The sequence below is a fragment of the Phaethon aethereus genome (genome assembly GCF_964289735.1).
Source record: "Phaethon aethereus genome assembly, chromosome: 4".
NCBI lineage: Eukaryota > Metazoa > Chordata > Aves > Phaethontiformes > Phaethontidae > Phaethon > Phaethon aethereus.
In genome coordinates, this window is record NC_138578.1 from 27,745,093 (window position 1) to 27,817,181 (window position 72,089).

General features: G+C 41.4%; 1 protein-coding gene across 1 annotated transcript; it reads left to right on the top strand.

The window, feature by feature from the left end:
* The first annotated feature begins 5,804 nt into the window (after nucleotides 1-5,804).
* Nucleotides 5,805-47,438, top strand: DKK2 (dickkopf WNT signaling pathway inhibitor 2). Its single transcript, XM_081998834.1, has 4 exons — nucleotides 5,805-6,916; nucleotides 45,379-45,529; nucleotides 46,221-46,370; nucleotides 46,903-47,438. Exons 1-4 carry the CDS (start codon nucleotides 6,659-6,661, stop codon nucleotides 47,151-47,153), a joined length of 810 nt encoding a protein of 269 aa, XP_081854960.1. The 5' UTR covers nucleotides 5,805-6,658; the 3' UTR covers nucleotides 47,154-47,438.
* Nucleotides 47,439-72,089: the final 24,651 nt, after the last annotated feature.

The window sequence follows — 72,089 nt, forward strand, 5'->3', positions numbered from 1 at the left end:
ACCAAAACTAGGTATCGCTTGATGGTCTTGACTGAATTTTTTAGGCAGAAATTAAATAAAAGACAGAGTAGGCCCCAGGGGCAGTGCTAAGGGAGATTTGGCCATATCCAAATTGTGAGAGTTGCTGTAAGGGGCAATGGAAATTCAGTGCAGCTGGGCAACTTAAAAAATAATAACAAAAAACAATACACCTCTGTGTTATAGAATGTCTTTTATACAACAAGTATCCCAAAATGCTTTATATAGAATTAAAAACAGATTTAATGTGAAGAACAGGTAATTTTGTTTATTTAAGGGAAAGAAAAACATAGGACATTAGACTGGACTAAAGCTGGTATAAATCAAAAATGATTCAACTGAACTCAGGTGGCTTAAAATATAGATGTGGTAAAATACACAGGATTATAACCTGGCCCGTAAGAGTTTGCATTTACAGTATGTAATTTTGGCCCTTTGGAGGAGGTCAGGTAAAGGATCTCCCCATTTTCATTGTACTTCCTTTTTATCCTTAAATTGAACATATTAATTTCTTGTGTTCCTTTATTTCTTACTTTTGTCTTGATTTCTGCTAGACTCTGTTTTTTCCAAATGTTTGCTCTTTAAAAAAGTTTGAGAGACAAAAAGGGGGGGAGGGGAAAGCAAGAGAAAAAAAGGAAAAAAGGTTACTCTTCCACGCCTTTCCTGCTCCTATAAAGTCCTCTCTCCTTTAAGAAAAAAGAAGAGAGAGCTACCATGAATCTACTGGAACTCCCTGGCAAAGCATATAAGGGGGAGTTCACAGAGAAAAATAGAGGTAGTAGAAAAGCAATTAAAATGTTGACATTTTTCAATGAAAATGCTAACAAATTTAATTTTTTTTCCCTTTTTTTTTTTTGGCAAGGAAAAGTAGTGACACTGGAAAAATTCTACAAAAACCTTTGTTTATGGCCTCTCTTCCCCCCCGCCCCGCCCTTAAATTTATAAACAAGTGTAACTAAAAGAAACACCAAAGCATTTGTAAAACAGAAATATGTGTCTGGAACATTTAAATCTCCAACATTTATTCAGGGTATGAATACCTGATATAAAATAAATACAAGCTTTACTCTGTTGTGTGTCTCCTCTTTATGGGCGCAAACAAGACAAAAGAAAAACTTACTTTTCTTATGCAATGCACGCTAATTTAGACCCAAAGAGATATAAATGCATATTTCTATATTGAAATATATGTATTTTAAACATTAACTGAGCACTGAGTACTTGTGGCTCACTGATGTAGTTCTTGGTGTTTGCAGCTGGAGGTCTCACCAGTATTTAATGAACATTTGCCCTCTTGACTGTTGAGCTTTGTGTTGCGTGGGTTGTAACCAGCACAGCCTCTCCTTCCACCTACTGGAAATCTGCAGAAGGGATTTGCGGTTAAAGCTGACCATGGGGGTCTTCCAACAATCTGCCTCCCGAGATAGGGCGTAAGTGCCACCTCTGGAGGATCTCAGGAAAATCTGTGGTTCTGTACGCAACGGTCAGGAGCAGGTTCGGTCTCTGCAGTATGGTACTTGAGAGATTTCTGGTGACCATCCCATGTGTTACGTAGCGTTTGCCACTGGCTGTGGTTTTTGGGGTAATGCTTCTTCTGTTATTGTCTATGGTTAGCTGCAAAAAGTCGTTTTGGGCAAAAGACTGTATTGCTCTTGACTAACCACACACACACGCGAAGTATGTGGGCCTTAGCTTCTCCAAGCTGGGCACCCAAACTTAGCGGTGAACTTTCGTGGTAAACTCTCTTCCTGCCTCATCTTCAGGAGTGCATCCTGCAGTCATCTTCAGCCTCTGCTGAGAGCACTTCATGCACTTTACAACCACTGGTTTTTGTAGCTGGTTCCTCTGTTAGATCCCCGATGGCACTTAAGTGTTCTAGAAGTTCTTGGTGTCTCTCAAAAGAGCCATAAATCTGAAAAACAAAGATGCTTCTTGGTATCTTTGCCTACATATCATCTTATTTGAGTAGATGTTGTGAGTAAATCTGTGTCTTTAAAGGACATAAGAGTTGCTGCAATGAGGAGCTTCAGAAATCTGCACCTAGGCTTGGAAATCTGTATTTGAGAAATTTGAAGTATACAACACATGGGCTGAATGCTAGTTAAAAGTGAAAAAAACCCCCACAAAATACCAAATAGCTTGTTTCTCTACAAGTATATCTATATATCATGCTTTTGTTAAGGGGGGAGACAAAAAGCTCCTCTGCAACACAGGTTTAGTGTTCTGTCCGCCTACTTCTGATTTCTTTGGTCTTGAGCAGCACGTTAATCTGGCAGCAGTTGCCCTGCAGTGAAGTGGGTTGTTGCTTCCTCTGGACGGAACTGTCTGTCAGGGTAGCGAAGCAAAACCTGTTCCCATTTCCTCAGAGGTGCTGCAAACTCTCTTCCCTTCGGAGCAGTGAGTTACAAGATAGGTCTTACCCCGTTGGAAAGATACTTGCTTCCATTCCCACTAAATTTAAATTAAATGTCTGGAAACTTAGTTGAATCCAGCTGATTGATGAACGTCATACTTAGCTGAATCCAGACTGGTTTGAAAAAATGAGTTTGGGCACCTGTTCTTAAATAACTGAAAAGCTTTGAGTGTTCCTCCGTAGTTTTCTTTGAATTTCTAGAGGTTATGAATATGCAGCGACTTTGTTATTTGCATCAAAGGACTTGGAATGTGGCTTGCTTTTTACATTTATTATTTTAAGTAGTAATTTTAATAATATATTCATAGATATAAATTTAAGTAATTTAGACAGAGTCTACTTACAGTCTGGTCCTTTAGGTGCTGTGTGCCTCTCCTTAATACCATACATGTCCATTTATTTCAAGAAGAGCTGAATGATACTCACATGAGGTCATCATATTGTGTTTTTTATTGTCATGGATTCTCTTTGCGTGTCTCATCAGTGTATTTGGTTCCTTTTGTAGTCTTCCCTTATTCAAAGCAACTCTGGTAGAGAATACTCCACCAACAACTTATAAATTTCTATTTCTTCCTGTGTAAGAGAAACATGGGTGGATATTTTTCATGGGTTTGGTGTTGTTTTTTTTAAGAGAGTATCTGTCACAGACGAATACTAACACAATATGCCATCCTATAGCCCTCAGTGAAGCAAAAGACAACTGGGTGGAGGTATTTCTTGAGTGCACACAAGATATAACATCCAAGAAAGTTATAATTTGAAGAGGGTTGCTATTGCTGTCACCAAAATTAACAAATAAGTCAGCTAATGAGTTCAGAACCCAGTTATATACAGCATAATTTTTGAGTTGTATTCTCCATTTTGGAGAAGGGGACTGTTTGTAGTGTGAATTAGCACAGCCTCCCATATATTTTAATCAATAGTCCGGACCCACCTGTAATTTTATCAAATGTCTTAGTGGTGAGAAAATTATATTTTGCTTGCCCAATTTTTGTGGTAATCTTATGCAAAACCTGCTGACTTTACATTTTTACAAATTTGGTGCCATCTGTGAAGCAGGACAGATCAGGGCTAAGACTCCATGGTGGCATCTATGAAGAATACTGGGAAGAGAGGTGTGAGTTGTAACTCAAGCGTTCTCTGCAGTGTATTTATCCCCAGCAAGAAAACAAAATGTGACTAGGGCAGTCCATGGTAATAGGAAGAGGAAACACCGGATTGACTTGTTATTAGAAATCAGGCAGCTGTTACCCGTTTGTGTTTCTCCATCTCAGCTCGATCCTACGTGAATGGGTGGGTGGACGCCAGCCCTCCTGTGTTTGCGCGTGAGGCTGCCTGTGCACGTGTGTAAACACGCTGCGTACGCATGCCTTAAACGGAGCGCGTGCTTCTCGGTGGCTGTGATTTTACCCATTTTTGTGTGTGTGTGTGGTGTTTATACGGCTCACTGCCAACTTTCTAGGAAATTATCTGTTAGAGCTTTTCCTGTGGCGCTGATAGCTGTTTGCTTTTGGGTTTGGGAGGGGTGAAACACCAGAAGGGCTGGGTGTCCAAAACAATCAAAAAAGGGCTGGCTTTTATCAGTTTCTTGTGAAATGGCAGATTGCTTTCTGATCTTTTAGAAGCATTTCCTTACAAATGTCTTCAGGAATTATCAAGGATGAAGACAGAAACGTAATTTTAATCTATTTAAGGCTGCATAAAGGTAGAAAAAGGAAATGCTGTGAAGAAGGCAAACATTGTTTTCTTGGTTTTCGGTTTGGGTTTTTTTTCTGAACCTAATTTTCTGTAATCAAGTGCTAATAAAAATGCTTCCAACTTCAAAACCAGTAAACGTGAGCTCATCTGAAGCTTGAGTCAGAGCAAATGCCATGCTCTGTAGAACAGTTTAAAATCCAGTTTTGGGGGTTGATATGTCATTTCAGTTGTAACTTAAAAAAAAACCAAACACACAAATCTCATGCCTGTGAGATGGGATTAAATCCTCCCAAACAATTCTAAGGTTTGAACTTTGGAAAAAGGTTTAAGTCAATCTACTGTTTACAAGATGCTCAATACAATAAAAGCCCTAACATTAGGACACATTGCTAGCAGTCACGTGTTGATAAATAGACAATATTTAAAAAAACTTACCCAAGGTATTGCGGTTCACGGAGTATTCCCTCCAGAGAGCTCCTGCACCCCAGGAGGGCTTCTGCTCACTGGGGCAGGAGCACTGGGGGCCAAAAGAGCACTCCACTTCTGCCTGCTATTTCTTGCCTTAGCAACTTCCTTTTGCACAGCTGTTAATTTAAAAAAAAGAAATTTCAGGTACGCATTTCTTCTCCACCCCTTCTGCCGTGTAAAGAGGTAGAGTAACTGGAAAGGATTGATAGCTTAGAGGAGGGAGCCCTCAGGAGAAGGGGCAAACTTGAACATTCTCTGTGCTGTTCCCAGAGAAGGCAGTGTTTGTAGGTGAGCGTGTGGGACAGCAAGAAGGCTGCTCTTTTCAACCTCTTTTGTTCCCTCCACCCCACTTTCACATGTCCAGGGGAAAGACACGGGCTTGTAGCTGCTCTGCTGCAGTGCCCCGTGGTGATGTTCTCTGTGCTAAATCTTTTGCAGGTAACAGGGAAAAGAGAAGAGCTGGGTGTACCCCAGTTCTGCTAATTTTGCACTCTCTGTCCCTGTTTACCTTCCTTTTTCTGAAACAGAGCGTTTTGGTGCTGCGGCAGGGAGATGCGAGCGCCTTGGAGTGCGGCTGTAGTTAGTAGCACCTGGGTGTTTCACAGAAATCGGGTGTGTGCTCACGCCAAGGAGGCTGCGAAGATGAATACAAAAATAGGTATTTTTTTTATAACCAGTCCCTCGGGTTGCTAGTGGCACTGTGGCACTGGGAAGTGTCACGTTCAGGAGCAGCGAAGCGTTAGCGGCTGGACACGCTCTTTACCCTGGGCAGTGGGCTTTGGAGGCTCAGGCATAAGGCTTGGCAGGATTTGCGAGCCAGCCCTGTACTTCCACAGTGCCGCAGGACTAACCTGCTTTGCGCCCCCGAGCATTTCGGGCGGCTGGAGCACCTCGACCCACCCTTCTGTTCGGCAGCGCAATGCGGGGAGCCCGTGCAGAAAGCCTGCCGGCGCCCATGCCCTTCGGCGAGACCGAACTCCCCCCTCGGGGCTGGACACCGGAGCGGCAGCGAGGTGCAGCCGAGCGCGTGTCACGCGTGTCCGCGGCAGTGCGTGGCCGTGCGCCCCGGGCAGACCCTGGCCGTGGGGAGAGGGGTGTCCCCGCCAGGTTGGGGAGAGAACGGCCCCCGGCGAGGCGGGAGCCGGGTGGGGGCACGAGGGGGCGAGAGTCGCTGCGCGGCGGGTCGCTCCGCTGGGCAACCCCGGGAGGAGTGGGGGGGACAGGGACGGACACCCGCTGCTGGCGGCTGTAACAGCAAGGGGGGCAGCGAGAGGCTGCCGGAGACCCCCGAGTGCCGGAGGGAGCAGCGCGGGAAGCCCCTCTGCCCGTGTCCCGGCGGTCCCGCCGCGGGTGGGGACCAGCCGCGGGGCTCCCCCCGTCCTGCCCGCCCCGCTGCCGGGTGCCCCTCGCCCCGCACCGGCCGGGCCGGGGGGGAGGAGGAGGAGGAGGAGACCGGGCGCTTTCGCTCCTGCTGGCTGCAGAGGCCGAGGCAAAAGACAGAAAAAGGAGGAGGGGAATAAGAAGTAAAGAGAGGGGGAGAGAGAGTGAAAGAAAACTAAGCCCAGCTTTTGCCGGTGCTGCTTGGATTGGATCTGGTTTGAGTTTCCTCTCTGCTGGCTTGTGCAGCGAGAGGAGGAGTGGGGGAAGTAACTCGCTCACTCTTCCTCTGAGGCTTAAGCAAACGTGCTGGTGCTTGCGCTGGTGGGGAGCTGCCCGGGGCGCAGTTGCCTCGTTGCTCGTTGCTCTCAGTTACTAAAGAATTGCCTGGACTTCGCGAAGACCTGGAGGAAAAAGCCATCACTTCACAGACCCGATAGTTGCTCAGTGCCTATAGACTTGACACGGTTTTTTTTCCTAGGGGATTCTTTTTTTATTATTATTTTTTTTTCTCCTGTCTCTTTCAGAACAGCAGTTCCTTGAGTGTGTGGCATTGAAATCCATTGCTTTGTTAACAACTTTGGGAGATATTTTTAAAAACTTTTTTTTTCTCTCTTTTGCTTTCTTTGCCTTAAAAAGAAAAAAAAGGAAAAAAAAAAGATAGTCCTTTTGGGGGGAGGGGAGATGATCGTGCTGATGTGGAATAAGTGCTCCTGCTGTCTCCTCTTACTAGCCGCGGTCCTGATCGTGGAGAGCTCCCAGCTAGACAGCTCCAGCTCCAAGGTGAACTCCATCAAGTCCACCCTGATGGGGGAGGCTCCAACTCAGGCAACCAACAGATCTGCAGGCATCCACCAGGGACTGACGCTTGCTAGCAGTAAGAAGGGCAAAATGCTAGAGCAGATGGGAAAACCTCCCAAGCACTATCACCGGCAAGGAGAGGTAGGACATGGCTTCGTTGCTCGACTGTCTGTCCGTCCGTCTGCGTGCGATATGCAAATGATTGCTAGTCCTCCCCTCATATTGTTTTCAAAGCTTTATTGTGTTAAATTAATTCATTTACTTCATTGAGGTTGTCTGGGGTGATAGAGTCTCATAATTGGTGTTAAGAACTGTGCAAGTGAGAGTTGGAAAGTTTCAAACCTTTCATTTTTCTCTGTAGGATTAATTACTGATGGATGAAAGAGTAATCTAAAAACATATCGTCTTCAGCATTTCTTTCTTTGACTCCTTCAAAAGGCTGCTAGAAGTAAAGGAAGAAATTCCTTGTTAACTCTCAGACACCAAATGAATTTGAATAGGTGAGGAAAATTTGAGCATGAAGTGAAAACCATGTTCACAGCAGTGAAACAAACTTGCTTTTAAAAATCGCACCTAGCAAGTTGATCTCTGATGTCTTTCTCCATGGTGACAATAAAAAAAAAGCATGCTGTCCCAATGGTGTAGTTGAAGGCACATTCATTTGTTTAATATAACAGAAAATAAATTCTAGGTTTCTGATCCAGAATATGCTCCGGTGGTTGTGGAAGTTTTGTTTGGTTATGTCCAGTTGAGACAAGCAGGGAGTAACAGCCCTGAATATGAAGTTTGAGCATAAGAACTTTCTGACTTCTTCAGAAAATATAGTTTTTATACTATTGGGTATTATTAATACCTCCAAATACAGCTGCTTTTCATAAGCAACAAACAGCATAGCAGCAAGGGAGCTGCCAACATTCAGCACTAAAAGGCAAAATACTCAGTGCCTGAAGGGTCTGTATCTTGCCTACATTTTCCAGAGGAGCTGCAAATTCAAGCCATCCACTGAATTTGCTAGTGTTTCACATCAACTTCCTAATAATTGAACATTAGCATTTGGTTTTGTGTGCAGGCGTAATAAGAGTGGTGGTAGTTTTGGTTTTTGCGTGTGATAAATTTGTTTTTAAACTCCTCCAAGCTTTCTTTCCCTAGCCACTCAATTGTTTTATAATTTACCCAGAATTTGGTCGCCTCTCCTTACCTCTGAGCAAAGTTTAGTAACAGATGCTGTGCTGAAGTTTCATATTACTGAAGTACTGTGCTCTTTCCTAGTGCACATTGTAATAATTACTACGTTAAATCACCTTGAGGAAATACAGGAGCATGGTACGCTCTCTTATGCGTTCACCTTGGGTTTTCTTTTGTTTTCTGTATATTTACAAAAAGTCAGTATATAGCACCTATTTTCCCACTGAGCGTTATCTCAGTCTCACAAGTTTCGGTGCAGGTACCTGTGGGCTGCTTCTTTTGCCTTTTGGGAAGTCTTGCCACCTTTCTCCATGTACAACATCTTTAGCATAACAGAATCCTGTGTATTCAGCGCAGTGTTGAGAATGATTGCTTATAATTAACCCAGATCCTGGAAAACAAGTTGCTCTGCCCACCGGTTGCATTTGCAAGATTTGCCCCTTACTTGCCAACCTGGATTGTTTGTTGGGAAAGTCTAGTTACCGGCACGAATTCACAAGGTATACTTCAAGCCAGAGACAGCAATGTAAGTGTCGGTAATGTTAGAAGAGGTGGCACGCACGTTAAGATGTCCTGTTTGTAGCACAAGCAAAGAGCCCTGGAGAATCAGTGACTTTGGCTCCCAGGGAGCAAAGCCTGACCTCCCATCAAGGGCTGTCGGTGCTGAGTTCGCCCTCTCTCCCTGGGACTCCGTCCCTGGCTCCTCCGCCATCTCACGCCAATATAGTCCATGAAAATGACTCAGATTTGCTACCAATAATTGTAGATGTTACTTTTGGCCATCTGCCTGAAGCAACACGATTAAACGCAGAACCGCAGTAAAAGGAAGAAAATAAAAAGAAGTTACTTTTGTGATAATGCTTTATCTTTGGTGATACTTCCAGCTGCAGTGTTGGTAAGCCGCTGCGTTTTTTAACAGTGGTGTCACACATCTCAACCAATTAAGACATGACATTTTCTTTTTTTTTTTTTTTTTTAAGTACTCTCTTGTTAGGTTAGTACTTGATTTGTTTAGATTATGGGACTTCGTGCTGAAGTTTTGCATGCCATTTCCTAAAAGAACAGGCCCTGCTTTTCTTTCTAAAACAATCTGTTGTATTAGTGGAATTTGTAATATGTCAAAAGTAGCAGTACCTTTTATATCTTGGTAACATTAAATGGTGAGTTGAGTGTCTCGTTTACAACTAGGAAATAATTTTAGTACAGACGAACAATATGCAACTTAAAGGAAAACTAACAGAGTTTTGCCGTTGCAGTTGTGACAGCTCTGAGCTGTGCATTCAACTCTCTGCAGATACCCGTAGTGGAAATCAGGAGCTCCCACCAAAACCGATGAAAGGACTATCAGCCAGCAACCTATTTATTTGTTCCATTTGATAGACTAATGCACTTTCAGAACGCTTCTTTAATATGTTAATGTAATATTTTCAGTTATGTTAATTCTCAGGACTAGTAGCAACTTGGGAGCCTTTAATCAGCAGTAAATCAACAGATACAAAGGTTCATGCCTTATCTGGAGTGTTGATGTATTTCAGCTGGTAGTTACAGTGCTTCTGCCCAGAAAGGGAAGATCCAGAGCTCCGTTGTCAGGCAAAGTTCCAGTTCGAATTAAGGAAAATACTCACATGAGCAGAGCAAGCTGATCTGCCTTGCTGCAGGGACTGGCGGGGAAAATGTGGATTTTAGTAAGACTTACATTTTTATGTCTTTCTGAGGAATATTATTTATTTTCTGTTCTTATTCCCTTTACTGCCTTGGATCAGCAGAGAATGAGCAGCACTGACGTGCTAAATCAGCGAGATTTCACTGTCTTCACTGTCACTCCTGTTTTCCCCTTTCTGCAAACTGTTCACGTTTTCCCAATTTCACAGAGCATCGGAAAGTATCTACAGCATTTGCACAAGGGAAAAACGTGCTCAGAAACAGGACCGTTCCGTGCCTGTTACACTACGTTCCTTTTTGGGGGGTCAGTACGGCATACTGTCTGCCGTCGGTTTGCTTTCAGAACTCAATTTAGAGAAATGGCTTCTAGGAACAGCGAACACCTCAGTACTGTAGCCTCTCTAGGAAGTTCTTCTGGACACATCATCTCTCTAAGTAAATACATCACAGTGAATTAATTTTTCTGCATGTGAGATACAGCTTCCATCCATGGTGTTAGGGCAAGCTCTCCCGTGTGAGCGCTCTCGCTCAACTACAGGGATGCAACTTGAAAGGGGAAATCCCGCGTATTGTAGCTGTGATGGAAAGGCATAGCCGTTCCATAGATTCCTGGATGATGGCAGTGTAGCCTCTTTAATTCACTTCACCATCTTTTTGACTTCTTGCCTCTGGCTTGTAGTCCCCTCTCTCCTCTGAGCCTTGGACCCTCCATCAGTGCTTGCACTCCTTCGCACTCAACTGCCTTTAATGATCTGGTAGGCTGAGACCTACTAAACTTTATTTCCAGCCGTTTTCCTTCTTTATAGGGCACTATTATCTTCTGCCCTTTCCAAGTCCTGGACAAAAGCCATTCTTTCAGCTCTTTTCCCCAGCAAGTCGTGTCTCTCATTCCCTTTGCTGCTGTGTAGCTGGTTGGGCTTGTGCTTCCTGCTGGGACTATCCCTCCCACTTCCCCCACATGCACAACGGGAGCAGCAGCAATGAAGGGAAGAACTCGGACGGCCAAGAGAAGGGGACTGGCACAACTGTGGGACTGAATAAGAGATAATGAAGTCTAGAAAAAGGGAGAGAGGAGTGAGTGAAAAGCTGGGACAAGTTTTAACACTTCAGAGGCAGGATAGACCGATATCAGCTAAGCCTTTGTATTCCAAATACATTCAGTTTAATTTAAAAATTTTTTTTTATTTTTAAATTCTATCACAGCTTGAGCTGAGAGGCTTGAGACCACAGAAGCCAAAACAAAAAGGCATTAATCCAAATGGCTAAGTTGACACTGATCTCATACCTATCAGCACATGGACATACATGTGTTTCTTGAACAGGACAGAGTTACCCACGAGGACGACTTGCTAGAAAATGCTTGGATGATGCTTTGTAGCAAGTAAAACAGCATGAAATGTAGTAATTGACTGCAGTGCCCTGAGAATGTTACAATAAAATGTACCAAAGACACCAAAAATGTAACCACAATATCTTGAATAGCTAGCAACCAAAACAGTATAAATTATTTCTCCATGGGATTAAAAATAAATTAATTACAATACCTAGAAATTACATCCAGCAACAGCTGCTTTTTTTTTTTTTTTAGTAGAAAAAAGAAATACAGAATTCTAAATCTGCAGAGGTCACCAGAGAATGTATTCTTTTCTCTTGTTGTTTGCTGTTGGGAATCTGGGAGACATAGTGGTTTACTGGCAGCAGTCTTGCTAAATAGCCGAGTGGCTTGTCTCTTGATTGCAAAAATGGTATGCAGAGTATTATCTCTTTCCTGGGTCATGCTTGGTGTCCCCTTCAATTTGTTATTATTATTTGACTTCTTAATATAGAGCAAAAGCTCCTATAAAGTGGCTTTACTGCAACTATTTCCTATTCATGTTGCAACAATGCCTAGAAAACTTCAAGGACTGTGATGTGCTATCGAGTGTGCAAATATTTAGGAAGAGTTAGTTTCTGTCTGGAAAGTCTGTCAGACTCTAAGGACAACACAAAAGATGATGAAGCATGATTGCATTTTGCGCTCAGAAAAATGAGTCTGATTAACTCATTATGTTTGACTAACTGATGCTTTGCAGATGCAATTATAGCACAAGTTTAATTTTGATTTTAATTATCTCAACACCGGATGTACCTTGCAAGCACTTCATATCTCATGGTTTGTCAGTTGAGCCTTTGGTCTTTTTACAGTTGTACTTACAAATGCCTCACGCTGAAAATGTCATTTAGGAGGAATTTAACTCTGCAGAAGAGGAGCCCCATGAAGCTCCTGCTTCTGTTTGGTTTTTTGAGCATTGTTTTCTTCTTCAGGTTTTGTGTATCTGAGGATTTTTTTTAAGTATATCCACACAATTTTTATATATATGTAAAAATGTTAATTTGAAGAACACCTTCAAAGGGGAGACGTCCCCTTCCTGCTTGGGCTTGGAGAAGACCATGATAAAGCTTATGCTACCCCCACATGCGCACACTGGCCATGGCTGTCAAGAGTCAGGGTGCAACGGGCCAGACTTGGAGCCACCAGCCCCTACTTGGCCCATCGTTGGCACGCAACTTGTCACCATGTCCCGCCACAGTGCTGGGGAGCTCCATGGCTGTGTCGGTCCTGCAGTTTTTAGATATTTATGATAGATTTGAGGAGTTGAAGTTTGTATGACACTAGAGAAATGGGGAAAAAAAACAGAAGCCACCTCTCTGCTTTAGATTTTTTTTTTTTTTTTTTAAGAGAACAGAGGATAATTCTTTGGAAATCCTTATCTTTCAGTGCTATGTTCTAGGCTGTGTTTCTGGTCCTTTTAGGTTGAAACCAGCTTCTATGAGCTTCATATACCTGTATGTCAAAGGCCCGTACAAAAGCCAAGAAGATCGGAAGGTTTGGTGTGTTACTTTTTTAAAATTAATTTTGCCTGCAAAAGTCGTTATTTTCATTAGGGAACATGAACGTTCATCTCTCTTTTTTTTTGATCGACTGTAGGATGTACAATGACCATATGTGTACCCAAACTGTCACTTTTCTTCAGTATAATTTTCCTCTTCTTGATTGAAGGGCAGATTTATTTTAATGGAAAATGTCATGAACACAAAGCAATTTTCAAATTCTAATGAAATGTGAAGATAAATGAATTTGTGGTACTTCCAAGCTCATTGCAGTATTCTTTGCTCTAGAATGATCTACAGAAAGTAGTGTTAGAGAGGGAGAGATGGTGTAAAAGGGTACATATGGTCATACTAAATGACCAAAGCACAGTAGTTGTCAAATAAAATAATGAGTTTTGTTCATCTTAGTTACAGTTTTCTTGGGATTGGCCCTAAATCCATCTATGATTTATACATTTGTGTTCACACAAACGGCACTTGAGTTATGAAAATGAATGGCTATAAACACGCAGTGGGAACATGGGGTTCACTCATTTAGCAGCTATTCTGTTCTTACTAAAGGAAAGACCAGGGCGATGGTATGAAAAGGAAAAAAAAAAAGTTTGGAAGTTGTTGATTTTTCTTTTTTTTTTTCCCCTCCTCAAAGTGCATAAGCACACGGTTCACCCCCTTGGGACTTTCTTAAAGCTAAGCTTTGATATGATTGAATTTTCATATGCACAGTAATGAATCTTGGAGACATGCATGTTGCACATATGTAATGCAAATGGCACTGGTTTAGCATTTTTAGCAGTAAGCGAAGGTGGACTGTTCTGCACATGCTCGGGAATGAGGTGTTGCTTCACTCTGCAAGCCCTCTGCCTCATTCTCTGTGCATCATGTAAGTGTGAACCAGGCTGTGCATGCTTTTATAAGCATATTTATCGGTCCAGTGAATGAGAGGACAGGGTTCAGTTCTAGGCGTTTTGGCAGCTTGCATTGAGTGAAGCAGTGAGTTGCTGTCAGTGTGATCTCTTCCCTGCAAGTCTGAAATGACTAAAGTGGAGATCTCTTATAAGGAATTGCAAACAGAGCATGTTTAGGTTGCAGCAGGGAACTTTTATTCGTGGAATCTCGTTCTTAGCTAGAATGGTATCAGGGAAAGTAATGCATCTGATGGCAGAAAAGCTCCTTTGTTTTCCTTTTTGCGCAGAGCAGGGTCGTTTCCAGAATTGTTTCTTTTGCTATGTGTTCCTACAGAAAATGGTGCACCTCCTCTTGACAGCCAACAAAGGTCCTAAAGCTGAACATTTTGCTGTAAAACAAGGTCTCTGGAAGCAGGGGAGAGAACTGGATGTAAAACCGCTTAACAGAAATGCAAATTTTATGCCTAACTAATCTAGTTGGCATTAATTAGTTCGATTAATTTTCAGAAGTATCAGAAAGATTTGGACTGTGTCAGTAAAAAAAAAGATACTGACAGATGTGCTACCATCTTGTATTTAACCTTTCTGCTTTCATATGACACTCTGCTATTCTTTTAGCTTTTGGTCTTTTTACAGCAACACTGTGGTGTTTCATGAAGTATAACCACAGTACTCTGGCTGGCAAGTGTCAAGTATTCATGTCAACTCAAAAGAAGCCACAGCAATCTAGCTCCTGTGTTTAATCAGGGCTTGGGTCCTATCTCAAATAGCTTAAGTTGTTTTCTGAAGCCACTACTGAAAATAGATTTTGGGCTTCCCAATGCTGGAAGTTCTAAGGAAGACTCCACCACCACTCCACCTGCTCTTATGGACTTACTGGTGCGCCTGAGTGCTCTCCCTGATTTTCTTACCATGGGTGTGTTCATATGGAGTATAATACAGAGGTACTTTGGTTTATATGGTCTCTGTTCAAGGAGAGTTTTTATAGAGCATGGGTTTAAAAGGAGAAAAACCTCTGTCCAATACGACATTGAGCTGCAAGCAAGAGATGTTGTTACGGCGCGGTGGGCTTGGCAGAGAGTTTGTCTTCACAGTGTGTCCTTTAGTAGCAGCTGAATGAAAAATGGCCAAATGAAGCTTCTGTTGGCCTGATCTGGCAGAGTTGGCACAGACTGCAGAACTTGCCGTATTTCTTTGTTTCTTCTCTTTTGGCTTGAAAACGAGAGAGCAGAGCCTGTGTCCCATCCTGTTCATTGTGAATTTCCTGGGAGATTCAGGATTCTGTTTACTGTCTTAAAAAAGAAAATTTAGTGTTTCTTTCTACCTTGTGGGGCATTAGGTTGTCCAGGACACAGAGACTGAGCTGTGAGTCTCCTACTTCTCTTTGGTGGGAGGAATACTGGGTGGATACTTACTTCCTTTTTCAAACGTAATCTCTCCAGTCATTCGTCAGGCAGGAGGGAAGGAGAGAGGAGATGTCAAATGGTCATCTCCTCTTTTAGAAGTAGACAGAACAATGGCATTCCTTACCAAAGAAAGAGTTACAAATTGTGATTAAATAGTCAATATATAGCTTTCACACAGAGAGAGATGGTAACATGAAGGGAAAATAATAATAAAGAAGCAGAAGGGAAGAAAAATCTGGCTACTATTGTGTTTGCATCAGGGAACAGGGTGACCATTTGGCAGGCTAGAGAAGGTGGAATGGCTGGTGTGTTATCTGATGGTAAATCCATGAGCGTTTATGGAGGTGTGGGTGGATTTTCTCATTAACTCCCTGGGATGATGGGAGCCACCAAGCAAATGTGAAGACTGTTTCATGTATTTAGCATAGCCTGAAAGTTTTACTAGACTTGTCATTCTTAAATTTCAGCTTGTCTCCACTCAGGTAGTAATAATGATACCATCTGACCCACATAACCAACCACATGCCATAATGTGGGAGCTGAACACTGAGAGTTTGCCCAGCAAGGCTGGAAGTTGTTCATCCAGACCCTCTCAGCTCCTATTACTCCCAGCAAAGTTAAATTTGCAATGTATATTATTCTTAACCATGTAGTTCAACCAACTCCTGTGGTAGAAAGAGAGTGGTTGTGGGTCAGAACTGGAGAATGAAAATCCTGGGAGCTGTGGAAGGACCAGGAAACCAGGAGGTTGCCATCCTCTCTCCACACCTTCTCCAGGGTGGAGCCAAGTGTTGTTGCTGCCTCGTGTTGTTTTGGGGTAATGAGAAAAAACACCTATCAAAAGCCAAGCTTAAAAGCCTACTTCATGTTTTGGTGGAGGGGCTAAACTGCTTAGCTGCATGAAATGTTTTTGTAATTGTTTGAATAAATACAGGGTTTTTAAAATGCTCTTCAGGAATGCTTGTAAACTTCTGTGCTTGTTTTTGTCCCTGTTGCTATCTTCCAGACATCCCACTCCTCGCCAAGGAAATGGCTTTTTAACAAGAAGAATCCTCTGAAAATTACTTTCTGAGGGGGTCCTTGCCACAGCAGCTGCAACAAATTGCAACTGAACTTCAGTCACAATTGGTTTTTATTGCTAAAAGGATAAGTGACCAAGTGAATACTTGTATTATAGCTTCACGACAATTTATTAAGTATCAAATTGTAGTGTGTGGTGGTGTCTAACCAGAAGATTAAGGTTTCCTCTGTGGAGGGAAATTTCTCTCAGACTTTGTAGTAGTGCCTAAGCTGAAAGAGGCTGGGAAAGTCTTGCCGATCCCAAACTGTCCTGTGGTTAGGCCGACTTAGGGTTTTCCTTCCACTGAAACCTCGGCAGTGGGGCCAGGGCCCGGCCAGTGGTGTCAGCGCAAGCAGAGTATAACCAGGATGAGGCAGCCAAAAAGAGAGGTCCCTGCACTGCAGTCTAATGTGTGCTGATCCACCCCGCGCTGTGTAAACAAGTCTCTGGGGGGCATTTTCTGAGCAAGTTGGTTGTGAGTAACAGCATAGCTCAGATTACACTAATTGGGAAGCGTTTTTGGCACGATTTTCCAAATAAGCAACACGGAGTCCAGGGAGGTCAAGGAAGGATGGAGCAAAACCTTGGGATGGTACCGGCTGCTTCCTTGTGTCTTTGAGCAGGGTTTGCCAGCTGGAAAGTCATCACAGGTCTGCTTGCCTTCCCCTCAGCCTCTCTGCTCCAACTTTGGGGCCAGTACGGAGGGTAAGGAAGACTCTGTCCCTTCATTCCTCTAGAGAAGTGACTAGAATGGGAAAGAAGGTGCATCTTTTATTACAGGGGAGATAGGAGGTTCTAAGTTTTGGCATTGCACAAATATATAAACGTGCTCGGTAGTGCAAAATTTTCTAAGGATTTCAGATGTATGAACTCAGGCTTTCTTAACTGATGTCGTCGATATGCGTATGAAATCTTGGTTTAATTATTATCTAAATAACCGTGATATACAGAGATAAGCTATAAAGGTATTATTATTACTATTATTGAAAATGCAAGAGCTTTTTTTTACCTTTGGATTTCACTGGAAGTGTCGAAGAAACAACTGGCTGGACCCTGAAGGGGGACAGTTATTGGGTGGTTGGAAGAATGAGTTTAAAAGTCACAGTTTCACGTTTAGTTTTTCCTCACTTGCTTTCCTGATTTGCCCAGCTGGGAAGCACATATTCGGCCCTAGGCTTGACAGGGATTTTGGATGGCTTCATTAAAAAACCTTTGTAAAAATGTTTAACGGCCTTCACGTATGGAGATGCCTGATAGGCAGAAGATGTTCGCTTAAAATGCAAGTGAGGATTTCTGTTATTAGTGCACTTGAATGAACTTAGGTTATGGAGGGTTTAAATATCAGAGAGCAAAACTAGAGACATCCCTCAGTCCCTGGGAAAGCAGATTTCTAATGAGCCTTCCCCAGGCATACTAACCTACTGTCACTGCTGTAGGTTTGGGATTTGGGTTTGGTTTTCTTCATCACAGTTGCAAGGCTGGTGCCCTTTCTTAAACACTGTCCTCTTAAGTTATCAGTGAAGGATAGATAAGAGAGTCTTTATTACAGGCACACATGTGCACCACAGGTGTGAAGGGAACTCTTAAACTGTTTATGAGCACACAAAGCCCCACGAACAAAGAGGGCAGAAAAGAATGTTGTCATTTTAAGGAAAAATATGTTTTAAGGCCCTGTTAAAAATAAAGCCAAAAAGGAATAGCAAATGGGCTGCAGATTGTCTGTGTAACAGGGATTAGCACTATGAAAATCTTTCAGTTTTCTGAACAGGCATGTGCCACAGACAGGTCTAGCTAGCAGCTGAGACACCATTCGACACTGGAGGGGGTATCCACTTTCAAGCTCTTGTCTCAGTGAGTTACCCACAAAATCCCCCTCCGATAGGAACAAACGGATAAAGAGTAGGATAACACTGCCTTAACTCTTTAAAGGTTTTAGCTGAGCGGAAGCCAGTGTACGTGTTGTATGAACAGGTACGATAGCAGCGTATGAGTTCCAGGTCTAGGGTGCAGTTGTCACGCTTTAATTTGGTGGGACTGAAGCCTGTTTTACAGCTAAAGGGTCAGACAGAAGGGTTAAGATGGGGTAAATGAGGCAAAACCTGTTATCTTCTACAACAGCCACGTGATGATATCTTCACTTGTTCAGGAACAGCTTTCAGGTCCACCAAGGAGAACATGCGTAATGGTGGCGACAATTCAGTGCACAAAGAAGTGATGTAACTCCCATCCAGCACTGTTTCCCAGCAGATGCACCAAAAAATGTGGCCACAGATGCAAGCTCATGCTGCCCAGAAATACCACACTCTGCAAAACTTGCTGTCTCATTGCCTGTCTTATCCAAGAGATGCAACATGCTTCTGCACAGAAAGCCATCTCAAAGTTTAGGCCCTGTTTATAGATAGGATGAATTTGAATGTTTTCAGTGGTAATTAGGTTCTGCATGTCTTTAAGGAGCAGGGTCGTGGCCTTTTCCACGCAGTAGAGAGATTCAGCTCAGAGGAAGTCATCCGGCTGAGACTTCCTCGCTGCAAAGCACGCTCAGCGAGAAGGAGCTCTCTCTTGTCTTTCATCACCGATGTAAGACAGTCAGAATTTGGTCATCTGAATAATTTTTTATAATTATTTATTGCAGAAAAAGATAAATCAGAATAATTTACATTGTCCTCTCAACGATGAAATAGTGATATGAAAGATCAGTGGCAGACCTGTATATAATGTACCGGACACAGTTCCCATGGCCCTTCTGTACAGGGTAACCCTTTTCTTAAAGCAATGAAGTTTTTTTTTTGGTGTAAAACTGGAGAGATGTTGCAAGCAGAGCTGTAGCATTTCTCTTTAATGAGCTTCTTCCTGACCCACCCTATGTAAAGCAGTTGACACATCATATGTTGTGCAGCTGGGACAGCTACCCTGGCACATGTATCTGACACATGAACGTATTGACTTTGGCCTTTTGGAAGCACCGGACCCATGCTGTTCTCCAGAGATGAGTCTAAGTCATTTCCCAGATACAATGGGTATACCGGTGGTAGGAGCAAAAGCTGAAGTGGAATTCACTAATTCAGATTTAGCTGATTCTGTGAAAACAGATTGCACAACAGAGACTGACACTCAGTTTCTGGATTTGATTTCCTCTCTTTCCCTGGTTTGACCTCCAGTGCTCCTTCTGGCTGGTGGTCAGTATTCAGGTCTCAATTTGTAGAGTTTGGGGGACTGGGAGGTTTATTTGGGGGTTTGGTTGGTTTTCTTTTTTTTTTTTTTTCTTTTTTTTTAAATGCAAGACTTTTGCGATGCAGCAGTTCAAATGTGAGTTTTACACATTGACTGAAGGGCAAACCAGTTTCTGTGAGGTAGCAACTGGAGGGCTTGAAAGGCTACTTCGGTGTCGCAGGGCTGAATTTCAGCCAGGGTAATCCATGCTGCTGAAATAGCACGAGCAGACAAGGCCAGCCATGAACGCGGTACGTGCTCTGTTGGTGGTACGACACATGTCTGTGTTACCCCGGGACGGGGAGCTCTGCTGCTCCTGGTGTTGTTGACGTCACTGGAAGTCTTTGTGCTTTGTATGCTTTGACCACTTGTTGGTAAAACTTCACATGCTTTTACTTTTGATCCCCTTCTGTCCTAAATGACCCTATTGGCAGGAAATTAATTTAAACGGTAGCTGCTAGAAGACATTTTGTGAACATTTGCTTCTTCTAAAGTTTATTTTCACAGTATGTTTCACCTGAATGTTTTCCAGAACAAAAAACCTTAAATGCTCTGCTGTCCTGATAACATGTGCGAGGCTGAGGCTTCTCTCTTCCTTCCAGCCTGCCTCACAAAACATTCTCTTAATACTCAGCCTTAATCGCATTTGTAAAGATAATATTAAGGTTAATGTTTCAAACCAGCACTCTCTTACCAGGGTAACGACAGATCAAAATCGAACGACACCGTTTCTGGCAAGTGATCTACCACTGCTCTTCAAATACTTGTGTGAACGGAGCTATAGCTCAGGTACAACAACTTTAAAGAAACTGAATTGCCACGGGATAACTCATTCATAACTGATTAGAATAACTGGTAACTGATCAGCAGACAGGAAAAAACTAAGCAGGACTAAACAGACAGCTTTCACAATGCAGGGAGGCTATAAGCAAAGTTTCACACAAACCTTTTAGAGACTGATGCTGCTCTACTTATTGGTAAATTGTCTGGAAAATGGGGGATTAGCAAGGCACAGAAGTTTTTAATGAAATGTATTCATAACAGGAAGAACGTAAATGGACCACAAAGAGTTGCAGTAAATGTCAGTATACTGAGCATCTGAGAAATAAAACTCACAGGTAAAATTCCATTTCTATAGATATAAAGCAATGTACATGGCATAATGTGATGGCAGTTAGGCATATACAGCGATGACTTCTAAATTAGAGTCGCTTTAATTATCAGTTAATGGTGAAGGAGCAGCAGACACAAACATTAAATATAAAAAAACCAACCAACCAAAAAACCCCCAAGCAGAACATCAGGAAATGAGAACAAAACAGAGGGCATTTTTACACTACTACTATGTTCATGGTGCTGAATAACTGCTAAAAGGTTATAGAAGCAGTCAGGATTAGATGGGGGAGGACAGCAGGGATAATCAGAGCAGCAGAACTGCTTTAACGTGGGAGAAATTAAATAGGACGCAATAGCCCAGTGTGGAAAAAGGATGCCCATGGGAGAACAGGACAGAGAGCTATAAAATAATGAAGGGTAAAGAAAAGGTGAGTGGGGACCAATCACTCAGTGTTTGCCCTAGAACCAAGAGCAGACAGTGTGAAATTATCAGACAGCCAGGAACTACTTTTTCAAATTGTATATAACTCATTGCCACATGATGCGGTGGGAGCCATATGGAACTACTCAAACGGAGATGAGACAGACGCAGAGATGAGAGATTGCGCTGGTAGGTACTAAACACAGTGGTAAAACTTGCATCTTCAGATGTGTCTAAGCTGCTGTTGGCTGAAGCTGGAAGGATGTATCTGGGATAAATCCTTCTGTACTTGCCTATGTTCTTACTCCTTGGAGTATTTGTAACTAGCAGGACACTGGCCTGACTACTTTGCTCTGATACATTATGGCAACTTTTATGTACTTATGTAGTTTATCAATAATTTGTTATTTTTATCAACATAATAAATCAATATCAATTTATATTTATCAGTATCTTAAAAAAACTAGCTTTTTACCTCAATGTATCAGGAAACGTAAGCATATGTGGTTCTACGTTGTCTTGTTTACCTCAGTTAGGATGTGCGTATACAAATATTAGGCAAATATTTAAATACCTTGCTGGACTCGATCTTTGGGTCTATGGCAGTGGGCACTGATTTTCATATTCTCCAATGCCTATTGAAATCAGTGTGAATACTCCCACGAACTTCAGTGTGGGTTTGTTATCCAGAGAGACTTCTAGACTACATGTTAAATGCTCCAAAGAGATTGCTGCAGCCAATGGAAAACATGACTATAATGCAAAGGAAATGGAAAACCGAAGAAATAGACAAAGAGGCTTAGGACAGATTTACAAAGTATGTAGCATGCACAAGTTGGGGGAGACTTTTCAAAGAATTTTGCTACTATTTAGTCAGCTACAGAAGTAAATACTTTCACCAAAAGGTCAGATTTTCAAGTCATTAATCACGCAGAATGAAGTTTTTTTGGTTTGGGGGCTCTTTTTCTTTTGTTAGTTCCTCAAGCTCTTTTGTGCTCATGAGTAAATTCTTCCGTCCCAAATTATCATTATACATAGGACTGAGTATCCTCATACTTTATAGAAACTTTATAAGTCCTGTAGTTTTGTAGTGAGCTTCTATGGTAAATTCTTACAACTCTGTGAATTGACTTAAATTTGCCTTCAGAATCCACTTTGTTTTTTCTGCTTAGATCTCTCAGCCCTCCTGCCTACACAGTTATCTTTGAAGGCAGAGTTCGCTATAGACAAAGGCTTGGACCCAACAGCAGAGTAAGCGTCATGTTCCCACAAGCTCATAGCAGCAGCAGTCAATACTTCCTCCTCCCTCCTGTTTTCTAAGCTGATGAAAATAGGCAACTCAGGAAGACAAAAGTGAGATTTTTCTCCTTTAAATATATTCTGTATTTCAGTGATAGAACACTTTACCAGTGCAAATTATATTTGTCAATTCTGCTGTTAGAATGACCTTACAGCTTTCTGAAAAATCTAATGTTTCCAAAAGTGCTACAGTTTTGACGGAAACTACTCTCACACCAGGGAAGTACAGGGTTGGTTGGCTCCATCTACAAATAGATACAGACAGCCAAGTCGAACGAGCAACTCCAGCTCAAGAATCTCTTACTTTATCTTTCAAATCCAGACCAGAGATTTTAGGGAGCCTGAATAAAAGTCATGGTGTTACAAGTGCTGGGGGGGCTGTCTTTCTCCGCTTTCACCAGACCTCCCTCTGCATCAGGCAAAAGTGAGAGTTTGCACAGTCTAGAAATATGTTCCCTCTGCTGCTCCCCCTAGCTGCATTCTCCAGTTACCAGCTCTGATTTAATGAGTATATTGCTGGTATTAAAAAAAAAATTTAAAACCCTCCTTTGATTCACCCATGAGTGGAAGCCTATCGTTTTTAGTCTAATGTTTGGTCTGCTGAGTTATCAGTTATGCTGAACCTTTATGGCATTGATTCCAAAAATGTGTCATTTTATGCCACCTGAATTTCCCCATCATGGGGAAATGCTCCGCTCTGCAACAACTATGTGATATTTTAAGGAACTCAAAACGTTTGGAAGATGATAACTTAAATCCAGAGATTTACACAATGTGAGGTAGAGTATTTTCAGAGAAGACAGACACAGATGAAATTGCCATAGAATGGTGTTAAATGTCACAGCTTAATAGGAAGTACACAGGTTGAAAATGATACTGTTGGCCTCTTCTCCCAAGTAACTAGTGATAGGACAAGAGGAAATGGCCTCAAGTTGCACCAGGGGAGGTTTAGATTGGACATTAGGAAAAATTTCTTCACTGAGAGGGTGGTCAGGCATTGGAACAGGCTGCCCAGGGAGGTGGTGGTGTCGCCATCTCTGGAAGTGTTCAAAAAACGTGTGGATGTGGCACTTCGGGACATGGTTTAGGGAACATGGTGGCACTGGATTAATGGTTGGACTTGATGATCTTGAAGGTCCTTTCCAACCTAGTGATTCTGTGATTCTGTTTAAATCAATAATCCTTTAAACGGTAGGTTTTCTAAACTTGCCTTAGAAATATTTGCTTTAAAAAGATGCATACCTAACACATTTTCTACTTTTGAACTTCATTTTTTGACAAAATACTCTGGTTCCAGAATTCCTGGAAACACTCAGAACTTAGTGAGTGCTTGTGAGGAAACAGAAAAAAATGTAATGGAAACTGCAAGATTTCACTGGGACTGCTCCATTTTCCCATAAAAATTCTTGGAATAAAGCACTGCTTTTTTCTTTTTAATCCCTCAATGAAAAAAATGTGTTGTATTCACAATTTGTACAGATCCTAAGCAGAAGAATATCACAATTCATTGCAGATAGGAAAAGTATTTGCTTTGGGAACCTGCATTTGCTCTTGAATCGGCAGGTTACTGCTGCATTCATTTTCCATCCTTCTCGGCTTTCGTGCTTACTCATCCATCTCTTTGTGATATTATATTGTTCAGTTTAGTAAACTCTTGAGTGTATAGGAATCTAAGCTCCCAGGACTCTGAATTAGGCTGGAACTCAATTCATCTAACAGACTTTTGAAACTGGGGCTGAAATTCCCAGTTCGTTTAGATACTTAACGATCATTTAACCGCCTGTCTGTATTTGTACTTGCTGACTCGTTGCTTTTTAGGCAGTAGAAGTCAGTCAACCTTCAGATCAGAAGCATGCGGTGCCCCTCCAGCAGACAAACATTTTCCGCCAACATTTTGAAGAGCATAAAAATCTAAATAAATAACCCCCAAGACTGAAAAAAGCCTATTCGCCAAACATGGGTAAAGTAATTCCACAGGAAAAATAAATGTTCGGCGAAGCGATCTTTCATTTGAAAATTGGATCCAGATTTTACAAACTGAGAAGGGTGAACAACTGTGTCAAATGCAGGGCAACACGGTTTGTCTACAAAGTGTGTTGCCGCAAAGTACTAATGTTCTGCTTATGGAGAAGTGCAGTCTGGGAAAAAAGTAAATAGTTTGTTTATCAGCAAACCGTTGAAATCACGGTACCATGAATGCTATCCCTAATGTAAAATATACAATTCACGTATATGTACCACCTCCCAGCTAGTGCAGAATGATACAATTCAGGACTGATTCATCAGGCAACACATCATTTTTAAAATGAAGCTTTCTGTTCTTTGAGGAAAGATGGTAAAACATCATTATGTCTGGAAAGCAACAAAAATAGAGCACAAAATGAGACTTTTGGGAAAATCAAGCATTCAGTTCCCTGTTTACCTTTTGTTCTGACATGGTTGTTCCTTGGTTAAATTCATGATTATTGCTTTTATATTCTCCTTTCACAAGGGAAAGAACTCACTTCTACCATGGAGCTAAGTTTGGTAGTAATAGTAGTGGTGTGTTATCCAAGTATGGAGGAAAGGCGTGTAGGGACTTAATGGCCAGTGATCCTATTAAAATGTAGCGTTATAAGTCTGCTGTCTCTTCAAGCAGCCATACGTATTTGAAATCCAAGGTTCTTTTTCTGAAAAGAAAAATCACTCTAAGCTATTATAACTTGTGAAAACCTCATTCTCCCTGAATTGCACAGATTTTGTTCCACCTGTGCAAGTCCTCTGAATTGAAAGGAAATTTCAGCAATACAATACTTGTAAGTTTGTGGTATTTGTAAAAGCTAAATCCAAAATCTTTGTGCTCCAGGCTAAGCTGATTTTGTGCTGCAATTGATTTAAGTGATCAGTCAGGCTGTGGAAAGAGGTTTTCCGAAAGTAACTAAAGCATTTCTATATTTAAAATCCTTTCAGGAATTTAGCCAAGGACATAATTTTAGGGATGGTATGGTAAGGAGAATGTCTCTGGCGTTCTCACTGTAATAGCGTGTCCTAATTTGGACCTGTATACTGTTTTTTACATTTTATCTGACTTATGTATCTGCACAGATATGCATATATATACATATACTAAGACTATTTATGGAATGTCGATTAAGCAGGAAAGTTGTAATTTATTTTCTTTTTTTTTGCCAATACTCTGATGTTATTAGAACCGCTTTTGCAATCTCTAGTACCAAGAAAAGTAAAAATGTCATAAAAGAACATTTTCTCAATGAGTTTTGATAAAGACACAAAACCTTTAGTTCTTCTTAGGGAGAAAACCTTCCAGAAATTAGGTCTCCTCAAAACTAAATTATTTACATTTATAATTTTCATTGTTCAGTTTTATTCACTGCTCAAAGCATAGAAAATTTCATTTTCTAAATATCTTTTGAATAAAAGTTTGAAATTTAGAATTAAAGTAAAATTATTTTGAAACAGCCTCACTGTTTGAATTTAGTCAATCCACAAACAGGATGAGGATGATTTTATCTGTTGGAGATAAAACCTTTCCTGGGATCAGGCTGTGCGCTTTTCCTGGTTCACTCATCACCAAAATGCTTTTGGTCAAGAATTTTGCTGGTGATGCACACACTAGGAGAGATTTCAGTTACTTTAGCTGGATCCATGTTAACAGGAATAACAAATGGGGGGAAATATTTACTGTATCAACGAAATTCAGAAACCAGTTGGTTCTAGTTGGATCTGATGAGACAATTTAACATAGTCCCTTACTTCAGCAACCTGATTTCAGGTGGAAAGACTAATTAAGAATAAGAGTTGTTGTAGTGCAAAAACTAGTGTTCCTTAGGTTAAAAAGAACCTGTGACAACAGTTGTCTTTTTCATCTTGAAAAAACTTTGTTGTTAGCACGATGCCAAGAAGAAAAAATAATGTTTGCCATTCTCTTTCCCCTAATATTTTTGCCTTGCCATCTCTCCCAGATTTGTGGGCTGGGCTTGTCTTGCTTCTGTAAGGTGGAGTTCCTTCTGTACTATCTTCAAAGCAATGGGCACCTTTTAGTTTTATTTTGTCATAGCCACAGGACTTCAAGTGGAGAGACTTTTACGTGGGACTCATTGGACAACAGGACATTCTCTCTGCATTAAGACTTTGAGGAAAACCAGAAGCAGTAAAAGTATTTCTTGAGCACTGTTGAATCAGAATATGATTTCTATAGAATTGCAGCTCATCACACTGCCTGATAATTTAGAGGAAAGCTAACACAGGTGAGACATACATATTCTGCCCCAAAGCTTGTTGAAGTTAGCCTAGTGACAATTAGATTTCAGCTTGCAGGGACCGCTTTGACTTTAATTAAGGTCTCCCAAAAGAAATCACCACAGTAATAATAAATGTAACATTGTTTTCATATAGCTATGCAAGAAATCTAGAATGTGAAGTAGAATTTCGCTACTTGGTGCAGCTTGACGTATTCCTGTGGAATCGGTGGGAGATTGCCAATTTCCATCAACAGAAAATCTGGCCTTGCAAATAACTTTAGCTTCTTTTAATTCCCATCATTCTTGAACTATAATGCCACAAAACAAACCTGCATTAACTGTTTCCTCATGTAAGAGTGTAGTTTGGCACATCTGACATAGAACAGTAGTTAGGGATATCAGCCAGCCTTCGATGACTTCAATGTTTTGTAAAATTGTATGTCAGTTGAAATTGCCACTCATATATATGTTGTCTTCGTCCTACTCCTCAGCTTTGGAGGAAATTTAAAACATAGCTATAATGCTTGTTTGCTTGTACAGGTCTGTTAGCTTCTGTTTTTTCTGTCTCGCGTTCGTCATGAGAACTCATTGGGAAACACAGTTGTTGGATACACAGAATTATTTCTAAACATCTTCCTACTTGGTAAGATAAGGATGTCTGATAAAGAAATGTCCGTTCGACATGTGGTGTTGTGACTCACTGGGTAAAACTATTTGTGCGGTGTGATATCAGTAGATTTTCAAACTACATCAAGGAGATATTTATCAACACTGCTGGTTTTTTGTAGCACTGAGAAAAGAATGAATAAGTGTAAAGGAACGGCTTTTTAATGTTCTTCTAGGAGAATTTAAATCCCGTATTTTCCAACAATGTGAATGCTGCTACATTTGAATGCTAAACCAGAAAGGTTTATAGTACATATGGTACCTATTTGAATTTTTTAAATGTCTAATTTCTGCTGTGGAAATGGAGGCCAGCTTGAGTTATTTATTGTGGGATGCAGAAGGAAATCACGACCCTTTGCAGGGACACGTTAGAATCCCTGCGCCATTCAGCCAGTTTTCTCCTGTCACACCTACTTAAATTTTCAAAAAGACGCTTTAATGTATTGAGTGTGCTCTGGATCATACTAGTTCCTGAGCACTTATGACAGCTTTCAGAGATTGCTGGTGGCTCCCAGTAGATTGTAATTCTAGAAACAGGAGCCTGATGCTAAGCATCACCACCTGTTCTCCATTATTTTTCTTCAGAAGAAAACAATGCAAGGATAAGATTACATACTAATGGAACCCATTTTCACTAAATAGGTACATTTGGTCACATGTAATTTGGTGGCCCATAAAAGAAAAAAAGAAAATAGTAAACCATTTTCAAAAGGGAGAAGCAAATAAAACTTAAATGAAGAGTTTCCTAACCACGTTAACTAAACCCAATTCTTACGTGGCAGGTATACCAATATGCAGTATGTAAGTACATACAGATCCCTTGTTGGGATAGCTGTGTTTTCAATTTGATTTGTTGACATATCCTAAAAGGCTTTGGACCTCATTCAGCTCTTTGTAAATCCACTACAGAGCTAGATTTGAACCCTTCTGGCATTTACACTGGAATTCCTATTTCTACTTTTCTTAGAACAATGCAAGTCTTGTCTGTAACTGGGGTTCCTCTGCTGCCTCTCAGTAGAAACAAAATTATATATAACATTGTTATAACAATACTTGCAAATGATGTAGTTGTTTGTTATATTCTGTTATCATTTGCCATATGCCAGCCTGGTCCCATGTTGTATCTCTGCTATACATTCGTGAGACATATATCGAGATAAGTGAAGGAATTTTAAACGTGAAATCCATGCATCTCTATATAGGTTTTAGCATGTGCATGTGGTATAGGTACGCAGGACATTTTTCAAGCCTGAAAGCATACGTATGTCATCTTCTCCTGAAATCCTGAATGCGGTAGAATTCATATAGAATCTGTAATAGCCTGGCTTATGGTAGTCGCTAGTTCTGGTTATGGACGAAGACCAGTCTCTAAATGGTACCCAAATTTGCTTCTTAGCAATTTTTGCAGAGGTTTTTCTTTTTGCCAGTATGTTATTCCCAAGGCTTTTATAAAAAAGCATTGTTTTGTTTTTTGGCTTTTTTAAAGATTTTTCCTGCTTGTGCTGCTTGGTGATTTTTCTCCGAGAGTCCACTTCAGACTGTTGGTAGCCTTTCAGTAGTACTGCTTCTTGAAAACTCTTGGACAAAAAGGGGTGTTTTTTTGAAATAGTGTTTGTTTTCTGAAGTGTCTTAGTTCCTCAATTCTAAAAACAAGATTCAGCAGTTAATTGAAAGGCAGCAAGGGGAGTGTTACTGTACTTTACCCACAGCTGTGCTCTTTTGGGGAAATGAGCTGTTATTAGCAGTGTGTGTTTGCTGTGTGCATCTTGGGAGCTGCCACCTGCCAGTGCAAGCTCCATGCCTGTAGCCTTGTGCCCTGGCACCCCACTCTGGAACAGCCCCCGAGCCCCCTTGGTGGCAGGCACTCTGCTGGGGGACAAGGATAGGTTTCACTCCTCCTGAACAATGGTAAAAGTTTTACCATTCATTTTAGACCCCTTTTTATCGGACAAAACATAGGTAGAATCTGGAGAACTGAAAAGTTTGTAGTCCAGACTTCTGGTATGATCCGTGGGAAGGCATCTAGCAGCGACCTGTGGTGGAGCAACGCCGTGCACTGAAGTTAGAGCTGACAGTAGATGGTAGAGATCCACCACCCTTCTCAGCTGGGGCTACAGACTGTGTCTTTTCTATTTTGCTGCAAGCAGCCTGATATTCAAAGTGCAGAGCTCCCGTATTCCTCATTTGGGGCAAAACCTTCAATCAGGAATCCCATCAGAATCGATGGGGCCGTGCGTGTACTGGACACTTTCTAGGTACTTTGGTCATTTTCTAGAGTAGGTTTGGTGGCTGTATGGAGCAGCGTAAATATAAGCGCCCTCTTAGCCATAATTACCAATGGAGAAAGGCTTAGGGTCAAAAAGTAATCTCGTTTATTCTCTCAGGTGTGTTTGTTCTGCGATATTTGACTGGAGTCTTAACTCTGAAATTGGAACAGGTTTTGCTCCGAGGAAGCAGAGAAAGTAGATTTATGGAGTGCTCTACAGCTGCTTTTCCTGAATGCAGTAATGGTTTTTAAAGTATTTTTAGATTTGCAAATGTGTCTAATGACTTAAATATTTACGGACTTGGTTAGTCTAAAAAAGCAGATTATTTAAGCTTTGCAAAGTCTTATTTCAAGAGTTTCATTTCACATGTGCAAAATTGATTTTTGAGGACATTGTCAGACCATGACATTACTCTGTGCATAAATGAGTGGAGATGATGTTTCAGAAAAATTGACATGCAGTCTTAGCTTTTCTGTAAAAAACCCAGACTATTTGTATGCCTCTTTTCAAAAGTTTGTCCAAATTGCTCTAAAATAACTTAGTGAATGCTTTCAACTAACACATAATTTACATTTTGTAATATTTTTGTGCTGTCATGTATTGATGACCTGCTCTTCAAATCTTTATTAATTTGCTAAGTTTTTAAGGAGTAAATCCATTGTGAAGCCCAACAAAACCACGAGATTATATATCATCGCAAGGACTACTTGCATTAAGGAAGGACTGCAAGATCATGCCTTTTTAGCCTTTTGATTTCCTAAATAAATTAAAACCTTTGTTCCGATTTTGGCTGGGAAAGTACCTTTGTTGGCCAGCCGCAAAATTTCCATTGATTTGCATCAGTTCTTTTCTCACAGAGCAGATAACAGCAGTGCTGGATTGAACATCTAAAAGACGGTGCTCTGGCAGGCTTGGGAGCCTGCACCCGAGCAATGAGCTCTGCACAAATAGCTTTGCTGTTATTCATGTAGCTTGCTAATGAAAACAATGATCTGGGAGAGTCATGAACAGAGTTCTGCCTAATGGAGTCTCATTAAAACAGCAGTTTGCTCCTTTTCTTTTGAACTTTTCAAAAGTCTTTCTTGACATACAGCCGATAGGAATGATAAGGGTACTACTGCACGTTCCTCGGCAAATCTGTTACACGCAGGCGCTTTTCCATTCAGATGTGTGTGTGTATTTACATGAAATATAGGCCTAAGACAGGCTCTCATTTCCAAACCAGATGTACTTTGACTTGAAGACTCTAAGATAATTAACTTGAATTTTTTGGTACATGGTAAACAACTGTGGCTTAGCCATGAGTAAAAAGAAGCTGACACCGAAAAGAAATGAGGAAAGAAGGTCAGCAAAGGTTTGTATAAATAGCTGGAAGACGTCCTGGGGAGGATCCGGGCATTTGTATCTTGCTCCTACCATGCAGTCCCTACTGGCCATCCCTCTACAAACAGCTGGGTTTTCTTGGTGTGACAGATTGTTGCGCTGCTGCTAATGCTGATATTCGACTTCCCTTCACTGAGTTTTATAATGAGGAAGTAAAAATACAGGAGAGAAATAGCGAGGTCAATGATTGCAAAGGGGGGGGGGGGTGCGTAGACAGGCTTTGTTCTCTGTTTAAAGAAAAAAGGGCATGCGTTAGTGTGTGCTTCTTCCTTTATTTTTCCAGATCTCATGATCAAGCATGGTAAATCTTGTTAATAAAAGATGAGGAAAAATGGGAAAAGATTTGGAGAGGGATGTTTTGGAGCAGAGTGATTATGTTCTCTCAGAATGTTCTAGAAAAACGTCAAAATAACAATGTAGTTGTGCACGTTCACGTAATATTCTGAAGTACACAGAGACCTAACTAATGAGCAGTACTTGTATGGTATGGCTTATTGAGGGACTTCTCTCTACCTACACCGATATCAGTGATCTCTAATGTGCTTTTCTGCACATTAAACCTGTAGGCTTCAACATGATTGCAGTGGTTTAATTGAAGAAGAAAAAGTCTTCTATTGAATAAACCTGGATAAAGGTACTTAAATTAGATTAAATCTTTGTAAGTACACTATGTGCTGTCTAAAGCTTAAGCTAAGTATTAAGTAATTCATATGCCCTATTGTTGCAGCTCAAGATAGCCTGACACCCACAAACCAAGAATTTTGACTGATCATTTTAATTATACTGATGAAAATGTATACTTCTCCTTTAGTGAAAAGGCTTACCTCTCTCTCTACAGCACATATCCTAATTGTTAACTGTCTAAGGTAGAGCACGGTCTTGCCTTTGGGCCAAGTCCCGAAGTGTCACGTTTTTAGTAAGGTTCTGTTGATTAAAATGAGAACAGTGCATCAAAGGGACCAAGTATGGGTTTTCAGGAATAAAACCAGTGTTTGCTGTGCACCATGCCTATATATGTAAAAAAAAAAAATTTAATTTGTAACTCTAGCATGGCCTCAGAGAGCCCAAGCTTTGGAGTGAGCTTTAGGGGTGTGTTCAGAGCGGCAGCTTCCCACAGCAGGAACTGGGGCTGTGTAGCAGCTCTTCCTTCCCCTGCAGGCATTGGGGGTGGAGGGAGTCATTGCTCCTTCCTCTAGCCTCTAGCATCCGCACTCAACATGTGGAGCATCAGCACCTGTAAAGTAGGCTGCCATAGAAGCTGATAGCTTCTGTGCCACTGATACCAGGGAAAATGCAATAACAACGGCACTTCAGCATTTCCAGGGAGGGGCATCATACTCCGGACACAGGTCAAAATGCAAAGTTGCAGCAGCACAAGCACTACAGAGGTCTTGTACTCTCTCCTTTCTTCCCTTCCTATGCACGTAGGAAGGCCATCAGGAGACTTGCTTAGGAAACGATGGCAAAACCTGCTGTTTAACCCCTCTCCACGTCATTCTGGTTGTTTTGCATGACTCCCAGGAAGCTAAATTCATGAGTTGATGAGGCAGCAAATAGCGGCGAGGCTGTGTGTCCCAGTGCCCCAGTTTTGACAGATTCTCTTAGTAGGCAAAGTGTCGTTTGCTCCTATCCCATATGATCCTTTGAATTGGTTTCAAGGAAAATGCACCAAATTTAGGAGACGCTCTAACATTTTAACAGCAATACTTTATTACTTTATGGGCTGATTTTCCTACTTGGGAGAAACTTCTGAAGCCAGGAGGAATTGTGCCTGTTTTGGTGGTCAGACCCAGTGGTCGGTGGGGAAGGGCGCTTTTTCTGCTTTTTTTCCTGCACGTTTTCACAAAACATGCAAACACTCAGGTGAATTTAGACCCTTGGATACGCAAAGAGCTGCCTGGTGGTATTTGCGGCTCTTTCAGCAGAGCAGGTGTGTAACCGCCGCTGAGGTAACTGTCGGCTCAGTACAGGTGGAGAGAACTTCAGAGCAGAGTGCTAAAGACGTGGTGGAAAGGGCACCTTGCCAGGGAGGTGTGCTGTCTCGCTTGAGTGCAAAGTATTCTGTGTAGACCTGCCTCCTGGAGAATTTGAAGAGCCGGAAAATGAAATGGAGTTGGTTGAGTTGGGAAATAGACTAAGGAAAGCCATCCAGTGTTACTTCATTACTGTGATGAAGTACTTTTCATTCATGTGAGTCTAGTCTGCTTTTCTGCCTCCTTGCGATGGAAAATGAGCTGTTCCCTAAGAGGTGAATCACGCTTTGTGTACTGTAAACTGTTACAAATATGCTTATATTCTCACAAGCATAAACATATAAATAACATCAAGCGTTTGAATGATTCCACTGCTGCTAGTTGAACTACCCAAGACTTAGTTATAAATATTTTTATCTGCCTAATTAAAATTTCCTTTCTCATTTTTTTTTTCCTCTGCAGTGGCATGTGAAGTACAAGGAAAACAATAAATCACATCTCCTTTACATCTTCCAGCAAACACACTAGCAAAAAAGCAAGGAAGGAAATCTTCCTTTGACATTATCACACAGCCATGATCAATTTAGTTTGATGTGGAGTTTAAGGAGAACTCTGCACATATCCGTGCTCTAAGACTTGTTTGGCAAATAGGCTGAGTAAGTTCATCTGTAAAATATGCTTTAGGCAATCAATTTATTTATGTATAATGTGCTTCTATGGGTATGACTAGAAAGTAGGACTACATTTTTTTTCATACTTGGCTGTTAAATGTGGCCACCTTGATTTGTTTTGTATCCTTGTATAGAGGAGATAATTGTTAAAGACACAGTCATTTATATTTAGCAGATCTGAAAGAAAGGGTACAAGTTCAGAAAAAGAAAGAATCATAGGGTTAAATGGATGAGGGTTGAAGAAAATTACTTGTGTACTGTGGACTTCTTGTGTGGCCTTGGCCTAGCCAAGTCATTTAATTTCCACTACCTTGGGACCACCTGTTTGAAAGAAGAAAGAAAGAAAAAGGTAAACAAAACCAACCAACCAAAACCCTTAAAAGATTTTCTGCCCTTGTTTGGTCTTGCTTACGTAGACTGTCTATCAGTTAAAGAACTGATAGTGCAGAATTATGAGAACGTATAGCACCTAGACACTGCCTCTGGGCATGGTTATAACGCAAATAATACTAACAAGAGGAGCTCAGATATGGGTTAACTACGAGAAAATGCTTGCTAATGAAGCATGCAGTACCCTGGAGAATCCAACTCATGCAGAATAAAAGTTGTCAAGAAGGTGGTGCAATATTACCATGGTTCCTGTTTCTCTGCCTCTCCTAACAAGTATCGGATACACACGGAAGTTTTCATTACAATAAAGTTGCGTGAACTAAAAAGTAATATCAGGTTGCTGCATCTGGCTTAGCTTCAGAAGTGGAAATACAGTTACAGGATAAACGAAAGGGCCACCCACTATAAAGTGTGGGTGACCCGTATAAGGGGAAAAAAAAAAAAATCTTTAATGGATATTTATTCCAAAGGCTGTTACAAAGAAACTGCTCTCAGACTGATGTAGTGCCAAGCATAGAGGATTAAACATTTTAATGACTTTTTGTTGATCAACATCCAAGACATCTAGGAACAAAGAAGAGATTCCGTAACTCCACATAAAGAATATTATTTTCAGACAAGAAGAGAGTGCTTGAAAACATAAGCTCAGAAGATATGGTAAAACGTAGCAGGGAGGAGGATAAATACAAGTCTCAGCTGCAGAACAGCTTATTTTGAGGGTGGAGAACAGACTTATAGTTAATTCAATGTTAAATGCCAGAATCCTAGGTGATTGCATGCCAACCAATGAGGACAGGACGATGTCCATTTTGGCTTGATTCAGAAATTGCATAGGATTACTCCTTCTTCTTTGGATTTCCCCCCCCCCCCCCCCCCCACTTTTATCAAGAAATGACTGTCCCCTGTAGGTAGTGGACCTGAGTCTGGGGTTTTTCCTCCCTCTCATTTTTTCTCTCTTTTCTATGACATTAGTTGTTTTTTCTATGAATTAGATCTTTTTGTAAATCCTATTGTCCTTTCTGTTCTGTGTTATGGTGCCTAGCACTGAAGGAAGTCTTGCTCGAAAGTGGAAAAGGGCCTGTAAGATTGAGAAGAGAGTGCAGTCAGCGTACAATGTCTGGAATGAAAGATGGTCCCTCAGTGGCTATTGCAGACTGAAACGAAGAGCAGTCCCTACTAACTCGGGGGCTGCAGATATAAATGTAGTCTGAAGCCACCCTGTTCTTGCCTCCTGAACTACATGTGCTCAGCTCGCTCTTCTGAGAATTGGGGCCTGGGTTTTTTTTAATTAATAGTTGAAGTCATTACACTATGTAAATATGTTAGCATTTGTCTGGTTTTACTCACAAGTTATTCTTGCCTTGCTGTGTTGTTCCTGTTTTCTTGTTTGTGCAGAATTAACCAGGATAATTTTAAAAGGAAAAGGAAGAAAGGGTAAATAGTGTTGAAACCTTGATTGCCAAGTTATTTACCACAGGCTGAATTTGGGTAGGAATAATAAGACTACAATGATTTTTTTTTTAATCATGCTGTTAGGGGTCCTTTCCTTTTCTGCCATCTTTGGCCTCCTTTGAGTAAAGTGTGATAATTTGCCTTAATAGCCCAGTATTATAATTTTTCCTTTTACTGAGGAGTCAGCTGAACGGCAATATGAGCCTAACCACTTCAAAGAGGTTGCCTGTGCCCTCGGGGGCTGTGACCAAGCCCTTTCTTTGCTGCTCTTTTGCAGGTAGTCCCACTGCATGAGCATTGCTGGCTCCTCCTGCAAGCATAACTGCTCCTACAATGAGCAGGATGAGGAGCCGCACTCTCGAATTGTAATTCTTCCTGTTGCTATGAAGGGGAAAGCCCCATGTTGCATTATTAACTCGTGCTGTTTCCCGGTCTCACTCATGCAGACCAAATGTAAGAACAGAATAAATATCACTTTTTTTGTTTTTTTTTCTTTCCCTGTCCTTAAAACTCACGAACTCCTGTGGCCCTGTCTCTCAACTCTCTGTGATGCACGAGACTGGAGAGTGGGAGCTGGTGCCCTGGCATTTTTTGTTTGTTCTCATATTAAAGCTGGGCTGACTGATTTTTGATGTCTGATTTCAATTCTCTGTAGGTGCTTTGGAGTTCAAAGGACTTGGGTCCCTCTCGGTTCCCCCCACAATGGATCAGTCACAGCCGTGATGCTGCAGAGGGGCTCACGTAGAGCAGGAGAAGAGGGAGGCTGTTTTGAATATCAGATGACGGTGGTGGTTTCTGATGCATAGAGAAAGAACTGGGGATTGAAAGAGGCGTATGAGCCAGGTGTTCTCACATAAATGACCATGAGGGAGACAAACAATAATGCTGACATTCAGTAACGATGTTAGATTGCAGTCAGCAGTCTGCTGAGGTGGAGACTGTGGTTCATCCTTCTCAGACATATGGCATCTGGCTGTCTCTCCAGCTGACACGAACTCATATTTTCAGGGCTGTCCTTTTAAACAGGAGGGCCAGAGAAAATGCGTTTTGAAAACTAGTGTCTTAAGTGTATTTTGCAAGGGATACCTAAGAGTCGTTTCCAGGGTGAGGACTGGAGACACTGCACAAATATTTATAACCTGGAAGCGTTCTCTCTCAGGGCGTTGCAGCAGACAAAGGGAGTTTTTGCACTGACTTCAATAAGACAGGGTTTCCCCCTTGTTTTTTCTAGACTCTGTGTGTGTTTAAAAGCAAAGGAAGTTTACTTCCTTAGTAGCTATACTACAGAAGGTAAATCTGTCATCTCATTTTTCTTGCTGCGAATACATGCTTGCAGAGATGGTTCCCAATAAAAGCTCCACCTTGAAAGTGCATCATAATTTGGGGATGTTCAGACCCAGGTGTTAGAACAGTAACTTACTGCCAGTTCCCAGCAGTGTTGTTCTACTCCTAGCCACAATATCTGACTATCTACCTGTGGTTTAATGCTTGGTGCTTTGTGAGCCATAGGATCTGCTAGCTGTTCCCATCTGGATAGTATTCTTATATTAATAAAAACCTCCATACTTCTAGAGTTAATAGATCCAGAGGGAAACCCGTTTTTGGCAACCCACTGTTCATCCATCGCAGTAAACATGTTGATCAAAAAGCCAGAACAATCTTACTCTGGAACAGATGATAAATAGTCAATTAGAGACAAAACTAAAAAGCTAAAGCATCAGAAAAGGGGTGGGGAAAAGACAGAGATAAAAGGGCAAGAACAGTCTGCTGAAAAGGCTGGACATAGAACAAAGTGCATGTTAACCAACCTTTATTCTTTGAGCAGTCTTTGGTGATGCATTCGAAAATGACATAAAATCAGGACCTAGAGGCTTTCCGTCGCATTGATTTAGTACTACATTGTTTACTTCAAAGATTACCTAACGTTGTTCTGATGCTCTCTGTTGTAATGTTGCTCCTGGTAGTTCACCAGACAATATGAGTCATACACATTGAGACAAAGTTCATAAAATTTGGGGTAAAACTGATTGTTGCCCAAACTTTTGAACCTTCTTTAACCATGTCTTCTGTAAGGTACCAGTTCAATGTAACAGGAAGCCTTCTTCAAAATCAAGCAACATAGGAAGCTCATGGTCTCTCCAAATGTTGAGAAGGAAGCACTGCTATGTATGGTCATGATAAGAGGTAGGGAGGTCATGATAACCCATGGTCATGATAAGAGAGAGGGAGGGAAAACTTGAGCACCTGCATATGTGCGGGGGGGGGGGGCGGGAAACGTAGTATGCTTCCTTTGAAATGGCATGATTCAGCAGAGTGACAGCGATACGGACGTAAGGTTGATAATTTGTCTTAAAGGTGTGATAGAACAGGAAGACCCATAGCTGTGTTGCCTTGGGAACTACAATGGATATGCTGCATCCTGGTGACAGTTTTCGGCTGTTTTGTGGTGCAAACAACATACATCTGTGTATATTTTGGGCATGGTGTGCTGTCTTTTAAGTCATTTGGAAATATAACTCATTCCAGGTTTTAGCTAGATTGGGAATTGAAGGTGAGTCAAGTTAAATAAACTGGATTACTTTAAATGCCTTAAACCTTTGAGTTTATACTTTCATAATGCATGTAAAATGCACTAGATCAAGGCCAACTTAATTCAGATAATAGTATCTACCCAGGAATTTAATTTGATCCACTTGCAGTCTTTCAGATTACTTTCTCTGTACGTCCTCCTGAAGCCAAGGCTTCAGACAGCCAAGGAGGACAGAAAATGTAGGTAGTTCTGTAAGAAAAGGTGTTGAATTGTAAGCTGTTGAATTAGAGGTTCTGCTGTAGACCCAAAATGCTTGTTGAAATCCACCACGCGGGCCAGGAGATCACAGAGGGGGCTCAGAGTGTGAGTGAGTTTTCATATGGGAAAAGCCTTTGGAGGTTTTCTGTCTGCACTGGAAGAGGCACCACTTGCACTGGCTAGCTCTGCGTGCAACAGGGCAACACGGCTCCTGTGTTTGTTTTAAGGTGTTTGACACTCTTTCTGTCAGGCGCGGCTACACGCTCCTCTAAGCACAGTTCCCCACATAAGTGCCTTCCGCTTGCAGAGCGGGAAGTTGTTTTCCATTTTTGTTGGGACGAGGAAAGCCTGAGTCAGGACCTGCATGAGTCCTGCAGCCTTGTCAGTTCAGAGGGACCTCAGTAAGGTTTGGGTTTTGGTTGTTAAGATCTGAGTTTTCTTTGGCTCTAGCAAATCGTAAGAGCTGGACTACTGCACGTTTTAGAAATGTTCTACCCCTGGTGGTGTAGCAGTGAACTGAGTATTACTTTAAAACATGAATATTTATTGTCCTAATAATGCAGGCTTCTGGGGCCATTAGCCACAGAGTTTGAAGGAATTATCTTTGGAGGCTGCAGTGCACGTATTCATGATGTAGCACTCTGTGAATCAGACCTCATGAACAGCAGCGCTGTTTTAAGAGTTAAAAATAAGTTATTGCTAGAAGAAAGTTCTTATGCTTAATCTAGAGGCAGAAGATGGTGCTTTTCCCTCTGGGTCTGGCAGAGAAGTGGGTCAGAGCTGTATTATTTTAACAAAAAGGAGGTTTGGTGAGAAAAAATTGAATCGTTAAACTTGTCATGGCAACTGAATGGAGTAAATCTGTTTCATTGCAACTACTGTGAGTTTTGCTTTCAGGAGTGGTCTGTGCCACAGCAGTCACTGAGAGTTGAGAGTTTCTGGTGAGATCAGTCTGAGACAGGATCCATGTCTGGAGCTGTCTGAGAGCACAGCGTGATTTCCTCTGTGGGATAAATTAACCATGGCTTTCTGCTTGTGCACAGCGAGATCCCTCGCTATCATCTATGCTTGTGTTGAGCTAAGAATAGAAAAAAGCAACATCAGCAGTGCTGTGGGAAAACTGCATTGCTCCAGATGTCTACTGATAAACTCTTTTCTCATTTGGGATTACAAACAAAATAGTAGTAAATGATGGTTATTTCTCATCCACATCTTAACGTACAACTTTGCTTAGCAGCTAGGAGAAAGCCGAGCTGAAGTTTGTCAGTTAGACATGGATATGTCTGAATACACTTGACAAGCTATCAGAAAGTAGTTTAATTGCTTTGCAGGGCGAAAAACAACCCACAAAGGTTCGGGAGTTCATTTGTTCGTTTGTTAAAAAGCTTTGACTTTCGCCCTTCCCCCTCCATTTTGCTTTATCAGATTTACGTGGTTCTGAATGAAGGGCTCTTATTTCCATTGTTACAAAGGTTTGTGTCCTGTGAGATCATGTTAGGTCTTCTCCTTGACTTTCATAAAAAGGATCTTCATTCTATCTCCAAAGAGATGAGTAGGACAAAACCCGCGTGTGATGTATTCATGTAGCTCTACAGTCCGCATGTTGTATGTAACGGTCACACCAATGTTGATCTGCTAAAAACAAATTTGAGATCCCAACTCAGAATCAGGCCCAACCAAGGATCCAAACAATGACTTGCATTCTTTGTAATTAGTCTTGACAGCAGGCTATTTGGTTAAAGCATATGTTTGCATTTCCTAATTTATTGGCATATTTTTACTTTGGATTAACTAATTCTTCAGAGAAAAAGAAATGCAAAAGCAGACCTGGCACCCCTGTGGCTATTTCATATGTTTGCTCTATGGGGACTAAGTCCTTGCTCGGAAAGATCTATCCTGTCCAAAGGAGAAGCTCTCACCATGATTGAGCCAGTTGGTTGCTTCATCATGCCTGATGGCTGTGGAATATTAAGCAATATGTGCAGTCCCGAGACTAAAGGGCAAACAAGCTCTATTGTTCATCTTTTATGTGGAGGGTGGAAATTCTGTCCTCTTGCCTATAGTTCAGGCCAGTTTTGATCATCTAGCTAGCACACTGGCCATAGAGAGGTCAGCTTCTATCTCCTTTACAGGGATTATTTTAAAATTTATAAAAGTATAATTAATTGAAATAGAGAAAACAACCTTTTTTACTTAAGTAACAAGTCAGTAATAGACTGAGTTGTAGTACCGATTCATTTGTTGTAAGCTGTCTTCACAGGCGTGGTATGAATATAAAAGATTATACAGATGCGATATAAAAGAGAAGTCTTTTGACAGCAGAAAAAGACATTTCTGCTGGATGTGATAGCATAACCTAGCAGCACAGGTATTTGCATAGGGTATTAATAACTAGGGATTCTGTATGTACAAGACTCTGAGTAGTAGCCTAAATTTGATTTCTAACACACTGGTACCTAGGAGGGACCATTCCTGGGATAACGTATGTGTCCATTTTCTTGAGCCACTTCTCTCACCTTTGCAATAGCTACTGCCTCTTTGCCAGGTGAGAGTGTGATGAAGGATTGGCCTGGTAGCTCTACAGTGCTCCTACTTTCTGGCTGTGGCTTTTCTCCTGTTCTTCAGCTCCATCCCCAGTACCATCATGGGATGCCTGTATGAGACAGAAGCTGGCCCAGTGTCCAGTACAGTAACCGCAGTGATAGTGTCACTTAGGCGGTACATGAGACTTTAGTTCTCTTCTTGAGTGCTGCTCAGCATCCACAGAAAAAGGGTAATGAATAACCTTCGTGCTATTTCTGCTGTTGGGAGTGGTAGTAGTCATGATCTCCTGCCATCACCAACTCTGCACTTGGACTTTATGATGTGTTTAAAAAAAAAAAAGTTAACTGCTTCTGGGGGAGTCACTACTGATACCTCTACCACCAAATCACTTACTTAGGCACAGCTCCTCTCAGTGTTGAAGGTGGGTCTGAAGCCAGCAGTGTCTAGGACTGCTTGTGCTGGATAAGTGATGACACAGCCTAGGTAAAAATGCCAGTGGCTCTTCCTGCCTTTCCTCTGACATAGTTAACTAGTACAGTGTGGAGTACCTTCAGCATAAAAACAAATGACACATCATAATATGAGCAAATGAGAGCCTGGTGACTAAGACACTGGCAGGGAATATTGTCTTCAGGTATTTGCTGGAGGCCATACTGAAATTCAAACCCTTATCTCCTAAAGCTCAATAAAGTGTTTCTGCCATCAGTCTACTCACTCACCCTTCAGCATGTTACAGCATCTGTCTTGCTCTCTCCCTGGAGTGCTTCTCCATTACGTTTTATAGTGCCAGGCAGAGGGACTCGGACTGACTGACTCCATAGCACAACAGTTCCACCGCTTAGTATCGCTCCAGCTTGCGGTGAAACTCTGTGGTTCAGGATGAGCGTATAGAATATGCAGGATAGTAAATGACTCCAGCAAAAATGTCAAGGAATCCTCATTGCAACTGAGAAAAGTTGCTAAGTTAGATCTCCTCTGCCAAAAGGGGAAAACAAAGGTAGAAATACACCTCGCTCCCGCAGACTCCTCAAATCAAGGGAATGGCGTTAGCCACTTAGTCACAGAAGTTAGATAGTCAGTCCCTTCCTCAGCCTCACCGGTGAAGTTAATACAAAAGGAAGAGCCTCAGTAGTACTCCTGGAAGGACTTGTTCAACTATAAAAAACCCCAATGTTTCTCCTCTATCATCTGCATCGTTTGACTTGAGTGCTTCTATCACGTGCTCTTGGCATTTTGAATATAAATTCAGCAAGGTCAGGAAAGGAGATTCATATTCTCTCTCTCTCAAAAAGAAAAGTTTAACATTTACATGTTGCTATGACCTGGCTGGCAAAGGTTAGTCTTAGTAGACTGATGCAGGGGACATCCTGGCACAGCATGAGCAGCACCCATTTAAATATCTAGCTGGAATCCTCCAACATTGAAAAAAAATCCAGTACATCTTTGCTGTACATTTTTGGACATGCATTCAACAGTATTTTTTATACAAGCATACAAAAGTAATGGGAATGACTGAGGAGAAAACATCTCGGCAAGCAATGCTCTTAATCAGGCAACACGTTCTGAAAATGCGACTCATTATCACAGGCAAATCTAGTTTATGTCATGCTACGGGTGACTTGTTTGCCTGTAATCTGGGCTAGAAAAATTAAATAAGATTGTTTAAATGCAGCTTTAGGGAGTGCTACATATTTTATCTCGGTTTCATCTGGTTTCCCATAATATCAAAGCTGTGTTTAGTGGATAGAGATTTACGACCAGAAAATGATATGTATAGCTGAAGAATGTGAAGGGATGATGTGCCTTGTAGAATTAGTTATCATTGCTGGGGAAGTAGAGCTGGTTTACAGCTTGCTTTTTCCTGCTCCATCTGGGACCGATTTGTGTCTTTGTGTTGTATATAGGAAATGTTCCCTGCAATTCTCTAACCGTAAAGACTGTGTTGCAGGCATTGTGGTGTAGGAGATTTTGAAAACCTTTACTCATGCATAGACAATTGTTAGCATGTATATTTTTACAAGTATGTTTTCTTTATCCGGTATTTTTAAATATATATACATATTTATACATAGATTGGCTCAGCTACTGCCAACAATGAGGCAATTATGAACACATTTTCCCCTCTGTTAGCCAAGGCTACGTCCACACTATATTAATTTGTTTTATTTTTGTGTTTCAATACTGAATGCTGTGCAGCAATAGAAATTAATTTGCTGGGAGCAGGAGTTATTCCAATGAATGTCTAGTGACTAGGAGGCAGACGCAAGGCTATGTAGGCTTTTTTGTTTCAAGCTCCCTGTGATTGGTAGCTAGGATATCAAATGGATGGTGGTTTTGGAAGAATGATCAAGGCAATTGATGGCATCGGGCATTTGCAAGAGGGTTTTTCATCTAGCTGGCTGGCAGCTGGTCTTCGGGGGTTTTGAACGGACTTGCCAGTTGTTTTCTGAGCTACATGTAACACAAAACTATTTTTTGATGTGCTGCAGTCATTTGCCTTAGGGAGGTGAATGTTTTGGCTTATTTTTTTAATTTCAAAAGTGTCATCTTTAGTTAGGATGGGGCTCCAGAGTGGGGCTAAAGGCTGAGTTACATCACTTTCCTTGGGAATTTTTAATGTCAGAATTGTCTTTTGTTACTTTTACCGTTCTTAAAGACAGAGCTAAGAGTTGGCAATTAGATGCATATCTTAAAATATCTTTTACATATCACTCAGCCGAAAAAGCCAAAAGTAGAACAGACGCTAGAGATGGTATGTGAGAGCATTCATTAGCACTATTCAGGATCAGGGAACTCTTTTTTTTTTTTTTAAAAAAAGCTATTCGAGGAACCAAAAGAAAACTGCAAGTAGGCTTCTTGCTGACAACTTGCAGGTGTATACCACATGCCCATATTGGAAAAAAGATGCGGTTATGAAGGTCTTGATGACAGACAAGGGTCTAAAATGCCTTCATCTCCAGGTTTTAGCTTGTTCATCTGTTTTTCATTTGCATTTCCCCCAGCTAGCAGTGTTAGTATTTTCCAAATTCAGTATAACCATGCACAGGTCTATATAAAATTGTTTTTCTGCATTGTAAGATCCTTAATTTAGTAAGGTCTCATTTAAGTCGGGGAAGCCTTACTTTTATGGTAACTATATAATAAATTGTAAGTCAGTGTTAATGATTTCTTACTGGAAAAATGAGGGAAAAGCGTGATGGGATTGAGGGCAGGGCATGGCACTTTAGTTCTGCTTTGCTAGAATAGGTAGAATCCACTTATGCCTTAAGAGTACCAAACAAACAGGTGAGTGCTTGCATTTGTCTCTTATTACTACTCCTAGCTAAAAGATCTGGTTCTCTCTGATCTTCATCCTCTCGAGGATGAAGGCAGGAGGAAATGTTTATTCTTAAGGAAGAAAGACTTACACGTACATCAGGTTACTCTAAACAGCTGCACTCTGGAAAGACACATACTCAGAGGGCAGAAGTAGTTGGGGCAGCAGCACTTGGGAAAAGTCCAGGCAGCACTTTTGGTACTGTAAAGTAAATTTTGACGAAGCAAACAACTCATGAAATCACGTGGAAATGATATGGTTCTCCCTCCCACTAATGGCACTAGAGAAACTCGCTTGGTTTTATCATCAGACCTCTCGTTTCTTCTGTGATTCTCAACAGAATAGCACAAAGACAGAGAAACAAGTTGTTCTCCATCTAAAAGAACAATTTTCAGAGGAAATTCTCGATAGCCTCCAAGTTTTTCTTTTCTGAGAGCAATATAATCAAGCCTTGATTTAAAATATTATTAGAAAAGTAATCAGCCTACATTGAAAATTAGTCAGTTGAGCTTTTTGTTTGTGGTGAAAAATTAATTGCAAGAGTCATTCTGAAAACAGTAAAAGCAATACTTGGATTTATTTAAAATGATGGAGAAAATTAGCTGAGGAAGTGTAAACATCATTTTCCAGAAAGGGCCCGAAATTTATTCTCATGTTTTTATCTAAACAAATTCCTCAAGTATAATTTTGAGGAATGAAAAAAATCTATGATTAATTTAATAGGCAGTAAAATTAGATGCAGACAGAGCATAGTTGTAGCTGTGTGGGAGTCAGCAGAAAGGATCCTGGAATGTAGCAGTGTGTGTTATGTCTCCTTAAAGCATCATGTCTTTTCCTCTTGTAGGAACAAACTTTTCTTTCTCTCTCTTTATGGGACAATACAGTGCTTTCACACCCTTTTTTTAAAAGTCAGTTTTCCTGTAAGATAATGCTGCTTTTGATGAATATAGGAGAACTGTATACATGTGTCTCTGCTAACAGGGAATTATATGTGCAAGACAGTTTGTGCTCTATTATAAAGATTATATTCCATGCTGCATACCATAGTGCGTTATTTAGCACGTGGCAAGTTTAAGGAGCACACTAAGCCCTTTGATAACCTGAAGTAAAGGTTATCAAAGTGAAATGGTGATCAGTGCTGTTTGTTCACTTCCAAGGAGTCCAACTGGCGTGGGCCACTGGGGCGTGGTGCAATTGCAAAGGAGCTTGTACCAACGTGGTGTAGATGTTCACCAAGAGAGCAGTGAACTTATTATCTGTCAGTGTGTTTGACAACTATCAAAGGAAAATGTCAACTTGGAGTTTAAATTAAAATGTTACCTATTGCAGGGCATGTTTCTGGGTTCTTACTGACTGAGAGAAATTGTATGGCTCCGTTTATTCATCACTGTGGAGTTTTAAGCTCTTGCCTAGAGGCCTGAGCCCACAAAAATATTGAGTTCTCTTGTGCCAACATATGTTTGTGGCAAAAAAAAGGATGAAACCACTTGGGAGCTGCTTGTAGCTCCCTAATTTTTTAAGCATACATCTTCACCAGCAGCATGAGCTTGAAGATTGCTATATGGCTGCAGTGAAGCATGCCTACCTGCATCTGCTGGCCCCAGTGAATGGTATCTCAACTGTCAGCTGTTTTGTTTGGGGATTTTGGTTGGTTTTTGGTGGGTTTTGTTGTTGTTGTTGGGTTTTTGTTTTGTTTTGTTTTGTTCCTTAAATGGGCTGCATACATGCCTTGTACAAAGCAGTGCTTCACTGCAAACCTTTCTTTTACCTCCCCCAGGCCTATCCTTGTACCAATGATAAGGAATGCGAAGTTGGGCGATACTGTCACAGTCCTCATCAAGCCATGTCCGCATGCATGATGTGCCGGAGGAAGAAGAAGCGCTGCCACAGAGATGGCATGTGCTGCCCTGGGAACCGCTGCAACAATGGTACGTCAGTCATTTCTTGGTTTTCCTCCATAAAATCAGCATTTTGATAGCGTCTATTAACTCTGAGTGTTCCTAGCAACAGCGTGTCTTTTCTGGGTGACTGTACTTCTTTTTCTAAACTAAGAAAACGTAATTCTCTACTTCATTCCACTCCATTTTCTTTAATATTGTTTCTATGCTTAAGGCTTGCATATGACCAGACTTCTTCCTGTTTTGGGGTGGGGAAACGCACAAACGATGCTGCTGCTGGCTGAAATCACAGCTGTACATTCAGTGTGGTTTGATTGGAATCAAAATAAAAAAAAATACACTGGAATACTGTACAGAACCCATATTTTTAAGGAAGCAAAAGAGACTTACTTAATGAATCCATGATCTACTCTCCCTGGGGGGTGTGGTTATAACCGTGCTGTTTGCATTCCCATACTGGCTGGAGACTGGAGAGAGGTGTCTACGAGGCAGTCTCCAGGTGCTCAGACCATAAAGCCCGAGTGACAGGGAGTGAAGCAGAGCTGCAGTGACGTTAGGTGCCAGGGATCAGGGACGGAGTTGTGATTAGGGCTGAGTGTCAGAGGCCAAGCCCCAGCACTTTCACGGTCACGGTCCCGATCCTGGTCTGTGTACTTGCACTCTGCCTCTTGGCAGCTTTTCCTCTTGTTCAAATCTTTGGCTGACCGTCTTTTCCTCACAGGCATTTGTATACCAGTAACTGAAAGCATCCTTACACCTCACATCCCTGCTCTAGAAGGGCCACGCAACAAGAAGAATGGTCATTATGCCAGCAAGGATTTGGGATGGCAAAATCTAGGGAGGTCACGCTCCAAGCTGTCACACATAAAAGGTAGGATCACATTTGCACTACGCTGCTTTGTTCCTTCATGTTATGAATCATGTTATTGCTGTTAAGATACAGCAATGCAAACCAGAAATAGGCAGTGATTTCACAGGGAGTGAATGTCTATCATGAGAATTCACAGCATGGCTCAAAAAGTGATGTAACGCGTCAGCCAACAGTTCCTGCAATTGAAATAGCATCTGCTTTCTTCTCTGTATCAGAGGTGGACTGACAATCCCTTTTTCAGGTGTGCAAGATTGCACGCATCCTCCTCTTCAAACAGTCATGTAATTAAACACTTGTAATTCTACTTACAATCCTGTAGCTGAATTTCTCTTTGCTAAGTCTTATGGCAGAGCTCACTAATTACCCCCTTGAACCTGCCTAATTCGTCTCTTCCCTTGTGTTTACATCCTTCAAATAGCCACAGATGGAAATATCATCTCTCCTTTTTCTGAGCTTCATTTGTATCAGCCTGCACTGAATCTGTACTTTCACATTTTTCCATGAGGTAAAATAGTTTGGTTACTCTTTTTAGGACACGAAGGCGATCCCTGCCTACGGTCATCAGACTGTATTGAGGGACACTGCTGTGCTCGCCATTTCTGGACCAAAATTTGCAAGCCTGTGTTGCATCAGGGGGAGGTGTGCACCAAACAGCGCAAGAAAGGGTCCCATGGACTGGAGATTTTCCAACGATGTGACTGTGCCAAGGGGCTGTCTTGCAAAGTATGGAAGGATGCGACCTCCTCCTCTAAATCAAGACTTCACGTGTGCCAGAAAATCTGAATGAGGATTGGGAAGACAGTATTAAGTGATTGTGGCTTTATGTATTTAATGCATTACGGCATAGCTGGAAATGAGGACTGCAAATGAAAGCGGAACGGCTAAAGTAACAGTTAGGGTAGGAGTAGAAGTCACACCAAATGCATTTCTTTTTGAGCTGGTGGTAAACACAAGTGCAGCTGGAGTTCTCCTACTGTGCAGCTCTTCTGTAAATAACTTCTACAGTTTGTGGGAAATGCTAGTATGCAAACAAGTACAGTGGAAATTAATGTCACTTACCTTGCTGTGTTGTCCTGTGATGTTTCAGGGGTTCGGTTTTTGGGCTACAGTGGGTTTCCAGCGTGGTAATGGCTGCTAAGTAAATTGTATACATTTGTACTCCTATAGGAAGCAGTGCATGCCAGGAAGACTCATCTGTCAACGCGTTATTGGTCACACTGCAGGTGTGAGAAATGGAAATAAAGTTACTGTGAATGTCCACACGCCCTTGTCATTCAGGGCTGACACTTCAGCAAAGCAAGCACTCCTGCAGGACAAGAGTGCTGATTTGCAGGCCCTCAAGACAGAGGTGAAAATTTTCCATCTCGCAATTTCAAGAGAGCAGCAGTTTCTTTAAGAGGAGGCATTTAAACAGGGTTTTGTTTCCTATACATAGGTAAATTGAAATGCTTTATGTAGTTCAACATCATAGTATGGCTCTTAATCGCTTGTATTTGCCTCAGTTTACTGCTAGTATACATTGGGTTGAACAGATGAAGCAAATACGCGCATGCTGAATCCAGAATTATATACAGGCAGTTGCTCATTACTCCTAAATATACTTTCTTTGCCTAAGCATACTTGCATTATAGACATTTCCAAAAGACATAGCAGAGTGATGAAGTGCCTAACACGAAGAGCTATGAAGTTGTGTCACTGTTGCTGTTAGAGCAGATGATGTAGGCAGTTGTTGAGGTGTTTAGAGCATGCTGCTACAAATGCAAATTTTTACATTTTATTAGTAGCAACAGGTTACTGATGGCACTCTGCAGACATATAACAGATTTGTTTCTTAGAGGCAGCAAAGAAAAAGGAGTTGGCTCTTGTGAGCACCTCCTCTCCTGCACAACAGGATGTAAGAAGATGGTACAACCGCAAATGACTTGTTGAACGTCATGCGATGTCACAACATGCCAGCCTCCAGCATGCATTCAGCCTGAACTTGATGTCCTCTCAGTCTGGACTATTCTGCTAGGAATGATGGAAGTACGTGGACTGTGGAAACAGCTGACAACTCTACATCGTTTGTGTATCGGTTGAAAGAAAGGACAGTCTCTATCTCTTGACTTGTCTCCCAGGTCTTTTCAAACTTTTTTCATTTTACTTATTTGCAAGTATTCCTTTGTATAGACATTGGTAAAGAGACTGATATTTCTTTAAAGAAGTCTGATTTTGTAACTGACCTACTGCTAAGTTGTAATTACCTGTTTATAATTGCCTATTTTTATGTTTTCATGTTTAATCAGTTATGAACAATGTGGGTGCACGAATATGTAGTTTAACTTTGAAGACCGTGTCACCCATACCTAAGACACCTTCTTCCACTGACATGTCTCCACCAGCGGTTGTTTTAAAGCTATAGCTTAGCTACAGCACCAACTCAGACTTCCTTATTAGAACACAGACCTCAGCTACATCGCCTTTATCTTTTATAGGAGTCTAAATCAGAGGAGTATTTCATGCATCTCTTTCCCTACTGGAGTTATTTTTTATTGACCTAGAGGGACTGCTCAGAGACAGGGTCTTCTGTTTTTGTAATAGTCTCAGTCAGAGTTTTATCTATCATTGCAACTCTGCTTATTTCAGAGTTTTTCTAGTGTAACTGAAACAGGAATAAGGCTCAGAAATAGCATAATTTCAAGATATTAAAGTACAGGAACCAATTTTGCAAGTGTTACTTACACTGACACAGCGCATACTCAGCAGAGGAACTTTATTGCTCTCGTTGTGACTATATATGAAATAAAATTACACCCAGCGTGAGCGGGGGGGTTGCAGAAATGGGCTCTCAGTAATTTTTAGCTCTTCTTTATCATTGGCCTACCCCCACTTTTCCTCTTGCAAAACATAGTTATTCGGGATAATTTATTTACAGGAAATGTTTAATGAGATGTATTTTCTTATAGAGATATTTCTTACACAAAGCTTTGTAGCAGAATATATGTGCAGCCTGTTGACTTTAATGTAGAAAAAATGTATAATAAGATTAAATATATTAAATGTCCTTTCCCATTCCTCCCCAAATATTTTACCCATATTCTTTTCCTTACCTGCTGCTTAAGAAGAGTAGTTCTTTCTGGACAGATATGCAAATCTATTGAAAAAAATACATATATTTTAGCTGTACAAGAAAAAGCATCTGATTGTACATGTGTCTTAAAGCACTCTGTAGGCTGAGTTTTGGTAAAACATATGAAGAGCATCTTAAAAATCCCCACGTGTCATTTCTACAAAACCGGTTTAAGTCGCAACTATCCTAAACATTCGGGAATAAGTTTTGGGAATAACACACCTGGATGCATAATGTTCAATCAACCAGGTTAAAGAGGAAAGGTGCCCAGACACATTCCCTGGATACTGATGCATACCAGAGAGTCTCACGGTGGGTAAAGCTGGTATTCAAACCACATGGCATTTTGCTGTAGGTTACTGCATACAAATGCATTGCTGCAAGATCTATAACTAGCAACTCTGAAATGGCAGATAACAGCGTTCAGCTCTAATAACATGAAACAATCCATGTGACACAACTGAAAATATTGCTATTAAAACCAGCTCGGTTCTCGTCCCAGGAAAACCCCTGCAGAGCTCCATAAATATTGCAAAATAATGGCTGTGGTTATTGAGCAATGGTCTCAATATCCTTGTTACTTGTTTTTGGGAACCCTTTGCTCACACAGATGTACATTTGGAGGATGGAATGGTCTCCAAGTCGCACTAGTGTTTGTACAAAATGAAAAGGTTTTGCTACTGTTATTTGCAATATTTGGTGGGTGGGCCTTTCAAAATTCTAACACTTTTAACAACAACATAATAAAGCTGCGAGCATCTTCAAAGCCAAATGACTTCAACAGAGCTAAGGCTGCCAAAGCCTTCAGAGATTTACTCTGGGAACAAAAGCAATAGGCACAGGCGGTTCATTGCACACCACAAATACTGAGCAACATAGCTGAACGGAATAGCATGCAAGCAGTTTCGCAAGATTGAAGTTTGATTGTTTAGAAGCCATTCAGCTAATATTTTGGGGAAATATACATCAGTTTGAGAATTAAAAAAAGAGCTAAATTTGGGGATAATTGGTCTCACTTACTGTGTCACTCATCAAGGAAATTAAGAGTGACGTTGGCTCAGTAACATTTCAGAAATCTGCTGTCATGACACAAGTACTGAAGAGATTATTGCTGAACAATTCAAATACTCTTCCTATTAGCCTAGAATAGCCTCAGCAATGCAACATCTCTTTGGAAATACTTAACTTTCCTAAAAATAAGTGATTTTTACTCTATAACAGCATATGTTTTATTTACAGTATAAATGTGGGTGTGTGTCTATTATTGTACTATTTGCTTTGTCTTATGTTGTTTGCGACCCATAGTATTTATGATTTTAAACATTTTTTAATGAAAGCAATTAAAATAGATTTATGCTCTTACTTGTATAACAACACTTTCAACAGCATCTGACACCTAAATCACAATTCACTGGAATTCAAGCTGTCTTCTGTATATTTGACTTTCCTGCTCATTGTCTCAACCACAGCAAAAAAAAAAAAAAAACAAACAACCCAAACACCACGAACTGTCTTGGGCAGAGGCTGAGAAGAAACATTCCTAAACTGTTCCTTGTCACCAACCCACCAGCCCTCTCTGCTTTCACTTCAGAGTCCTGCATCATCACCCCCAATGGAAAAGGTAGATACTATCAAAGAAAATTTGCATTTTTCATACCTTCCAGTTTCTTTTCCTTCTAGGAAAGCCATTTAGAAAAAAGATATCCTGAAGGTCAATGCCAGCAGAAACTCATACAGCAGATACTCTAAGCTAAGGCTTTTAGGAGTCTTGAGATCTATCCTCTAACTTTCAAAAACTTCATTGCTAAGAGAGTTATGTAGACAATAAGAATGCATTTGCAAAAAATAACAAAACCTAGATCTTTGGATTGTCAATCAAGTGTTCTGAAAATAACTGTCCATGGGGAGGGGGGAAACAAAAGCAACAACCCAAAACAACCTCACCTGTAGTCCCTGACAAAGGGAATGCTGTTGGTTTTTTTACACTAGGCACAGTTCCACTCTACACAAAGCCATCATTAATTTTGTTTTTAAATCACACTACTAATAAAGTTATGCTTTCTTACCTAGCTCACCAGTCTGTTGCACGGCATCTTTCTGATGCTGCATTAGACAGAAGCAAAGGAACAAAGCTGGTCTAGATGCCTGCGCTCCCTCATTTAAATCATAACGTTTCACTGAGTTGAACAGGAACTTCCTGCTCAAGTGCCTTATGATCTAATGCAGTTTTTAACGTGCCCACCGCCACCAAAGAGTGCTTACAGTTCAACACAGACCTTACACACCCATTCTTACCTCGTATTTTACCTTCAACTTTATATGACTGTTGTCAGTTGCTGAAATACGGTAAATGTCTGCTGCAGCCCCCTCTTACCTTATGGCTCTGCCAGTTTTTTACAGACATGCTTAAGATACCAAATGCAGGAGGTAAAGAGAAAGCACAGAACATGGTGGCAATGGACAGGAGAGAGCCAGCCAGAAGCTTGAAATGGTGGGGAGAACGGGAAATCTACCTCAAAATTTCATTAGATGCTATTGCAAAAGCCGTGAATGTTCATCGTGCCTCACCCAATCACCAAGAACAGAGGAAGGGCAAACGTGCTCGGTGTGCTCCCGAGGGAGGCCCGATTGAGTGAGTCTGGTCCCTCAACAGCAGAGGGGTTGCGCCCATGTCCCCCTGGCAGCAGCATGCCTCTCACCTCGCTCCTCTGCGTATCCAAATCCCAGTAATTACGGAGGCTTTGGATTTGTCACCAACCCTGCTCAGACAAGGCTGCTGTGGCTCGCAGCCTGCCCATGCCCAGGGATCCCACGGAAGACTGCAGAGAAGGAAGGAAGAGACAAAAGCGGGAGACGGCTGCTGCGTTGCAGAACTCCAGCTGGTCCCAGAGTTATTATTTTGACCACCACTGATGGGACTGACCCTGATGGATATACAGTATTGGATGGAGCTCATTGAAAACTTGTTTATTCTGGCAGCTCCCTGTTTTTTTTGGAATTGCTTATTGTTATAGCATGAGTGTCAATTACTTATTTACAAATGTCTGGTACCAATAAAGTCTTTGTTTTTTTACAGTACCGGCTTGCAGCTTGATTTAGAAGTGGTTTGCTGCATGCCAACTTCCTGAAGCAGAGGAAATAATCTTTTAAAGGAAAGTAACATTTTAAGAAGCGCAGGCTTTTTTTTTTTTTTTTTTCCTTTTTAGGAAAAAGCTATTGAGAAAAAGAATAAGAAAAAAACATAATTAACACAAAAAGACTTCCTGACACAAATCTTGTGTCCTTGACAAAACTCATACTGTAATTCTCCCCTGCTATTGTCAAAGCTGGCCAAGGAGTAGTCAATAAATCAGAAATGTGTACCTGTGTGATCGATATGGCATGTATATTCCTGTTTTCTATTCCTTATAAGCTATTCTTTATTTATGAGAGTATGTTATTCATCAATATTCACTCAACAGGCTTGCATAGTTGTTTTTTTTAAACCAGCTATTAATCAAACATTCAATAATTCAGTACAATCGTAAGCATAGGGCGCTCAGATATTGTGTCTTTCCTTAATGACAGTAATTTTTAATGGAGCCATCAAGGTATATAGATACATACAAAGTAATGAATTACATGGTTCTGGAAGAAATTTACCAGGAATTTTGGTATGCACTACATTAAGGAGTCCAATGTCCACCCAAAGCTTTAGAAAAATTCATGTTGAAATTATTTGGGCAATATGTCTGTCTCGCTATCTGAGCTGTTATGATGTTGCAGCAATGCTTCTTTAAAACAACGGATGATAAAAGAAAATCCTCATGTATGTGCTCTCAAAGAGCTCTTCTGTTCCAAATAACGTTTAACTCTTCTGTTGAGGTAAGTTCAGAAGAGGGTTATAATACCTTTCCCAATGCAGCACACTGTTAACTGGCACCATTGTGTGAAGTTTGGAGAGCTACTGGATTAAGCTATTCACATTTTTTAGCTACTTGAAAGCTAGTGCTCTTTATCTGGGAGCTTCCTTCTAACCTGTGTGGACATCAACATTTATGGGAGGAACAGTCTGCAAGTCAGAAATTATCTCCATTAGAAATTCATCAGGATGACTGTAAATAACTGTGAAGCAAGAGGCATTCCCTCTGCTACCGCAGCATCCAATGAGACCTCAAAGTCTGTCATAAACTACGAATTTATCAGATTAATTTTAATTTCTTTGCACCTCTGGATTTATTGCTTCTGCTATAGTCATATGTGGAAACACCAAAATACAATTCTCATGGTATCTCCAGCCTGACAACAAATAGAATCTTGCAACAATAATTCCCATTGCAGAGCCTGTTTTCATGAGATTTGCAGCTCAAAAAATATACTCAAATGGTTCAGATACTTCAGAACAGACTCTAGAATTCTTTGTGTTTATTCAGGTACCAATTTTCAAACATTTTGAGATTCACTTATTAAAATCTCTTGTAGAAATGCATGGTTATACAGTTGCAATTACTTGCCATGTGCAATTTACAGAATATATACATCTTCAAATGTAGAAGAAATCAAATAAAGAATTTTTCCCTCTAAGGTTTAATGCTGAAAACTAAATATTACCCGCAACAGACTGCAATCATTTAGCACTTGTATTGTTCAGAGACTGTCTTAATGATTCCAGCTAAAAAATACATGAAGGCTTTAGTACAACTCAACTGAGTGCTGGAGTAACACCAAGACTGTAAAATCATCGTCAGCGTACACACTGCACTGCTGTGTACCTTTCAGCACTTACAGCAGCAGGATTTCACTCAGGGTGTGTTGTGACAATTACTACTTGAAAATAAGCGGTTATAAACAGGCAATTTCCACCCTGATGCCATAAATCTGAGTTTGTAGCCATACAATTTCTGTATTGAGGGTCATTATTACCATTAGTGAAACAACTCTGAATAAGCGAACAGGAAGACACTAATACGAGCACAGCTGCTTTGCATGCAAACATTTTAAAAAAGGTGGAATTACTTTAGTTGCATCTTACCTTTAATAAGGGTCAACTTCCCTAGTGTTGTCTTCTCCATCTGAACAAAAATGTTTATTTGTACGTGACCAAACATGTATTTAATGAACTTCTTAGCTGGCAGATGTGGGTGTCGTCAGAGTGGACATGTAAAACCTCCTAGAAACAACACAGGAAAGCAGTTTTCATTCAAGAGTTTTTTGGATTTTAATTTCCATTTCTGTCCTCTTTTTAAATAGGCTACTAGAATTTTCAGAACCTTTCAGGGATATTCCACCTTTAACTGTCCAACTGCAGAATTTAAGTCAAAATTATTGCATGAAATGTAGAAGAAAGCCAGAGCTGAACAGTTGTTTCAATATCTACTGAGTGCTAACAGATCAAGTAGACAAACCGTCAAGGAAACATGAGATGAACTTCAGAACATGTTGAAATAAATGTTAAAATTCCTGTTTGTTTCAGTACAGTCTGAGTGTTTCCTGAAGTATGTCTCTGAAACATGAACACTTTGAGTATATATTGAGCCTGATTTACCAATGATCCAATAAGAAGAAAGTCCTATAGAAGTCAGTGGGAGCAGCTGAGGCACAGCACTTCGGTAACGTTATCTAATGTCCTCACATCACTACATAGCACAGGTCACCTTTCCAGAAAAATAAAGGCAAACCCAGAAGACACTCACTGCAGACCTGGAAAGACTTCAGAGATCAGCAGTAAGAACACTGCGGGAATGAAAAAGAGTTGCAGGAAAAGAGATTCACAGAGGAGAACAAGGAGGTTTAGTTTGGGGGTCAAGGGTTTATCGGCTATTTTAGAAAAAAGATTACTGTGAAAATTGTGATTAAGTGCTATAAAATAACGAGAGGCTGAGAGAAGGTAACTTGATGCAATAATTTAAAATTCTTCACGTCAGAAAGAAACAGTAGATCATCATAATATTCCTGTGTAAAATACTGTGTTTTACCCATTTAGCCCCTTTAAGCACAGCCATGATCATTTTCCTAAAGCATGATATGCACATGGTGTCAAGTAATATTTCCCTCAAAGTCATCTCAATTTGAAGTCACAAAGAGAGGAGGTGGCTTGATCTGCATTTAAATATACCTTAAATATTAGGTATATTATTAAATATACCTGCATTTAAATTATCCCCATTTCTTTTTATTTGGCTGCTTTTTTTTCTTTTCTGCCAGGTGAAGGAGACATCTACTACCTACTAATTTCTCCTCATTAAGGTAATGAGGAGTCTTAACAGTCTTTGTATCATGGTCCTTTTTGCTGAAAGCACAGGTTAGCATTATCCCAGAGTCCTGAGGGAACTGGCTGGTGTAGCTGCCAAGCCACTCTCCGTGATAGCTGAGAAGTCCTGGCAGTCAGGTTAAGTCCCTGAAGATTGGAAAAAGGGAAACATTGCACCCATTTTTAAAAAGGGTCAAAAGGAGGACCCTGCAAACTACCAAACCATCAGCCTCGGCTCTGTGCCTGGGAAGATCATGGCACAGATCCTCCAAGAAGCTATGCTAAGACACATGGAGGACAGGGAGGTGACTCAAGACAGTCAGCCTGGCTTCACCAAGGGCAAGTCCTGCCTGACCAACCTAGTGGCCTTCTAAGGTGGAGTGACCACATCAGTGGTCAAGGGAAGAGATACCAATGGAAGAGATACCAATGTTGTCTATCTGGACTTCTGTAAGGCCTTTAACAAGGTCCCCCGCAACATCCTTCTCTCTAAATTGGAGAGATAGGGATTTGATGGGTGGACTGTTTGGTGGATGAGGAATTTGTTGGATGGTCACATCCAGAGGGTGGTGATCAACAGCTCCATGTCCAGATGGAGACTGGTGACAAGCGGTGTCCCTCTGGGGTCCGTATTGGGACCAGTACTCTTTGGTATCTTCATCAATGACGCATACAGCAGGATCGAGTGCCCCCTCAGCAAGTTTGCAGATGACACCAAGCTGAATGGTGCGGTTGACACACCTGAAGGACAGGATTCCATCCCGAGGGACCTGGACAAGCTCGAGGCATGGGCCTGTGTGAATCTCATGAGGTCCTGCACATGCGTCGGGGCAACCCCCAGTATCAATACAGGCTGAGGGATGAAGGGATCGAGAGCAGCCCTGCTGAGAAGGACTTGGGGGTACTGGTGGATGAAAAGCTGGACATGAGCCAGCAATGTGCACTCACAGCCCAGAAGGCCAGCCGTATCCTGGGCCGCATCCAAAGCAGCATGGCCAGCAGGTTGAGGGAGGGGATTCTGCCCCTCTGCTCTGCTCTGGTGAGAACCCACCTGGAGTCCTGTGTCCAGCTCTGGAGCCCTCAGCACAGGAAAGCCATGGAGCTTTTGGAATGGGTCCAGAGGAGGCCACAAAAATGATCGGAGGGATGGAACACCTCTCCTGTGAGGACAGGCTGAGAGAGGTGGGGTTGTTCAGCTTGAAGACAAGAAGGGTCCAGGGAGACATTATTGCAGTCTTCCAGTACTTAAAGGGGGCTTATAAGAAAGATGGGAACAAACTTTTTAACAGGGCCTGTAGTGATAGGACAAGGGGTAACGGTTTTAAACTAGAAGAAGATAGATTTAGACTAGATATAAAGATGAAATTTTTGACATGAGGGTGGTGAAACACTGGCACAGGTTGCCCAGAGAGGTGGTAGGTGCCCCATCCCTGGAAACATTCAAAGTCACGTTGGGCAGGGCTCTGAAAAATCTGATCCAATTGAAGATGTTCCTGGTCATTGCAGGGGAGTTGTAATAGATGATCTTAAAAGGTCCCCTTCAGCCAAAGATTCTATGATTCTATGATTTCAGAATAGCCAAAAAGAGGTAGCGGGAGGTTTTTGAGAGCTGCACTGGGGACATCTGAGGCTTTTGCATCTAGGTGAGACTGTTTGGGATTTTGGGACAAGCACAGTAACTGCTAAAGTGATCAGCAGTTAAATGCTCATATCAACTTTGTTGACATTTAAATTAGTACCTGTGGAGACACTCAAGTAAATACTGTAGTTTAAATCTCATCAGAACTAAAGCTAGTGGGAAAATCTGTGCAAAAGATTTTTTTATTATTTTCTTTCAGTTCTTCGATTTGGATGTAGAAAACATTTTTGATCATGGATTTTTTGTTTGGTCAGCTCCAGATAAAAACACCTTTTATACTAACAAAGTGTTCATTATCAGTGCTGCATCTTTTTTGCAAAAAACAATACTGCAACCTTGATATTTAGAAAACTTTCTCAGGTCATATCAAGAACTGTAGACTCCAGCCCTCTACTGTCTAAGGTCCCATCACAGAAATGGTTTCCAACTCTCAGGAGGATAACATTGGCAATGGGAAACCAAGTGTAACTTTCCTTCTTCTGTTTTGTACGAGGGTCAGAAAAGACATTATTCCTAGAAACAGTAGTTTTGAGTATCCCTGGAAACTTGAGGTTTACTATATTTTTAACGTTGTTAATTTTAATGCTTCAAATATATATAGTTACTTAATAAGGGATTTAGTCGAAGAGGAGACCTGGCACAGAATTCCTTTCAGCTAATTTTAACTGTCTGAAGGTTAGTCATATAGACAAAAGATGCTGAGAAAATAATTCACCCGCCCCTTGTTAGAGCCTGCTCCTTAGATGACTGCCCGCTGCTTGCCTCTGTTTCTCCACTGAGTAAAGACAGGGCTTGTCTCTTTGACACAGATCTATAGCTTTCAGATGGCTAAGGACAGAGAAGATGAACTGTACCCCTCATGCACAGAAGGGAGGGGTTTAAGCAGCGTATGGAGGGCATCAGGAAGAGAAGAGTGGGTCAAATACTCTCAAAGATCAATTTTTGAAGATTTAGAGCCAATGATCTAGCAGGGTAAACTATCCATGATTTAAGCCTCCTATAGCTAACCCTAGCATGGTGCAGTTTTTTGTACCCCTTTAATCAACATTTCACAAACTGCCTCTCATTGCATCTGATACTTGTCCTCAGTTTTTCATACCTCCAACACAGGGTACACAGCTGCCTTGGCCCCTAAGGGACACCTCCAAAGCCAACCCAAGGACCTCTGGTGCTGGCTCCCTGGCTGATGATGCTCCCTTCGTTGACTGCTCACTAAATCTTCAACCAGAGATTTCACTCTCATTAACCCTTCATTTCTAGAAGAGATTCCCTGTAAACAACCAGAACACCCACCACAAACATCTTTGATAGCAGCTGAACCACAAGCGTGGCCCTATTGTTTTGTTTTTCCCATTACCCCCCCAGTCTGCAGCCATCTCTCTGTACTTGAAGTCTAAAGTCTTTGGTGCTAGGACTGACTTTTTGTACTGTATTCACACAGCACTTAGCACAAGAGCATCCTAGTTCACAGCTAAAGGTCTATTATCTTTAATATTTTTACTACCATATATAATTGGAAATACAAGCATCAGATGGGATTATTCTGTTAATGATTCCTAAAGCAAAACGAGAACACAGCACTGTCCTGCTTCATACTACAATAGTTTTCAACTTGTGGTCCATGAAACCTGCTTGTTCAGAGAGCTTCAGCTAGAAAGCATGCCTGTTGTCAGTAAGTTGGAAAAAAATTAGGAGTTTGCAAATCGAAAAGAGGCTAGAAAAAAAGCGCTGTACTTAACCAGGAGTGAAAAAACCCTCATACTCTGCATAAAGGTGAGCCTGTTACAGGCTCTGGGAAGTTATTCCATCTTTTCAGCAGGCATGTGAATCAAGCTGTGGGTATCTGGGCAGATACATACCCTGCAAATGCAAGCAAGCAGATGGCAGTGCTTCAGTGTCTTCTCCCGGGAAGGCAGAAGCGCCGTGTCTGTGGCCGTACGTTTCCATCTACAACAACTATACTTTAAAGCGTATCTTGCTATCACACTTGATATCATGCTAACTGCAGAAACTCTTATTATCGGCTGTTCCCATCCCATGAAAAATGGATGACTTCACTATATTGGGACTACGAACTTCTCCTAAAGCAACGCGGTAATTTAAATTCCATTTCCCAGATGGGCAGGGCAAACAAGCAGTAGATGGACCTTCCAGTTAGACTTTTGTTGTTTTGGTTTTTGGGGTTTTTTTTTCTTTTAATAAATCATGCGTGACAGTCATATGCTAAACTCATTTGTCAATCTTATTTTTTTAATCTATTGCCTGGAAAATGCGGCAAGCTAACCCTGGAATGATAGGAGGGAGACTTCGGGGCTGCAAATTAAAAACAGCCTGCTAGGGGGAGTGAGGACAGGTGCAGGCTTTGGCCAGCTAAGGAGGTGGAAGAGTCGATTGTGAGAAGGGTCTAGACAGGACCATTAATTAGGAAGGGGGGAATAACGGAGCGCTTTGTCAAGCCAATTTTAAAACCCATGACCTTTCACCTGAAGCACCCTGGTCCAAGTCCAGCCATGGCCAAGGGGATTCCAACTTGTCCTGATGATGTGATGGCAAAATGCTCTGCACACATGGTGGTTGGTGGTCTTGGACCTCTTCCCAGAGAAGTAGAGTTCCCAGCTCAGCTCAACTTTGGTCCAACTGGCAATCCTTGTTTTGTCATAACGAGGCCCAAGATGGAAATAAGCTGGAGAGGCACATTCTTTCTGTCCTCCTGACAGGTGCCTCTCTGAGGAGCTGCTCACACACTAGCATGGCCACGTGAGTTGGGCAATAGACATCAGCTCGAGCCACACCACACTGAGCAAAGTGACACAGCCCAGCCAACACACAGCTTGTGAGGATGGGTCTCCTTGGGAAAGGAAGAGGCTGTGCGCACCTGCAATTTTATAGAAAACCCTGACCAGACTCCCAGGAGCACAGTGCGTCCCACATGCAAAGGCAGAGTGATCTCATTCACAGCCAATGCAAGGCAGCCCTCAAGGAGACGTGATGGATAAGCTGAGTGGTGCAGTCCAGCAGAGCTGTTCATTTCTCCTGGGGGCACAAGAGCAAGCACCTGCCACATTTAGAGGACGTTATGGACGTGTGTCTCCCTGCCCAGCCAAAGGGACAAATCTGACACTGACAGACCTGTAGAGGTGTGATTCTGCCCAACCCCACAGAGGTTGGGTACATCGGGCCCTGGTGACCAATGCCATGACACCTATTTGATGTCCTGTGTGCCAGGCTGATTCCTGTGGTTATTAAGAGCCATTTGTCTACCAACCCAGGAAAAGGAAATAAGTCAAAATAAGCTTTGTAATACAGGAACTCATTACATTAATGAGATCTAAAGGAAAACAATACTTGCCACCCATAAATTAAGTGAACACTATATAAACTAAATGAACACTATATAGCTTTTGACCATAAAATGATGCCAGTCTTCAAAAAGGTGAGTTGGACATGGAAACATCTTTTGTATATGACTGTCATGCTCTTTTTTTTCCTAAGTAGAAGAACTTCCCTCTTCACTCCCTTCTTCCTAATGCTCCCAGTCTTTCTTTTACTAGCCAATACCAAGCCATTAAAACCAGAGAATTCTCACTGAACTATCACCCGAAGGGGCAAGATGTCTGTTCAGGGTAAGTTTCTCAGATCTTTTTCCTTGAAATTGCTTTACTTTTAGTTTTTGGAAAGTTGCTTTGCCTCAGGACAGTTTTTCCCCTGCTGTTTGGTTCATTTTGCAGTGGAAGGGAAAGGAGTGTTTAGATTCATGAACTGGGAAGGTCACTGCTGGGGTGGAAGGGCCTTTCAGGTATTTTCTAGGAAGTCAGACTGCATCTGCACGCTGGATTTTGTTTGCTGGTATTTACTGACCGAGTCCGGAGCTCTGGGACAAATGCTGGACCCAGCTATGCTTGGACAGTAGCAGGAGATTGGGCTTTTACATATTACCCTTCACCTATTCCTGAGTTTACAAAACTTCCCTTTTTAAGGGCACCTGGCAGGAGTCTGTGTATCAGAGGAATGTGAGGTCAATGACTCTTAACAGAGTTTATCTGGAAGCATCCCTTACTCCTTGCAGCCAAGCTGTATGTCTATTACCTTCACCGTCTTCAAAACAATCCTAAAAGCACTACAGAGATACAGAGGGACAAAATCTGCAGTTCATTTCAAATCCTGAGGTAACTCATCCAGTTTCCAAGATAAAATAACATGTTGGAATTAATATTTTGGGGGGGTTTTGATCAGCTGTACCATCATACACCTGTTTATATCACTCTTTCCACCTAAAAAACACTTTACCTTTTTTATTTGCTTCTCGTAACAAGCCCATTTCCCTCAAAGAAAAAGGTCTTAAGGGTGATGCTTCTATACAATTTAAACAATTTTCAACTGCTTTTGAAAATTTTCCAGCATTGGCACCATATTTCTAACAAAAAAGTACAGTTCTACTCGTATTAGTTTTGTCCTTTAGAGTCCTTCTTACTGCTTTTCAAATACATCTGAGCTAGAAATACCAAGGACAAATTTCAAAAATCTATATTTAGTGACACAAATTGTGAAACAATATTTTAGAATTGGTTTTGATTGGTGAAGGCAGTGAAGGGAAAGACAGCCACTTTAACATAACATATAAAAAAGTTTTTGGACTACACTAGACAATGCACAGGATGAAGAAAGACGTTTACACTATTTAGCTCTTCTCAAGCAAGGCACGTTCTTAGCCAGAATTTAAAAATACAGATCCAACAATCTAATATTCATATTTTGAACTTAATAAAAAAATCTTAAGCATTTAAATGAATTTAACCTCATATATCAAATGTCAAGGGCTATAATTTTTTTCTACTATATTTTTTCCTGTATATGCAGTAAATTGAACTAATCTTCTTGCCTCTAAATGAGATCACATTAAAACGTCTCCAATGATTTAATTGAATTTACAATTCTAGGTAAATAAACAAACTTCCCAGTATTCTCTTCTACATGATAAGTGCTTGCAGAGACAAAACACTTAGTTTTAGGAACAGGTATTCAAAAGCCCTAAGCTGCCAGTCCTGAAATGGGGGCACTTTTGATTTGTCATTTGACTGAGGTCTCTAATGAGGACACATCAAATGAGATTTTCAGAGACGCTGACTTTTTAGCCATTTTCCTGGCTTTTGAATTGAACTTTCCAACAATTTTCATTAAATAAATCCTTCTTATGACTGCCGTAGCTGTTACATAGCTGTTGCGACACTTGGACCTGTCACATCGTTAGCAGACATACTTTCAGAATTGCAACTTTAGGATTTAAATCCTATCGATAAACTTCTAATGCACTGGATATAAAAAGAGTCCGTTTACTTTTGTAACGCTTGTAAATCCTGCGTACCACGTTACACTGCTTACTCAAGTGCGAGATACCTTCTGTACCCTTAAAAGCCTTGAGCTTTCTCACTCGAGCTGTGAGAACGGCTTCTCGAGGTTCAGCCTGGAGGAGAGGAGAGGGTGGGAGTCCTGCCTGCCGCAGCCTGTTCCCCTGCCCCGCAGCATGCGGGGGGCTTGGACAACCCGCTGCCAAAGGCAACGTGTCCCCCCCCAGAGGTGATCTCCTCTGACTCGAGCCACGCGAGCTGTGCAAAAGAAACTGCAGGGAGGGAAAAACCAGGGGCTGAAGCCAGCAGAACAGCTGTAGAAAAAGCTAAAGCAGGGGCTGCTGATACCAAAAATATTTCCTCAATTCTGACTGGACTTAAACTGCCCTTGACAACCGGCTGCTTGAGCCAAGCTTGTTCCACTTTCATCTCAGTCCCTTCACCTCTGCTGTGCTCCACAGCTGCCCTTCTTATCTTCCTCTTCTCCCTTATTGTTTCCCACAGATCTCCCCTTTTCCTTGTCTTTCTAATCCCTGAATAATATTCCCCTGCTAAAAAGGGAGGATTAACCTGTCATTTATCATCACAACATCGATAGTGATGTACTACCCCTCTCCCTTCCCTTCCCTTCCCATTTTGCTTATTTATATACTATCTCATCAAGGCGGGGAGACTGTCCCTTACCCTACCATTTGTACAGTGTCCAGCAAACTGTGCCTGTTTGGTTGGTCTCTCATGTATAACACAATCAGTGAAGCCTCTGCAAGAAGAACAGCAACTAAAGTTCCTCTTTAAGGACTTTGGACAATGATGAGATGTTTTCTTAAGCTGAACTCTGACAGAAAGTACCACGGTCTCACAATGTCGAAAACTCATTAGTCATTTGACTTAAATGGGCGAGCTGTCTATACTCCTAGCACAGGCTATAATTCTTCGCTCGTGGCCTAATAAGATGCTTCCATTTCTGATGTTTACTACCTTTTCTCTTTGAAAGAGAAAAGGCAGTACAGCTACAAGACTTTGTTTCTTACAAACCTAAAGAACAGAATACGACCCAGACTTCCATTTGTCTCAAGCACGTTGTTGCTCAACGGTGGTTTTAAACTGAATAGTTACACCAAGATCCAGATAATCTTTGTAACATACTTAGAGCAACACCTCAGAAGACCTCAGCTGTGCCAGGGATATGCTTCACTTAAACTTAAAAATAACCTACTTTTTAAGATATGTGGGGTAAAATCAAAGATCACTAGAATTCAACAGAGTTTTTCCCCAAGTCATCAGAGTTTGCCAGATTCGTGGAGAAATCTCTGGTTTATGTTCAGTTTATAAGTTAAAAAAAAAAAGAAAAGATGCATAATGAAAAATTAGACAGTATGAGAAGAGCACAGCATTCTGGAAACCTGGGAAACTTCCTTCAATAAAGCTATAAAACAAACTCCCAGCAGTGTTTGCCAGGTTTTGTAATGTTCTTACCCATTAGTTTTCTGAACAGGCATTTATGGCTTTTCAGGGCTTCCGTTTGCACCGACCATCACTCTTCTGCATGGTCCTGTGCAGCAATGACCGAGGCGCCCGTACCGGCAGGTCTCAGTGCAGATCCGTTGCTCGGTCACCGCGCCGTCCCTAAGCCATGACCGAAATGTGCAGCAAACCCTCTCATGCCAGACCCCTCCATCTGCCTCCTCAGTCTTCTGGTTTCTTGACTTGCCCTTCACCGAACAGTCTCTTTTACCCTCCTATGGACACCGTCCCTCTGTTATTACCTGCAACAGCCACGAGCCCTGTGGGTTTTATGCTCTTGGCCAGGTTTCAAGTTTCCGCATTTCCATTGCTTTTCGCCCTCCGCGTGCTAATCAGGGGTTCCCTAGTGGGGTCCGGGATCTAGATGCCTGTTTAATTTCTATCCTCAACATTTCAAAACCATTAGTCAGGGCCTGGACTGTGGCCATCAGAATACGAGTACTGTAAGGTAAACAGTAACTCCCATATTTTCTTCACCCTCTGCATCTGGAAGACAAATAATGAGTCCCACAGTGTATTGTTTATTCGCATCCCATATTAATTTTAGTTATGATGATAAGGACCTAATAGCTGCTTCCTGGCTATTAGGTGGAGCACAGAGAGGTACCAGAAAGCATGAAGATGGGTACCCCGAGATGGGAGGATGGCAGACCTGTGCCTTCACGCGCTTTGCCATATTCTGAACTTTCTTTCCAATTAGCAAGCCTGGTCATTGTCACTCTAATGAGTTACCCACGACAGTCTGTATTACCCGCAAGACAAATTCTTGATCCAGACCAACCTATTGTCAGTGCAAACTTCTATGAGTAAACCCCCATTAAATCCCCAGGCGATCGTGCCTCTAGCTGCATTGCTATAAATACACATCTACGCTGTTAAGTAGCCCAACTGTTAAACTCATCTGCAAGTACCGTGACTCCAGCTCATCACTGTTAATTCATTCAGGCTCCCCTCTTCTTCATTTTAGATAATCTCAGGTTGCTTCTCCCTTGAGTGAGATAATACTCCCAATTTGTGGGAAGGACAGAAGACAACAAAGAACTTGTAGAAGACAGAGACAGCCAGAGAAAACTTGAAGACAATCCGCATCTTTCCTGTCAGTCTCAGGCTTGAGACACTGGAGCCTACTGGTTTGCTTAAATTTTCTTTCCTCAACAGCTCTTTCCTAAGGTGTCCTTCATATTATCTGATCATTGATCATATCACTTCACTTATATTTGTGCAAATCATAACGTTTTCCTTCATTAGACTTGTCCCTTTGCTTACCGCCATTAAATTATATCGAAGATCTGCTTTTTGCTCTGTATTCTGCTCACACTTAGCCTATATAAATTACATAAACTATACTATAGTTTAATGACTATTCAAACTACATAAATCTTAATAAATATCCAACAAGGTTTTATGCTCTTTTGTATTTCTGTTTCTTTACCTAACAAACCCATCCACCTTCTCTATCATAATAACAAAACTGGTCCTCAACAAATGCCAGTGAAGACTTAGGTGCATGTAAATAGGTTGTATTTCATCAGTATAATACCTAATCAAGTTCTGGTACACATTAATTGTGATTTTCATCATAAAAAAAAAAAAAAAATCAGTGAACATGTGAAAATGGAAACAGATGCTTTTCTAATAACCATAATTGAGAAGACCAATTTACAGACTAACCATCAACGATGACGTAACGGATCATGTATGTTCTGCCGTATGTTACAAACAAATGCCTCCTTTTTTGCTTTAGGGTAAAGGATATGGCTCTAACCCAAATGGGTTGAGGAAAGACCAGTGAAGGAATTATGCAGAAGCAGGAAAGAGGAGGTATCGCAGCGCAAAGAGAAACTATAAGGGGAGAGGAAGATGACAGTAATTTTATGAGAAAAGGAAGACAAGACAGAATATTAAAGAAATCCTACCAGAAAGCACTTCTCTAAGGCAAAAAGGGGGGTGTCTGCATAGTCTTCATACACACATACATTACGTGGTCTGGCTCAGGAGTAGGCTTTTGAAGCGCTTACCCGTGCTTCTCTTCCCATTCAAGAACAACCTGGACTCCTTTTGGATGAAGCTAAGGTGGCAGATGTTCTCCAAAAGCTAACGGTCAGACGGCCTATAGAAGCTAATTAGAGCTTACCCAAAGTAACGCCGCACACCCTGAAATGTAGCCACCAGGTTCCTCAGCACCATTTTGTTCTACAACTCCACCCTACTGGATGCGTTACTTGGCAGCGCGGAAAGAAACAGAGATGAGAAAAACCTCGCAAGGGACTAGAATAACAGCTTGGTTAAAAATCACTTATCCAAGAAGCACTATTCATTTTTACTACCTCAAGGACAAATACAGAACTACAAAGGAAGCACACCCTTTCATGAAGCCAAAGAAAATATCAGCATGCACTTAAGTACAGTACAGATGTACAGTAACTTCGGTGAACGAAATAGGAATACCAAACTTCTCTGACCTAAACCTCCTAAGAAGCAACTCAAAACTATGTATCACGTTTTGGTGATCCATTAAAAAGGTAATTTTTTTTTCAGCTTTATGATTACATTGTTTTCAATGTTACAATGTTTGTCATCCACTTGAAAAGAAAAAGAGCAGCAAAATGAGAGGATGAAATCCTAAACCTGTTGAACAGCCAGAGCGTTTGTACTAAATGACTTTGAAATAAATGGGCAGAAATTTTATGCGTTACCTTATGGAGTGTTTGGGTGAAACGGTTACAACAGTAGTGTTCACCACTGAAAGCAACATGTATTTTTCTGTTGGGACAGTTATGGTATTTCAGGAAGTACTGAGAATAAGAGAAGAAAACTTTACACATAAAGTGAAATTATGTAAAATAATCAAACGGTAATTCCATGGTCGTTGACAATTTCCCCATTTTTAATAATCTCTGAAGAATATAGTCTGCTGAAACAAATTTATCAAGGAAGAAAAGAAATCTTATTGATGCACTGCAATGACAAGACTAATCAGTAGCTTATGTCACACAAAAGCTAACTTGAAGCATTAACATTGGAAAAAAGACAATATTACGTTATTTCTTATTCAAAGAATTAGGCAACACCTGTAAGGACAAGTGAATTTTGCGGTAGAATTTTCTAAGTCAGCTAATCCCTCACCCGTTTCTATAGTTTCTTCAGTATACATTTAAATAGGGTAGGGTACTTTTACCCTTTTCTACAATACAATCAATGAATCATCCTGTAAGGCAGTTTACCCAGTATGCTGCTTTTTTTAGCTTTGCTTGCTTGTTCCTGTGTGCTGCATCACCTCAAAAACTGTAGTCTATAGGCATATCATCCTTTCAACATCACTGAATCTATATGCATTTTAATCTCACTGCATTAAAAAAAAAACAAACCACAACGTAGAAAGAGAGCTGTCATACATAGGATTAGGCCTTATAATATCAAACAGCATTTTTTACACCATCTATGACTGTTATGAAGGTTATAGATCATAAAAGTCTTTGGATCTTGATTTGTGCCCATGCACCCCACTAAAGATTACCTTTGATTGCAACAGGAATCAATCCTTTCTTAGGATACTATTTCTTTATAGACTATGTGTTCATTTTCATCATGATTCAACATTGGGGGTTGCTTTTATGGAAACAAGAAAAAACAGGAGCAGACAAAGGTAACTACATCTAGTATTTCACCAAGATGCAAGATAAAGACGTGATCCAAGACACTAAAATCTAAACTACTGTCACATCCTACTCACTAGATAAACTGCACAAACCCTGAAGAGGCAGGAGCATAATACCATAGATGAAAACAGTTTTACTGGGAAAATCTTGCACATAAGAAAGGTGTTTCAAGGAGGGGTTTAAATGACACAAAGAGAGCTCCTTGGTGCTTGACAAATTGAAAGTGCTGGGAATCCTGTGGGACGGCACAGTAGAGATGTTAAGGTATGAGAGAGTGAACAAATCAGAAAGGAGCTGCTGGGGGAGGTCAGCAGGGAAGAGTGAGTAAATACCTTTGAGGGATGTGTGCCCTCAAGCTCCTTAAAGTTAGCAGGGCGTTAAATTAATCTCTGTGTAACTGAAGCATAAACTGAAGCCCAATAATTTTGCTCTTAGATTCAGTGCTGTCAGGACTTCTGCTTACGTCTATGCATCATAACTGCTCCGTCCACACTAGGAAATGTCATCCAGAATCAAACCTGATACTGAGCTATGCTGGTTTAGGACACGTGTAGATCCACCAGTTTCAGATACAAACCTTCAGACTGGAAATATCAGAGGAACCTATGCTTCCTACAAAGCATCTAAACTGAGTGCTTACATGAGGAAGCTTGACTCTTGACAGTCCTGGGAGGAAGGTAAACCCTTAATTCAGGTGGCCTGAATCATCCCCTGGCAGGTCCCCCAGCTCCGCAGGAAGCACCGGCACCGAGGCTCGGCAGCCCCTCTGCCGTGTCCTCGGAACGCCCTTTGCACAGCTACGGAGGCAGCAGAGCCTCACACGGATCCTCAGGTTTTACTGAATGCCTTCACCTTTCCTCTGAAGAGTACTTTCTCACTCTCACACCATAAAATTAAAACACATTATTGAAGAAACCTACATGAATTAATTTAATACGGAAGAGAACTGCAGTCAGCTCTCAATTATACGGTTCAAGCATTACGTAGCTTGTGCACTGAGCACAGAACAACACTGGCACAAGAATTTCGTTGGATTTCCTCCCCTAAGGAGCAGATTCACTCACTCTCTGCTCCCCCCAAATGGATATAGTAATGAAATAAACTATCCCAGGCCAGAAAATGCAGATGTGCTGCTCTGCATGCTATTGACACCCAACTCCGCGTCCACGGAGAACGAAGCCAGAAATATCCACCACACCCAAGCCATCTCTGAAGAATTAGACAACTATGCCCTTCCTCCACCAGATGGAAAGTATGTAAGAATTACAGGTTTTATTAACTGTTTTCTCTGTTTCCTCCTTTCTTCCCTATCAGCTTGTTTACCTGAAGGCCCCACCGAACATCATTTCTAACGAAAAATATTTCTTTTCAGAGACACTTAACATTTTTTCCAAGAGTTACACTTGGGCTACTGCAGAGACTGTCTTCTGTTTCACACACGGCTCATCTTCAGGCAAGCAAGAAACGACAGTGATTGTGGAGAATGGAACGCTAGAACAATAATAAGGGAAGAAGTGACTTCCAGAAAGAAAAAGAAGGCATTTCCTGAAGTACAAGTCCAGCCACTCCTCTTTGCTCCCTCTCCCTCCCTCCTTCTACCTCACACACACACACACTGTACTTTGGGTAAATTGCAAAGCTTTGCGCAGAATAAAGAGCAGTTATTCTTACTGACAGTACTATATGGAGCCAGTAACTAAGAGTAACTGGAGTCAGGCCCTTTGGGAAAAAGGCCAGCAGGATTCCAGGTTATTTTTTCTTTCAGCACTAAGCAATCTATAGAGAGTCAAAATTTATCATTATACTGGACTTGTGCTTGAACCTATCAACTTTTTCTTCCAGGAACTTTGGTCCATATATATATATAAAAATATGGACTAAAGATATTCTTATGTGCTGAAATGCTTGGATTTTGTTTTTGCCACAGCACAAGAGAATGAACATCAGTAAGTATATATGGACATATGAGCAAGAATGTATGAGACATAAATCTATGGTCTAAGTAAAGAAATTTTTTTCTAACTATGTGTAACAGAACATGAACCTGATTTTACTGAGAAGTTACAGTTACACACTTGACATTTGCATGCAGTATTATATTAATCTAAGTTTCTTTATAAAATAAAGCTCATTATTCAGCCACAGGATTCTGTGAAAACAGGTTTTATGGAGATGCAAGGGACAAAAATCAAAGCTCTGTCTATAACTGTGCACGTGGTCAAAAAGCTAGAAATTACACACAGGGCTTCATTGATAATAAAACAACATAATTATAATGTTAGCCTGTTGCTTCCCTTTTCACAGAAGGGCAGCAGAAGAGACAAAAGCTCACCATTTGCTGAAACACCCAGGAAACAACCACAGCAACGCCACAAACACGGGGCTCCCGTGGTATAAGGCTTCCAGATTCCCTGTGTACAACTGCCCCTCAACTTTACTCTCTAACTCTTTTTTCCCCTCCAAATGATAAAATTCTTGACTGAGCTGCTGGAAACATAGAAATTCACAGATAGCCAATACATCTTCTCCTATTTCAAAACCAAAATCAATAGCCACAAACTTTCTCAAGTTCTCAAAGTCTCACTCTGAACCATTTTTAGTTCAGCATCAGTCCAGGAAAGCACTTATGCGTGTAGTTAACTTCAAGCACGTGAGCATTCCCATAGATTCCAAGCGGGACTTCTCACAGGTTTGATGTTAAGCAAGGGCAAAAGTGACTTGCTGGACCAGCGCCATAGACTGAAGAGTCCTTACTGCAGCGGCTGAATATTTGCGTGCGATGGAGTGCCTGTCCCATTTTGTGAGAATGGACACTTAAAGATAACGATAATAGTCACAAGAACCTCTGCTGTTTCAGGTACATAGGGAATGGAAGGCTTTTGTTGGACAGAAGAGAAAACAATCATCCGTCCAAACTCGTATGACAGCCGCTATCAGGTGTTGTTTCTGTGTTTCCTAGGACAACGAAAATAACATTATTGTGTTTCCACAGCAACACAAACGTATTATGTCATGATGCAAAATACATTCACAGTATGCGAAGGGAAAATAAGTCTTATATATAGTAACATAACAGATGAAAGCTCCCTATCCAGCTCAAGCACAGTTTTTCCTCCCAGTAACCTGCATAACACAAAATCAATCTAGAATTTATATTTCTCTGTTCCTGCGCTATGCACTGTCACAGATCTACTTCACGTCAATGAAGCAACCTGCAGGTTTGGGGGTTTTGAACACGGGTTCTTTGCATTGTAGGATTAATCACGGGTATCCGCCAGAAACTGCCGTCTTCCTCTGTTTATACACATAACTTGGAAATGCTTTTCTGACCGATTCGTTACTTGTTATTTGATAAATGTGTACTACTAGAGAATGGATTAAAAAATTAAGCTTGAAACTGGAGGCGCACTGGCCATTGAGTGGGTCTTGGCTGTCAGCCTCAGCCCGAAAGAGATGAGTTACCGTGCACGTACCGAGCAGCACCGTGGCTCACCCACAGGTAACCTGCAGCGTGCAAGGAGGGCAGCACGCCCCACGTCTGCTCAGCTCCCTCAGCACACCGAAGTCAACCCCACGCCGCACGCGGTAGGCTCAGTCCCAGGCTGGATTTGTCGGACTCCTTAGAACCACCTTGCAGGGATGATTTACATGTACAAGGGCTGTGTCGTACATATGCAATAACTCTTAGGCACACCAGGTTCTCAACGGCTGCTGTTCATGTCCCACCTACCGCAAGCACCGCGTTTCTGTTCAGGATGTCTCTGACAGAAACATAAACTGATTATACATCACAGATGAAAAACCACAGCCAAAACTGTCACTCGGTCCTTGGCAGCGGTGCCAGTAACTGAAAGGGCTGGAGCTGGAAGAACTGATTTTACCTATAAAAACGCTGAGCTGGGTGATGGCTCCTGGAGTTGGGCCAGCCGCAGTTACTCTAAAATCTGTGAGGACCGAGAGAAATTGTGCTCAGTACTACCAGCCCACCCGTGCACGAACCTGTGCTCCAACAGAGTTTGATCAAGAGTGAGTGGCACGTAACGGAACCAAACTTACCTCTGCTTTCATAAAGTCACAGCCAGCATCTTGCTGGCAGGAGTGAATTCTTCATAGCTGTGTTCCTGATTTTACTAAAAAATGTCAGCTTCAGGTTACAGCAAAACCGAAATAGAACTGGTGGGACAATGTAGGAAAGGTTGGCTGGCTGACCCATT

Bases quoted from the DNA above. Each gene is read 5' to 3' on its own strand.
- DKK2 (XM_081998834.1), top strand. From the start codon at position 6,659: ATGATCGTGCTGATGTGGAATAAGTGCTCCTGCTGTCTCCTCTTACTA. The intron at 6,917-45,378 runs GTAGGACATGGC...TACCTCCCCCAG, and splicing joins ACTATCACCGGCAAGGAGAG to GCCTATCCTTGTACCAATGA. The intron at 45,530-46,220 runs GTACGTCAGTCA...TTTTCCTCACAG, and splicing joins TGGGAACCGCTGCAACAATG to GCATTTGTATACCAGTAACT.